A 71,622-nucleotide genomic window follows, 5' to 3' on the forward strand; every position below is an offset into this window, starting at 1 on the left:
AGAAAGAGCATGTGTAATCACCTAAGTAAGTACGAAAATGGCATTTGATAAAATTCAGTACCCACGCAGAACAAAAGTGCTTAGCAAAGAATAGCAGGTTGCAACTTCTTTTAAGGTAATCAAGAGCTTCAGGAATGGAGAGCCGACCTCAGAAGCTATTTCATTAGAGTTGGCAAGCAGACACAGATGCGGTTTCCCGCTGCTTCTGTTTTATCTTGTTCTAGAAGTCTTAAAAAGCAAGGAGAATTTAAAAAAAAAAAAGAACGAAGGAAAACTCTGTAATATAAACATTAGATCAGGAAGGAAGGGACAAAAAGCTTCATAATCTGGAAACCATGTCATTCCTTTTTATAGAACGGCCTTGTGGAGACGTAATTCATGCAGCATACCCTCACTCAGCACAGTGAACAATCCCAGGTCCGGGGGAATATTTGGAGTTGGACAACCATCGCCACAACCACCTTTAGGATATTTGCATCGTGACCAAAAGAGAGCTGGTGCCCGCTGGCAGTCACTCTGACCTCCCCCCACCCCATCCGTGTCCTGAGCAAACACTAATCGACTCACCGTCTCTCCAGACTCACCTATTCTGGACACCCAGTTGAATTCGAATCACCCACCATGGGGCCTTTTATGCCCGGCTTCTTTCACTCAGCATCACGCGTGCAGGGCTCATCGTGTTGTAGCACGTGCCAGGACTTGACTTCCTTCTTTTCTCTCTTAATTGAAGAATACCTGACATGCAATATTACATTCATTTCAGGTGTACCACACAGCAAGTCAATATTTATATACGTTGCAAAATAGCATGATGAGCGTAGTTACACCATCTGTCACTGCGACGGTTGTTATTGGACTAGTCCCCGCTGTGTTCCCTGTTTCACACATTACACACCAGGTCTTATCTATCTTTTAACTGGAAGGTGGCAGCTCTCAATCCCCTTCACCTGTTTTACCCACCCCCACCCTCTCCCCTCTGGCAACCACCAGTTTGTTCTCTGTATCCATCAGTCTGTTCCTGTTTTCTTTGTTCACTTGTTTTTTAGATTCCACACATAAGTGAAGTCATACGGAATTTGTCTTTCTCTGACTGGCTTATCCACTTAGCATAATACCCTCTAGCTTCATCTGTGTTGTAGAAAATGGCAATGTGTCCTCCTTTTTATAGCTGAGTGATATTCCCCTGGGTAAATGTACCCCATCTTCTTTATCCATTTATGTACTGATGGACATTCGAGTGGCTTCCATGTCTTGGCGATTGTCAATAATGCTGCAGTGACTATAGGGGTGAGGTGTCTTTTTGAATGAGTGTTTTCATTTTCTCCAGATGAACACCAAGAAGTAGAATTCCACTTGATTTGCATTTCCCTGATAATGAGTGATGTGGAGCATCTTTTCATGTGCCTGTTGGCCATCTGGATGTCTTCCTTGAGGCAGAAAAAAAACATGCAAGCAAAAAGAGAGTTGGGTGAAATATTTAAAGTGTAGAAAGAAAAAAACATTAGCCTAGAATCCTGTACAGAAAGATCACCCTTCAAGCATGATAGAGAATGGAAACATCCAAACAGACAACCAAGAGAACTTGCTGAAAGTGGATCTACCTTGCATGAAATACTGTGAAAGGAGTTCTTTGTAGACAAAGAAAATAATACAGACCATATACTTAGATGGAAATAATGAAAGAAAGCTTCAGAGAAGGAATAAATGAAGGTAAAATAACATTCTTATATTTTCTTTAATCTTACCTGATCTAATAAATATTTGTTCAAAGCAATAATGGCAACAATATGCTGGGTGATCACTGCACATGGATGAGTGAAATGAATGACAATTATTTAATGAGGGATGTGAAGAACAAATGGGAATATTCTGTTAAAAGTTACCTGAATTGGCCACAAAATGGTTTAGTGTTCCTGAAAATAGCCTGAGGCTATTGTAAATGTCTATTGCAAACTCTAGGGCAACCAACTCAAAATTCTAAAAAGCAGTGTAGGGACGCCTGGGTGGCTCAGCGTTAAGTGTCTGCCTTCGGCTCAGGGTGTGATCCTGGAGACTCAGGATTAACTCCCACATCAGGCTCCCCGCATGGAGCCTGCTTCTCCCTCTGCCTATGTCTCTGCCTCTCTCTATGTGTCTCTCATGAATAAATACATAAAATCTAAAATAAGATTTATTTTTTAAAAAGCAGTGTAACCACCAAGAGAGGAGAGAAAAATGGAATTGTATAAAATGCTCAATTAAAACTGCAGAAAGCAGCAAGACGGAGGAGAACGAGCAACAGTGTACAAGTGCAATTCATTGAAAGCAGTTACTAACCTGGTAGATATTAATCCAACTGAATCACTAATCACTTCAACCAATTAAAAGAGAGACTTCCAGAGTATATTTTTAAAAGACCCTTCTCACCATTTGCTCTCTATAAGAAACTGACTTTAGATATAAAGACACAGATAAATTTTAAGTAAAGAGACAGAAAAAGATATCCCACACATACACTAATCAAAAGAAAACTGGAGAAACTATTAATTCCAGACAGCGCAGACTTCAGAATCAGGAAAATATCAGGGATTAAAAAGGATTCTACAGGGCAGCGTGGGTGGCTCAGCGGTTTAGCACCACCTTCAGCCCAGGGCATGGTCCTGGAGACCCAGGATGGAGTCCCACGTCCAGCTCCCTGCATGGAGCCTGCTTCTGCCTCTCTCTCTCTCTGTCACTTATGAATAAATAAATAAATAATCTTTAAAAAAAAGGATCCTACATAATGATGAAGGATCATCCCCAAAAGACATAATGATTAACATGTATGCATCTAACAACAAAGTTCCAAAATATATAAAGTAAAAACTGAGAGACCTGATACAACAGACAAACCCACTGTTGTAGTTAGAGACTTGAACACGTCTCCACCAAGTGATGGACTGATCCAGCGGGCAATCAGTAAGGATATGGTTGAACTGAACAGCTCTGTCAATCAACTGGATCCTACTGATATTTATAGAATAGGTCACCCAACAACAACAGAATACACATTCCGTTCAATCTCCCAAGAAGCATTCGCCAAGACAGATCCCGTGCAGGGCCATGAAACACACCTTACAGAATTTAAAAGAATGGAAATCATACAAAATATGCTCACAGACCATCATGCAATCAAATCAGAAGCCAATAACAGACAGCTTAAAAATCTCAAAATATCTGGAGATTAAATAACATTTTTTTGTAATACCTGGGCTATCTTCTTCATAGAAGTCTCAGGAGAAATTTTAAAATATTCTGAACTAAATGAAAATAACAGAGGGGCAAGATGGCAGGAGAGTAGGGTCCCCAAGTCACCTGTCCCCACCTGATAACCTTCAAATCATCCTGAAAATCTACGAATTCGGCCTGAGATGTAAAGAGAAAACAGCTGGAATGCTGCAGTGAGAAGAGTTCGCGCTTCTATCAAGGTAGGAAGACGGGGAAAAAGAAATAAAGAAACAAAGGCCTCCAAGGGGGAGGGGCCCCGCGAGGAGCCGGGCTGAGGCCGGGGCGAGTGTCCCCAGGACAGGAGAGCCTCGACCCGGAGAAGCAGGAGCTGCACCAACCTTCCCGGGCGGAAAGGGGCTCGCAGGGAGGTGGAGCAGGACCCAGGAGGGCGAGGATGCCCTCGGGCTCCCTGGGACACTAACAGACACCTGCTCGCCCAGGAGAGTGCGCCGAGCTCCCTAAGGGCGGTTCCGGCAGAGGAAGAGGCTCCGCCCGGAGGGGGCTGCGGGGGCGGGAGCGCGAATCCAACAGCGCAGGCCCTGGAGCACAGGGCGCGGGGACACAGCCCAGGATCCGGCCTCCCCCGAGATAGGCAGAAGCTGGGAGGGCCCAGGACAGCGAGGACGCTCCTGCCCCAGCTGAGCAGATCAGCGGCCCCGCCCCGGAGCCTCCAGGCCCTGCAGACGGAGACCTCCGTGGTGACTGCAGGGGCTGACTCCAGGGCTCCAGAGCTGGCCCCACCACTGGGGTTGTTCCTTCAGGGGCCTCACAGGGTAAACAACCCCCACTGAGCCCTGCACCAGGCAGGGGGCAGAGCAGCTCCCCCAAGTGCTAACACCTGAAAATCAGCACAACAGGCCCCTCCCCCAGAAGACCAGCTAGACGGACAAGTTCCAGGGGAAGTCAAGGGACTTAGAGTATACAGAATCAGAAGATACTCCCCCGTGCTTTTTTTTTTCTTTTTGATTTCTGATTGCTTCCCCCACCCTTTTTTTTTTCACCTTTCTTTCTTTTTCTTTCTCTTTTTCTTCTCTTTTTTCCTTTTTTTCTTCCTTTTTTCCTTTTTTCTTTTTCTCTTTTCTTTTCTTCTCTCTCTCTCTTTTTCTCCTTTTCCCAATATAACTTGTTTTTGGCCACTCTGCACTGAGCAAAATGACTAGAAGGAAAACCTCACCCCAAAAGAAGGAATCAGAAATAGTCCTCTCTCCCACAGAGTTACAAAATATGGATTACAATTCAATGTCAGAAAGCCAATTCAGAAGCACTATTATACAGCTACTGGTGGCTCTAGAAAAAAGCATAAAGGACTGAAGAGACTTCATGACTGCAGAATTTAGATCCAATCAGGCAGAAATTAAAAATCAATTGAATGAGATGCAATCCAAACTAGAAGTCCTAATGATGAGGGTTAACGAGGTGGAAGAACGAGTGAGTGACATAGAAGACAAGTTGATGGCAGAGAGGGAAACTGAGGAAAAAAGACACAGACAATTAAAAGACCATGAAGACAGATTAAGGGAAATAAACGACAGCCTAAGGAAGAAAAACCTACATTTAATTGGGGTTCCCAAGGGCGCCGAAAGGGACAGAGGGCCAGAATATGTATTTGAACAAATCCTAGCTGAAAACTTTCCTAATCTGGGAAGGGAAACAGGCATTCAGATCCAGGAAATAGAGAGATCCTCCCCTAAAATCAATAAAAACCGTTCAACACCTCGACATTTAATAGTGAAGCTTGCAAATTCCAAAGATAAAGAGAAGATCCTTAAAGCAGCAAGAGACAAGAAATCCCTGACTTTTATGGGGAGGAATATTAGGGTAACAGCAGACCTCTCCACAGAGACCTGGCAGGCCAGAAAGGACTGGCAGGATATATTCAGGGTCCTAAATGAGAAGAACATGCAACCAAGAATTCTTTATCCAGCAAGGCTCTCATTCAAAATGGAAGGAGAGATAAAGAGCTTCCAAGACAGGCAGGAACTGAAAGAATATGTGACCTCCAAACCAGCTCTGCAAGAAATTTTAAGGGGGACTCTTAAAATTCCCCTTTAAGAAGAAGTTCAGTGGAACAATCCACAAAAACAAGGACTGAATAGATATCATGATGACACTAAACTCATATCTGTCAATAGTAACTCTGAACGTGAACAGGCTTAATGACCCCATCAAAAGGCGCAGGGTTTCTGACTGGATAAAAAAGGAGGACCCATCTATTTGCTGTCTACAGGAGACTCATTTTAGACAGAAGGACACCTACAACCTGAAAATAAAAGGCTGGAGAACCATTTACCATTCAAATGGTCCTCAAAAGAAAGCAGGGGTAGTCATAAACTAAAATTTACCCCGAAGACTGTAGTGAGAGATGAAGAGGGACACTATCTCATACTTAAAGGATCTATCCAACAAGAGGACTTAACAATCCTCAATATATATGCCCCGAACGTGGGAGCTGCCAAATATTTAAATCAATTAATAACCGAAGTGAAGAAATACTTAGATAATAATACACTTATACTTGGTGACTTCAATGTAGCTCTTTCTACCCTCGATAGGTCTTCTAAGCACAACATCTCCAAAGAAACGAGAGCTTTAAATGATACACTGGACCAGATGGATTTCACAGATATCTACAGAACTTTACATCCAAACTCAACTGAATACACATTCTTCTCAAGTGCACATGGAACTTTCTCCAGAATAGACCACATACTGGGTCACAAAGTGGATCTGAACCGATACCAAAACATTGGGATCGTCCCCTGCATATTCTCAGACCATAATGCCTTGAAATTAGAACTAAATCACAACAAGAAGTTTGGAAGGACCTCAAACACGTGGAGGTTAAGGACCATCCTGCTAAAAGATGAAAGGGTCAACCAAGAAATTAAGGAAGAATTAAAAAGATTCATGGAAACTAATGAGAATGAAGATACAACCGTTCAAAATCTTTGGGATGCAGCAAAAGCAGTCCTAAGGGGGAAATACATCGCAATACAAGCATCCATTCAAAAACTGGAAAGAACTCAAATACAAAAGCTAACCTTACACATAAAGGAGCTAGAGAAAAAACAGCAGATGGACCCACGCCCAACAGAAGAAGAGAGTTAATTAAAATTCGAGCAGAACTCAATGAAATCGAGACCAGAAGAACTGTGGAACAGATCAACAGAACCAGGAGTTGGTTCTTTGAAAGAATTGAGAAGATAGTTAAACAATTAGCCAACCTTATTAAAAAGAAGAGAGAGAAGACTCAAATTAATAAAATCATGAATGAGAAAGGAGAGATCACTACCAACACTAAGGAAATACAAACGATTTTAAAAACATATTATGAACAGCTATTTGCCAATAAATTAGGCAATCTAGAAGAAATGGACGCATTCCTGGAAAGCCACAAACTACCAAAACTGGAACAGGAAGAAATAGAAAACCTAAACAGGCCAATAACCAGGGAGGAAATTGAAGCAGTCATCAAAAACCTCCCAAGACACAAGAGTCCAGGGCCAGATGGCTTCCCAGGGGAATTCTATCAAATGTTTAAAGAAGAAATCATACCTATTCTACTAAAGCTGTTTGGAAAGATAGAAAGAGATGGAGTACTTCCAAATTCGTTCTATGAGGCCAGCATCACCTTAATTCCAAAACCAGACAAAGACCCCACCAAAAAGGAGAATTACAGACCAATATCCCTGATGAACATGGATGTAAAAATTCTCAACAAAATACTAGCCAATAGGATCCAACAGTACATTAGGAAATTATTCACCATGACCAAGTGGGATTTATCCCCGGGACACAAGGCTGGTTCAACACTCGTAAAACAATCAATGTGATTCATCATATCAGCAAGAGAAAAACCAAGAACCATATGATCTTCTCATTAGATGCAGAGAAAGCATTTGACAAAATACAGCATCCATTCCTGATCAAAACTCTTCAGAGTGTAGGGATAGAGGGAACTTTCCTCGACATCTTAAAAGCCATCTACGAAAAGCTCAGCAAATATCATTCTCAATGGGGAAGCACTGGGAGCCTTTCCCCTAAGATCAGGAACAAGACAGGGATGTCCACTCTCACCACTGCTATTCAACATAGTACTGGAAGTCCTAGACTCAGCAATTAGACAACAAAAAGACATTAAAGGCATTCAAATTGGCAAAGAAGAAGTCACACTCTCCCTCTTCACCGATGACATGATACTCTACATAGAAAACCCAAAAGTCTCCACCCCAAGATTGCTAGAACTCATACAGCAATTCGGTAGCGTGGCAGGATACAAAATCAATGCCCAGAAATCAATGGCATTTCTATACACTAACAATGAGACTGAAAAAAGAGAAATTAAGGAGTCAATCCCATTTACAATTGCACCCAAAAGCATAAGATACCTAGGAATAAACCTCACCAAAGAGGTAAAGGATCTATACCCTAAAAACTATAGAACACTTCTGAAAGAAATTGAGGAAGACACAAAGAGATGGAAAAATATTCCATGCTCATGGATTGGCAGAATTAATATTGTGAAAATGTCAATGTTACCCAGGGCAATTTACACGTTTAATGCAATCCCTATTAAAATACCATGGACTTTCTTCAGAGAGTTAGAACAAATTATTTTAAGATTTGTGTGGAATCAGAAAAGACCCCGAATAGCCAGGGGAATTTTAAAAAAGAAAACCATATCTGGGGGCATCACAATGCCAGATTTCAGGTTGTACTACAAAGCTGTGGTCATCAAGACAGTGTGGTACTGGCACAAAAACAGACACATAGATCAATGGAATAGAATAGAGAACCCAGAAGTGGACCCTGAACTTTATGGTCAACTAATATTCAATAGAGGAGGAAAGACTATCCATTGGAAGAAAGACAGTCTCTTCAATAAATGGCACTGGGAAATTTGGACATCCACATGCAGAAGAATGAAACTAGACCACTCTCTTTCACCATACACAAAGATAAACTCAAAATGGATGAAAGATCTAAATGTGAGACAAGATTCCATCAAAATCCTAGAGGAGAACACAGGCAACACCCTCTTTGAACTTGGCCACAGCAACTTCTTGCAAGATACATCCATGAAGGCAAGGGAAACAGAAGCAAAAATGAATTAATTATTGGGACTTCATCAAGATAAAAGGCTTCTGCACAACAGAAGAAACAGTCAACAAAACTAATATTCAACCTACAGAATGGGAGAAGATATTTGCAAATGACGTATCAGATAAAGGGCTAGTATCCAGGATCTATAAAGAACTTATTAAACCCAACAGCAAAGAAACAAACAATCCAATCATCAAATGGGCAGAAGACATGAACAGAAATCTCACAGAGGAAGACACAGACGTGGCCAACAAGCACATGAAAGAATGCTCCACATCACTGGCCATCAGGGAAATACAAATCAAAACCACAACGAGAGACCACCTCACACCAGTGAGAATGGGGAAAATTAACAAGGCAGGAAACCACAACTGTTGGAGAAGATGTGGAGAAAGGGGAACCCTCCTGCACTGTTGGTGGGAATGTGAACTGGTGCAGCCACTCTGGAAAACAGTGTGGAGGTTCCTCAAAGAGTTAAAAATAGACCTGCCCTACGACCCGGCAATTGCACTGTTGGGGATTTACCTCAAAGATACAGATGCAATGAAATGCCGGGACACCTGCACCCCGATGTTTCTAGCAGCAATGTCCACAATAGCCAAACTGTGGAAGGAGCCTCGGTGTCCATCAAAAGATGAATGGATAAAGAAGATGTGGTTTATGTATACAATGGACTATTACTCAGCCATCAGAAACGACAAATACCCACCATTTGCTTCAACATGGATGGAACTGGAGGGTATTATGCTGAGTGAAGTAAGTCAATCGGAGAAGGACAGTGTATGTTCTCATTCATTTGGGGAATATAAATAATAGTGAAAGGGAATATAAGGGAAGGGAGAAGAAATGTGTGGGAAATATCAGAAAGGGAGACAGAACATAAAGACTCCTAACTCTGGGAAACGAACTAGGGGTGGTGGAAGGGGAGGAGGGCGGGGGGTAGGGGTGAGTGGGGACGGGCACTGAAGGGGACACTTGACGGGATGAGCACTGGGTGTTATTCTGTATGTTGGTAAATTGAACACCAATAAAAAATTAATTTATTAAAAAAAAAGAAAATAACAACTTATCAAACCAGGTGGGATATAATGAAAGCATGGCCTAGAAGGAAATTTATAGCATTGAATGCATGTATTAAAGAAGAAGAAAAATCTAAAATCAATAAGTTAAGCTTCCACCTAAGGAAGCTAAAGAATGAAGAGCAATATAAACCTAAAGCAAGGAAAAGAAAATTAAAAAAATAAAATTTGGAGTAGATATTGATGACATTAGAAATAGGATATTCATAGGAAAAGTCAATGAAATCAAAAAGTTCCTTCTTCAAAAAGATCAAAACTCATAAAATGTTATCCAGGCCAACAAGATGAAAAAGAGAAGACACAACTTATTAACATCAATGATGGAAGAGGAGTCATCACTCTTGATTTCATGGACACAAAAGGATAGTAAAGATTATGAATAACTCTATGACCACAAATTTGATAATTAGATGAAATGGACCAATTCCTTGAAAGAAAACAGCAGCCAAAACTCACATGAGGGAAAGCATGCCATCTGAATCTAAATCCATTAAATCAGTTGAATCAAAAATTTAAAACATCCCAAAAAAAAAGCACCAGGCCCACATGGTCACACTGGCGAATTCTACCAAATATATCACCAATACCATTCCTCTCCAACTTCTTCCAGGAAATAGAAGCACAAGGACAATTTCCTATGTCGTTTCATGAGGCTACCGTTGCACTAATGCTAAAACCAGATAAAGGTGTTACGAGAATGGAAACTCACAGACCAACATTCATTATGAACAAAGAGGCGAAAATCCTCATCAAAACATTCTTTTACACCAGACCTAAAGATAAACTCAAAATGGATGAAATGTCTAAATGTGAGACAAGAATCCATCAAAATCCTAGAGGAGAACACAGGGGAAACCCTCCTGCACTGTTGGTGGGAATGTGAACTGGTGCAGCCACTCTGGAAAACTGTGTGGAGGTTCCTCAAAGAGTTAAAAATAGATCTGCTCTGACCCAGCAACTGCACTGCTGGGGATTTACCCCAAAGATACAGATGCAGTGAAACGCCGGGACCCCTGCACCCCGATGTCTCTAGCAGCAATGTCCACAATAGCCAAACTGTAGAAGGAGCCTCAGTGTCCATCGACAGATGAATGGATACAGAAGCTGTGGTCTATGTATACAATGGAATGTTACTCAGCCATCAGAAAGGACAAATACCCACCATCTGCTTCAACGTAGATGGAACTGGAGGGTATTATGCTGAGTGAAGTAAGTCAATCGGAGAAAGACAAACATTATATGGTCTCATTCATTTGGGAATATAAAAAATAGTGAAAGGGAATAAAGGGGAAAAGAGAGAAAATGAGTGGGAAATATCAGTAAGGGAGACAGAACATGGAAGACTCCTAACTCTGGGAAAGGAACAAGGGGTAGTCAAAGGGGAGGTGGGCAGGGGGTGAAGGTGACTGGGTGACGGGCAGTGAGGGGGGCACTTGATGGGATGAGCACTGGGTGATATGCTAGATATTGGCAAATTGAACTCTAATAAAAGTATATATATATATAATTTAAAAAACAGTAGCAAATTGAATCCAACAATGTGCAAAAATAAATATATGCCTGCATCAAGTAGGGCTGATTCCAAATATACATTCAATTAATGTACATCATCACATCAACCGGTTAAAGAAGAAAGATCACGTGGTTATACCATAGGTACGGAAAATGCTTTTGACAAAATCCGACACATCGTTGATGATGGAACCTCTCAGCACACTAAGACTAGAAGAGAATTTTCTCAACTTGATAAAGAACGTCGACAAAAAACTTACATCTGGTCCCGTATATCATGTTGAAAACCTAGGTGTTCACCCCTAAGATCAGGAACCGGGTGAGTTTGCTCCCTCTCACCCCTCTTATTAACATTGTACTGGAAGTATTAACTAAGCAAGATAAGAAAGAAACCAATCTGAGAAGGCCGCATGCTGCATAATTCCCACTATAGGATATTCTGTGAAAGGCAAAACTATACAGACAATCAATTAAAAAAAAAGAAATCAGTGGTCACCAGGGGTTAGGAATAGGTGAAGCTCAGGGGTTTTTAGGGCAGGCGAAGTGATCGGAATTCTGTAACAGTGGACACAGGACATTGTACATTGGTTGAACCCCATGGGATGACAATATAGAGTGAACCTTTGTGCCAACCGTGGACTTTGGATAACAGTAATGTATTGATAATGGTTCACCAGGTGTGACAAATGTATCCCCCTAATGCAAGATAACAAAAACAGGAAGAATGGAGGAGAAGTCTGTAGAAACTCTCTGTACTATCTGCTCAATTTTTCTGGAAGGCTAAAACTGTTCCAAAAAATAAAGTCTGTTAAATTTTTTTAAACAAAGAAAACATATGGGGTGCCTGTGTGGCTCAGCGGTTGAGCATCTTGCCTTCAGCTCAGGGTGTGAGCCCCGGGGTCCTGGGATCGGGCCCTGCATCAGGCTCCCCGCAAGGAGCCTGCTTCTCCCTCTGCCTGTGTCTCAGCCTCTCTCTCTGTGTCTCTCACAAATAAATAAATAAAATCCTAAAAAAAAAAAAAAAAAAGACGGTGTCATTTCTGCAAAGTCAATGCATACGTGTATCGTAATTCCAGTCCAACCTCAACAGCGTGCTTCGTGGAACCTGAGAAGCTCGCCCTAGAACTCATCTGGACAAGCAAGCAAAGGCTCAGAACTGGCTAAGAAAACACGGAAGTACAGAACAGGGGAATGGGATGCGTCGCCCCGAAGGGCAGAGAGCAGTCACGGGGGCAGATACTAGCACAGGAACAGAAGAATGAGCCTGTGAAGCAGGACTCACAGAAACAGACCCAAAAAGCTGATACTCACAGAGTGACATGATGATCAGTAGGTGGGGGGCCCCCTCCCACCCCCATACCTGGGAGTAAGGAAAGAGCTGAACCCCCCCAACCCCTCAGCCCTCCAGCCCCCCAGGGACCAGGGCTCAGCTCCAAAGCTCAGTCTCTGAGTGGGGAGTGCGAGGAACTGCTCCTGAGCGCCCCTGCTTCCAGCCAGAGATCTGCAAACCTCCAGAGGGAGACCGCAGGACCTTAGGCTTGAAACTATTTCTACTGTTTTCCAGCTCCGATGCCCAACATCCATCCAATCGATATGAGCCAAGCACACAGCAAGGCAAAGCGCGAACCGGTAGGGAACAAATGAATTATTCTGCAAATGTCGCTGCAATGAGTGTTCATGTACAGAAAATAAAATTTGAACCCTGATGTAGCCCTGCAGCGCACGAGGCTGGAGGCCTGGCTAAAATATTTTGCAGCAGCAATACGCTGTTTCTGCAAGTTCGAATTACGTATTCGCAGCCGATCCAGCCGATGAGTGCGGCTGGGATGTGTGTGTGAGCACGACCCTCAGGACGCCGGCTTATGGTGGGGACTCGCAGGGGCCCGCGGGGATGGTGGCGGGTTGCACTGCGGTGTTCGGGGCCTGAGAGCTGCCCCGGTGTCAACGTCCTCGTAAAGGCCCCCGGGATCTCCAGTCACGTTACATCAAAACTCCACCATAAATACTTTATGTGGTCAAAGAAAAGCTCCTTTAAGAAGCCACATTCCAGAGTCCAGTATCGTCTCCTGGGTGGCATTTGCTCACAACACCAACCCCCCGGGCTGCGTTGTGCATAGACCGCAGAATAGTGACCAGAAACCCCAGGCTTGCGGTCTCCGCTCCGTGAGCCCCTGACCAACATGCAGTGAGCGCTTGGCAACACCCGGCAGGGCCTGCACCCAGCACGGCCCCACCTCACCCGACACACTCAGCCCCACTTCTAGTGGATTAAAAAAAAACAAAAAAACAAAAAAGATCTACGTGGTAGAAAGAAAGTTCTGAAAATTCGTAAAGAAAATATGGGAGCACGGGAGATTTCTTAACACTCACACGCAGGTGCGCACACACCCCCACACACAAACCCACGAACTAGGAAGGCAGGGAATTGTGTTCATCAGAGAGACAGCACACAGGGAAGCCGGCGCCCGGAGGGGAGGTGATTCCAGCCAACATACCGGAGCAGGCGTCAGTACTTGGAACATATAAAGGCACCACGGGCATGCCACCGAAAAGAAAACGGGAATTTGAGTTCTGCGGGGAAGCAGAACCAATCAGGAGATAGATACTCAGTGTTTGTTTTAAGGAATCAGCTCACACAGTTACGGGGGCTGGCGGGTCTGACGTCCCCTGGCCACGCCAGTGGGCTGGAAACAGAGGCAGGAGTTTGTCGTTGTGATCGTAGGGCAGTTTCTTCTTTTCTGGGAAATCTCAGCAACAGCTTTACGAGTCCTTCAACTGATTGGGTGTGGCCCACCCACACCTTTACTTAACGTCTGCCTACTGTAGGCATCAACCACATCTATGGGATACCATCACAGCAACCCCCAGGCCGGGGTTTGATTAAGTACCTGGTTCCCATAGCCTCATCAGGCCGATACCTGAAAAGTAGCCGTCACATCCCTAAAGGTGACGGGATGCGCACAGAGGCTACCGGCAGGGAAGCGCACGTACCCAGCACAACATCCCAGCAGCATGGCAGACGGCCCGTCCGACCACACCGTGGGTTGTTGAGGGTGTGGAGGGACCAGATGGCGGCTGCAAAGAACAGGGGTCGAGGCCTGGGACAGCTCCTGAGCGACCCAATGCTGCGCTTTCCCTCTTCAGCCCCAGAGCGGGGTGGCCAGGGATGGCATGCTGGCCCTGGCGTGTCTCGGCCCTGGCACAGCACAGGGCAGCTGTGTCCACAGCAGCCAACCCCCGCCCCCGAGAGCAGGAATGGAGGGACAAGCCCCCATCGGTGCTACGCAGCCAGTCAAGATCAATGGGCTCCTGGGTAGATTTTGAAAAAAATAAAAATAAAACACGGAGATTCCACTCATAGGGAATTTCAAGCACACAAACAATACTGGATATTGTTTATGCACAAATAGAGTAAAAGAATAAGAATAACGTCCACCAAACCCAGTGTGGGGGCTGCTTCCTCAGAAAGAGGGAGAGAAAGGGGCTTTGAGCGAAAATGTGATTTTTAATCTTTCAAAAACAAAGTATCTGCAGCCAATGTCTCAAAATGCCAATATGCTTCAAATCTCGCTGGTGAATATATAGATGCGGAGCGCATTTTCTCCTACTCCTCTAGATTAGGGCTTGGCCAGCTTTTCCTGTAAATGCCTAAACTAATGGCCGTGGCTGTGTTCCGATAAAACTTTATTTACAAAATCACCAGCCAGACAGATTTGCCAACCCCTAGTCCAGATGATTCAAATTCTTCAATCTTTTTTTCCACTCCCGTCAGCCTGTCCTTTGCTCTGAGGCAAACTGCAATGACAAAGGGACCGAGGGGGAGGAGGCCACCACCCCACCCCAGACACCACACAGAGTGGACACGCAGACGGAGCGGGGCCGCCGACCCAGCCGCTCACGCACGAGCCCTTGCCACCCGTGGCCAGACCCTCCCCGTCCGGCATCCTCCGTCCTAATTGGTTGGGCTCAGATCTGCAAGGGTGTTCAGGGTTCTTCACTTTTTTCTCCTGCAAGGTCCTCAAAGCAGAAGCTGCAGAGTCAGCTCCAGATCTTGGAAACAGAATCACCAATTTCTGGGCAACAAGCGGCCGCTGTTTCATCCCGAGGCTGCAGACCCCGCATGCTCCGTGCTCCTCATGAGAGGGACTCCCGTGGGGTCCACCGGCCTCCAGACCCCGCTCACCCAGCATTCGATGGCCCCAGGCCGACCCCAGGTGCCCCCCAGCAAAGCCACGGGCTCCCTGGAGCAGAAGCGGGCCCAGCTGCAGGACACATGGTGGGGACACAGTGGGCGTTCGCCGCACCCGTGGGTCAGCCGTGCTCGTGGAGGCTGACGTGTCACAGGCCGAGGATCCCCTCGGTTCCCTGGAAACTCTGAGTTACAGGTGACCATGGTATCCTGAGCTCCAGCCCGTGGGCTGCAGCCTGGATGGCAGTCACCCTCCGTGTTTCACATGGACCCCGGCCCTGGGGCCACCAAGGGGCTGGGAACCCGGCTGCAGGTGATGCAGGGACAGGAGCTCAGAAACAACCCACCTTAGTGCCATTTTACTCAAAGCAGCCTCACCGCTGTGCAGCCAGGGGATGAGGGGACGGTGGGACGGGCAGCTCGCAGGCCCAAGGGTTCCTGTGGGGTCGGCGCTGACTCGATGACAGAGCCTCACGGATGCAGGATGACAAGCAGTCAAGGGTGCGGGCTCCGAGCACAGAGAATCTTAACACGGGCGAGATTTATCGGCCTGTCACGCACCAGATGTACTTACAATAAAACCTGACATCATGAGTTTCTGGAACAAATATTTCCTTATTTCATGCCCTGGCTTTGGACCCCGTCCAGCTCCAAGTGGCCCCATGTGCGTGGGCAAACAGCAACCCGGAGCCTGGTATGTGGGGAGCAGGCAGCAGGCGGTCCCCTCAGGTCTGGATCTTGAGCACACGCCACCCACCCCTGGTTCCCGGGGCAGTCACACCTCCGACGTGCTAGTTCCTGAGGAGCCCGTGCAGCACAGGGACAGGTGACGAACGTTCCTCAAGCCTCGGGGCTCTCCGTGAACTGGCAGGGGACCCTCCCTGAGTGCCTGGAGGGGTGTCATGTGGTTTCGGTGACTAAGTGAGCAAATGCCAGGAGGGCTACCCTCGGGACATCGCGCCACAGGGACACGCACGGGGAATGGTGCACGAAGCCCCCGGGCCAGCCCGCGGTCACGTCTGCCCTGAGGACCCGCTGGACCCCGGGAAGAGTCTCACCCTCACCGTCCACGGGAAGGAGGTGAAGAGCAGGAGGGAGGACGTGTCTTTCCGAGCACGCGCAGTGTCTGTGGAACCAAGCTCGGGACTTCGACACATCTCTCCTTCTGATCCCAGCCACGGCTCCCAGGACCATCCACAGCGTCCCGTAGACAACAGGATCCCGATGAACCGACACCACTGGTCCCCGTCAAGAGCACAGCCTACTTATTTCCAGTAGGACGCTGTGCCATAGACGTCCAGGTCAAATATGGCCCAATAGTTTGGTTTTTCGAAAAAAAAAAAAAAAAAAAACAGAGGTACAGAGTTTGGAGGAATCTTGTTGGGGTTTAGAAACTGCTTTGAGTTTTTTTTTGTTTTTGTTTTTGTTTTTGTTTTTGTTTTTGTTTTTGTTTTTGGAGATTTTGTTAAAACCCTTTGTCAAAGCCTGTTTGCAGGGGGAGGGCGGCTCATGGGGCTACAGCTGGCCTACAGTGTGAAGTGGAGCGGTGGCCATGCCTGAGCAAGCTGTACCTGAAGGTGCTCTGCTCTGCAGGACGCTTCACCAGGGAAAGGCGCTCCAGAGGTGCAGGCAGTGTCGGCAGGCCTGAGGGCAGGGTGTACCGTGACGTGGGCTCTCAAGGGTAGGGATGCCCGTGGATCCACTGAGAGCGCGTGAGCCTCTCGGGGCCAGGGCGCAATGAACGTTGGCCGACGATGAACACACTTACCTGCCCTTTTTCTCCCCGGAATATTTTCGAACACGGCTTCTCCCCGGCCCCCAACCTCCTTCCCAGCATCACATTCGGCGTGAAGGGCGAAGCTCCGGTTGTCTGGAGACCACCTGTGGACCCTCTCGGCTTGGACAGGGAGAGAACGGCTCTTTGAGATGAAGCTGTTGGTCACCACGGTGCTTCTGGGCCTCGGCCAGGCCGGGCGCAAAGCTGGGGGACCCCTTGGCTCAGCAGGCTTGGTGGGGGACCCTGGGACACCAGCAGAGACAGGCAGCTGAGGCCGGGGTCCTCCGACTCCAGTGCGCATCGGCATCCCCCGGACAGCCGGGAGCAGATCCAGGCCCAAGCTCAGAGCACCGGGTTCAGGGGGTCGGGGTGCCTGAGCATCTGCATTTCTAGCAAGTTCCGGGGTACTGCGCTGCTAGTAGGCGGGGCCGGCCTTTGGAAGCATGGCCCACGGAAGGGGAGGATGCCTGTCCAGCCCCTGGTCACCGTGGCCCCTACAGGAGGGGGTGGCCAGGTCCCCGCCCGATGGAGGACACCCCACGCCGCTGGGAGTTGCATCCTGGGTCCCTTCTCGACAGCACGAGGATCACACCCCTGCCTACCCTGCAAAACCAGGAGGATGGAATCAGGAAAACGGCCTCACGGGGCTTCTGGGTTCAGTTCTGTGTGGATCAGGCCCCACCTGATGCCCCAGTCCCATGCGTCACCCCACAGCGGCCACCGACCCTCCCAGAGTCTCCCTGGAATCGCCTCCCGAGAGCCGGACACCTCACCTGTACCCTTTACTCTGCTGGCAGCCTCCTCACATGGCTCACCTGCTAGTATCCTGGCCACCACCCCTGTGCCCGGGAGCCCCACCTGTGCCCCTTTACTCAGCGGCATCCAGGCCCCCCACCCTGGCCTTGCTGCCAGCAGCTGGAGGTCACCGGGATACAGAAACCAGCCAAGTCGAGGTGCTCACCCTGCTGGAGGTGACCATGTGGCAGCGGAAACATGCCCTGACGGACCCGTGAGGTGGGCAGCGGGGACCTGATGAAGGGGAAGGGAGCACAACCCCGTGCACCCCACACATGTTGTGTGTGTACCTGCTGTGCACTAGTGTGTGCACCTCCTGTGCATTGGTGTGTCACTGTGTGCAGCTGTGTCTTTGTGTGCACCTGTTGTGTCGCTGTGTGCACCTGCTGTGTGTCTGTGTACACCTGCTGTGTGTACACCTGTTGTGTGTCTGTGTGCACCTGCTGGGTATACACCTGTTGTGTGTCTCTGTGCACCTGCTGTGTATACACCTGGTGTGTGTACACCTGTTGTGTGTCTGTGCACACCTCCTACGTATTCATGTTCAGCTATTGTGTGTGTCCACCTGGTGTGCACTGGTGTGTCTTTGTGCACCTACTGTGTGCCTGTGTGCACCTGCTGCACACTGGTGTGTCTGTGCGTGCACCTGCTGTGTCAGGGTGGGCATCTCTAAAACCAATGTGTGTGCACCTACTATGTGTGTGCACCTGCTACTGCCTATCGATGCGTCAGTGTGTGCACCTGCTGCATATCTGTGTCCATCTGCTGTGCCAATGCGTGTGCACACACCAGATGCCACGGTGCACACCTGCTGCATGTTGGCGCCTGGCCACTTTGGGCTTGGATCCCATCAAATCCTCACAAGCACAGGGCGTAGCTACACCGCTTCCCAGGTTACAGACAAGCAGACAGGCTCGGGACACTAAAGGCGTTGCGGCATGTGCACGGCGGAGGTGGGGCAAGACCCCATGTCCAGGTCCGCGCCCTCCGAGCCCTGCCCCCTCCTTTGCCCTGTCCCAAATACTCCACATGCCCCCCTGCCCTGGACAAAGGCTCATCCCAGAATCGTGACTCCCCACTCCTAGGTCTGAGGACTTGGCTCCAACAGACTCAGAGGGGACCTGACCCTGCTTCCGTGAGCCGCGAGCCTCGGTGTCCGGAGCCCGAAGAGCACTCTCAGCCTCACCAAGCACCCACTTTCCCAAGCACCCATCTGAGTTGGGCTGAATGGCAGCCCCTGAAAGGAAGTGTCCAGAACCTGTACATGTGACCCTAGTTGGGAAACGGGAGTTTGCAGATGTAATGAAGTCCTGGACGTCCAGGTGGAGCCCTGAATCCAACTGCAAGTGTTCTCAGAAGAAACAGAAAAGAAGACACGGACTTGGGGAGAGGCCCGTGACGACATGGGGGGGCTGGTGCTGCAGCCACAGCCCAGGAGCCGGGGCCACCGGCAGGCAGCAGAGGCCGGAAGGGGCCATCCCAGAGCCTCAGAGGGAGCTCGGCCCTGCTGACCCCGGGATTTCAGAGGGAGGGACTCGAGGTCTGTCGTTTCAAACCCCCTCCCCGTCCACGGGGCACGAATGCACCTTCCTGCCGTGACCCAGATGCACCTCCCCGTCGGGCAGCTCTGTGGGCGTCCCCGGAGTGGTGGCTTCTCAGTCTGGGCCACCCGCCACCTCTGGGAGGAGCTGTGCCGCTGTGTCGGCTATGACGCCCGGGGAGCTCTGCACTCGGGCCACCCCCCGACATCCCCGGAAAGGGTCATCTGGTCTGCCAGGGGTGGAAGAGGATGCAGAGGGACAGGGACGGGAGGCCTGGACTGGGGCAGGGCTGCCCAGCAGGGACCCCTCAGGGCTCAGCAGGGAGAGCGCCCAGCACAGGCTGTTCCGGCCGACGCCCCCAAACCCGGGCCCTGCTCCAGGCCTGGGCATACAGCGTGGACACAGCACCAGCTTGCGTGCCCCCGTGGGGAGCCTCTTGACCTGCTGGTCTCTCGAGAGCCCATCGAAGCAGGAGAACGCTTGATGGCTCTGGAGGCCCCTTGAGGTCTCATATTCCTGTTGCATGAACAGGAATCTGAAAATCGTGACCCTCCAGGCCCATCACAGATGCACCCAGCATTTGCCCCACAGACAACAAGCGCTTGGTGACAGGTGCCTCCTGTCATCCACATCCTCTGCTGACCCACTTTGAGCCTGCCTCCCGCTGCCACCCACCCCCGCCCCCCGCCGGATCCCCTCCCCTCCCACGGGGGCCCCCCCTCCTCACCCGCACACAGCCGCCCAGCGCTGCTGAGTCAGGGGACGGGCAGACGGATGGTCCTGCCACTGCAACCGCTTCAGAGGACATACTTAAATAAAACAAATCCTTCTATTGGAAGTAAAACCTCAAAAACATTTTTAATAAATGGGCATTAACGTCTCTCCTGGCAATGGAAACCGTGAATCTCTTAGCAAAGTTCCGGCAATAATTCAGGCACATTTTCCTACCTCGCGTGGCAACGATTCTCAGCGGATTCCCCTGGAATAATCGGCCCATTCGGGTTGTTAGGACGTGGTCTTTAAAACTGAGTTATTCCTGAACATCTTGGAAAATAGGCGCTCTCCATCTCGCCAATTATGAAATACTGCAGACATTGTTTGCTATCAGAAAGAAAGATTTATCATCAAAGATAATGGCAAGGCTGCGGCCTATGCTCCCCAAGACCCTTCTCTAGAGTTTTTCATCATTTTGCAAGTAACATTTGGGGAGGATTTAACTACTGTGCGGTGGAGGAGAGGATGCTGCCCGGGCGCCCCTGTCAGGGAAGGGGGTGATGGAAGGAGGCCCCGCCGGCCTCCGTGGGAGGAGAGCACCGGGATTTACGGGCTGAGTGGGGCCGAGGCCGCACCGGGTGGCTCTCTCATCCCCTCCTCTGTGCCGGGCGCTGCCGCAGGGGCTGGCTTCCTGGGCGTCTGGCCACGAGACACCACCCCCGAACCCTCCTGCCCACCCAGGAGTGCAGGGCTTGGAGGCCGCTGGGAGGGAAGGTGAGGCTGGCCGTCCCGGCGGAGCTGACCCAAGCTGAGGCTGTGGGATGCAGGGGCGCCCCGCGGACGCACGGAGACAGAGAAGAGATGTTTCCAAAACGTGAGGCCTAAGGAAGGGCATCTTCCAAGCAGCTCACGCACCTGACTCTGGCTGGGATGCGGGGCAAGGGAGGCATTTGGGGCCAACGCGGGGGGCAAGCACAGAGGGGCAGGTCCACCCCCATGGGGAGCACAGGCACTGGTCCCACCTGCCCAAACAGTGCTCCCCTCCCCGCCAGTGATTTCACACCGATGGAGGCCCAGCCAGTCCTCCACGGCCGCTGCGAGGAGCCTGCATGGGGCTGGAGGCCCGGAGACGAATGGGTGTGCAGACAGGGTGATGGGCCCTGGGCATGGGCACCCCAGGGGCAATGGGGACACTTGTGTTGTTCGCAGCAGAGCTCACAGGCAAGGGGGTCCTGGGGTGGGTTGACTATGATGCCCCCAAATTCATGTCCACCCAGAAGCTCAGAATGTTATTGTATTTGGGAATAGGGTTTTCTAGCTGCAAGTAAGGTAAGGATCTTGGGATGAGATCATCCTGGATCAAGTGGGCCCAAATTCCGCACACTGGTGTCCCCAGAGGAGGGACACACACCCAGGGAGGAGCCGGTGAAGACAAGGCCAGAGAGGGGAGGGACGTGGCCACCAGCCTGGGAGCCAACCAGGAGAAGGGAGAGGCAGGGAGGAGCCTCCCCCGGAGCCTGGGATGAGCGCAGCCCTGCCCACCTGGCATCAGACCTCAGGCTCCAGACGGGGTAGAGAGAAAATCCTGCTATTTGAAGCCGTCTGGTTTGTGGTCCCTTGTGAGGGCAGCTCCGGAACACCAGCGCTCCCTGCCCCACGTCCCCGTCACTGCCCTGCAGCCCCTGACATGACCAGCTGGCCCTGGGACGCCCCGTCCACCCCGAGCTCCCCAAGCCCCCCACGGGCACTGGTGGCAGAGGTCCTGACCCCTCACCCCCTCGGGGCTCCAGGCCCAGTAGGAACCCTTTGGGGGAAGACCTGGTGATTGGCTGAGAGCTGGGTGAGCATCTCCTCCTTCCTCCAGCCAAGCCTCTCTGTGTCACCACATGGCCCCATAGGGCAGGGGGTCACCGCCAGCCCCACGCCACACGGGCCAGCACACACCTGGCAGGCTGGGATGCTGGGACGCCGGGAAGGGGCCACTCACACCTGCCTGTCACAGCTCCCTGCGTGGCTCTGGGCATGCCCCTTGCCCCCTTGTGACTCAGTTTCCCCAGTGAGCCTGGTGATTGCAGAAGGACAGTCCGGCCTCCTATGATCTTAAGTTAAAAATGTGTCTCTAGATATCCAGCGATTTCATGAATTTCTCAGCAAAGGGGCACCTAAGTTCTGAGGGCGGATGGGGGTCTGCGGGTCTTACTCTACACGATGTCACTGTGCTCTGCACGTACACATCACCATCAGGCACTCGATTGTACGACATGCACCCCTGGAGCCAAGGCCTGCCCCCCCCCAGAGGGCCACTGAGGCCTGGCCCTGTCCCCCCCTCCTCTCCTGGGCTCAGCCCCCGCTGGGACCTGCACAGACCCCCTCTAGGCAGGTCTTTTGGAGGCACACAAACCCCATCCCGGGACTTTCCTCCTAGAACCTGTGAGAAGCCCACTGGGGCCCCGGGGTAAACACACAAACCTCCCCCTGGCAGCCAGCCCTGCACAGTCCACCTCGCCAGCCTTAGCGGCCCCGCGCTCCCCCTTTCTGCTTGCAACAGACCTTTCAGACCACCGTTCAGTGCCTAATCCCACCCTACTGTTTCCAGCCATGGAGCTGTGCACACACTGTGCCTTTGGCCTGGAATATTCTTCTGCTTGAAGGAGGAATTTCTGATTCCTAAGGCTGGTTTTCCTCCCTCTGTGGTGGAGGCAGCAATGTGGTTTCCCAAGCCCTGCAAGCTCTACCTCCTGCATTCCAGCAGGTGAAGGGGGGGGGGGGGGACAAGACAGGCTGCAGCGCCCGCCTCCCCCTGTGGCGAAACCCAAGGATAAATTATCTGGGACTCAAAGGGACCCACCGGCTGGAAGGAGCTTACGTGGGACTCTGAGCATAGGGCTGCAGCGGGAAGGCTGCCCGACCTCGGTCATAATCACGTGGTGGCACCTGTTCCCTGGGAGGGCGCCAGCACTCAGCCAGCACCGGGGCCAGGCCACAGGCAAGGTCTCTTCTCTGGCTCTTTTCTGTAGCACAAAGGTCAGGGGTGAGCGCACAAGGGGGGACATCTGGTCCGGGTGCAGCGTCCTACAGACGAGGACACCCAGGCCCTGAGGACGTGTGAGCTGGGCACAACCACGAGGGGTCAGCTGAGGCCCCAGCACCAGAGTCCAGGTGCCTGGGTCCTGGTTGGCCTACCTGAGGTGGCCGGCGGGGAGCCAAGCTGGAAAGTGGAGGGAGGGGCCGTCGCAGGTGGGGCCACTGGCAGGGTGGGAGGAGGGGGTCGTGCGGAGGGCCCATCAGGCCTGGCCGCAGTGGTTAGCGGGATCCTCTGGGCGCCCCGCCATCATGGTCCTGCTTGAGAGCATCTAGAGGATGCTGAGTGCCTGATTCTGCCCCACTTGTCTCTCCCCCCAAAGCAGGGCATTGGGGCTGGGAGGAACATGAAGGAATCCGGCAAGCACATCCCCCCATTCAGCTAAGCAGGAGCACTGTCAACGCCCCTCCTCCGTCCCGCACCCCAACCCCCCCCCCCCCCGGCCCTCCCAGGCCTTCCTGCACACCCTCTCAGAGGTGGGCATCCCTCCCCCACTCCTGGTGCCCACCCACTCTCCAGCGAGCCTGAGCCACCCCCAGCTGTCCTCGGCCTGAGACTCAGAGCCCCGGCAAGGCCACAGGTAACCAGCGTGGTGTCCTGGAACCAGGGGACCTGTGTGCCTGCATGACCGTGAGCTCCCCGAGGAGGGACCCCGCACAGACAGGGCTGTGCCCCTCAGGCCTGCCTCCAGCATCTAGCACAGCCACGTCCCAGAGTCCATGCTGGGCACAGGGACGCTCCAGAGTCCCAAAGGCATCCTACAGGACAGAGACCCCCACGCTCTGGGACTCCTGAGGAAAGGGAGTCTAGGCTCCTGCGGGAGGGGTGGAGGGTGAGAGCACACACTCAGGTCTGTCCCAGAGCGTCTAGGGCAGTGGTTGGAAGCCCACATGTGGCGCAGCCATCGGTGACTGGGGAATGCCATCAATTGTGAGCCCGGGGCCCTCGGCCTGGGGCGTTGGGGACCCTGGGGTGCAGGGAACACCTCAGGAGGCAGCTCCCACCCTGTGGCCGGTCATCCATCCGCGGGGCGGGCGGTGGGCCGAGGCTCACCCTCGACGGCACAGGAACCGGGCATTGGTAAGACGGGAGAGCAGCTGAGGCACCCGGGCCGAAGTGTGAACCTGGGACCCCAGGGGAGCTGTGAATTCTCACAAGTAGCACCAAGACCCCGTGGCGGCCACCAGAAGGCGGACACGGCCCACCCAGGGGCCAGCGCTCGGCGGGGCGGGCGGCAAGGCCCCGCGTGGGCTTCAGAGTCAGGAGGGGCCACGGGGAGCAGGACCAAGGTGTGGAGCTGACCCTGGCGCCCCATCTCCCTGGTGAGGAAGGCCCGCCACAGTGCTCTGAGCGCTGCTGAGCTCGTCGCGCTTTGAGTTATGTCAAGTTGCTGCTAGAAAACCGTGTTTAATTTGCTCAAGTGTGCTTTGGTCACTGTGACAAACCCTTTCACGGCCGGCTTTATAAAGGCCAGAGCAAATGAGCCCTATTTATGGTCGTAAGTGCTTACATGGTCCGAGGAGAACCACAAATCCTGGTTCCTGGTGGGGGAGCCGAGAGTTTCGTGAACTGCAGACGGGAGGACGGCCAATCCCTTCAGCAGCCGCACTCAGTCTTATCCTGGATGCTGCAAAAACTCCTGACTTAGAATACATTTCCAATATTCATTGTCACTGAGAAACCACACAATGCAAATTTAAATAACAATGAAAGCAGTTTTTAAATGGCAGGGGAGAGACAGTGGAATCCCCCCCTCCCTGGCCCTCCTCGTCCTCATAGGCGTTAACAGAAGAACAAAGCAAAATAAGAAACAGAACTGCACCTGCAGGCCTGACCTGAGTGTGAGGAAGGGCTGGGTTTGCACTAGAGGTCACAGGACGCCCGGAAAGAGGCCAAGAGGGATTGTCCTCCAAGGCGGCAGGTGTCTGGGGTGGGGGAAGCCAAACCATGGTGGATGCTCAGCTCACAGTTTCACATAAGGGGAAGGGGATGTAGACATGTGACAGAAGCCTCCGTGGGAAAGCAGGTGTCCAGACTCAGGAGGCTGGAACCGAGTGGGGCTTCCGTCCAGGATCGACGTCTAAAGGAAGCGGCTTCTTACAGAGGTGGACTCCAGAGAGGTGACGCCGGGAAGAGCCAAAGGAGCATAAGCAGCACACACCAGCTGCTTCACCAGGACCAAGGAAAATGAAATGTTTAGGGGACCCCTGGGGGGCTCAGCAGTTGAGCACCTGCCTTGGCTCAGGGCGTGATCCTGGGGTCCTGGGATCGAGTTCCACGTCGGGCTCCCTACATGGAGCCTGCTTCTCCCTCTGCCTGTGTCTCTGCCTCTCTCTCTCTGTGTCTCTCATGAATAAATAAATAAAATCTTTAAAAAAATAAATAAAAGGAAAATGCAATGTTTAACAGAGGACTCTGTTCTATAAATAAGAACACAGAGCAGAGATGAACCCGTCAAGAGAAGACACAGAGACGGAACGAAACCCAGCAAAGCTCAGGAAACAACAGGAGGAAAGCAACGGGCCTGAGACGCCAGCCCAGAGCAGGTGGACAGACACCCAGTGAGGACGACAGCCACGGTGACAGAAGGGAGCACCGGGGCTGTGGGGAGCAAGCCAATGCAGCAGAAGCCCACGGGGGCGGGGGGTGGCAGGAGTGTGAGGAGGGGGCGAGCACAGCCGTGGGACACCCAGCACGGGCGGAGCAGGTGTCTCTGCAGAAGACAACAGGAGTCACCGAACAGAAGAAATCACGTAAAATCACCCACGAGCCATTTTCACCAGTAAATGGGACTCGTGTCTGCAAATTGAAAGTGCGTGTCTCGGGGTGGGGGTAAAATTGGCAAAAGATGGTGGTAAAATTGCCGGATTTTAAAGATAAACGGAGAATTCTTTTGGCATCCAAGGAGAGGGGAAAAAAACTCAAGTCACGGAAGAGGGGAAAACCGTTAGACCGGCCTCCTTGATGTTACCATGACGACGCTGGATGCTGGGCTCCAGGGATTAATGCCTACAAGGTCCTCATCGAGGAGGCGGCAACCCCGGAGTCTCACAGCCAATCTGTCTTTCAAATACGAAGATGAAAGGCAAATACGTTTTGAAAATCCAACATCTAGAGGAACATCTCCAAAATGAGCCCATCCTGGTGAAACCGTCAGAACACAGCCTTGGCCGACAGAGAGACAGATGGAGAAAGTGTCGCGGGAGATCGGGTGGCGGGTGTGCTAATGCATTTAACAATAAGGGGAAGATAAAAACAAATATGTGTTTTAGTTACCAAAGAAAACATAAATGTGAACTACGAGAACACTTGAGGATTTTACCTGTCAGAGACCGGGAGGAAAAAGACAAGGAGGGTCAAGAAGTGGTGTCAGAACAGATGTCCTCATCTGTCTCCACCAGCGACAAAATATATTTACATCTGGTAGGTCGATTGCCAGATGTACATGTAAAAATATAAAGATGAATACTGAGATTCTGTAAAAAAATAAAATAAAATAAAATTAGGGAACCCTAGGTACTTCAGCAGTTGAGCATCTGCCTTCGGCTCAGGGCTTGACCCCAGGGTCCTGGGATCGACCCACATTGGGCTCCGTGCATGGAGCCTGCTTCTCCCTCTGCCTGTGTCTCTGCCTCTTTCTGTGTGTCTCTTATGAATAAATAAATAAAATCCTTTAAAAAAAATAAAATCAAGAGCAGAGGAAGCTGAGATGTACTTGCTCTATACTCATCCATCGTGTGGGCTCAGTAAAGAATTGAGTAGAACATACAAAGTCAGGGGTATAAGACAGCAGCAAAACAAACTTCCAGTTCTTTCCAAATAATAAAAATAAACAGACAAAACAGAGGAAAGGACACAGAGAATCTATAGAGAAAGATGTCCTTGAGGCACATTCAAAAGTGGAAAGTAAAACAGTAACAAGCCTCCAACATACTTGCACGTCCCCACGGGGTGAAACCGGAAGGATCCAGCCACGGGCTGATTCCGAAGATTATTCAATGACCAAGCCACAGAGATGGGTTAAAAATACAAACATACAACAGAAACGCACTTTAAAAAAAATGCAGGGACAGCAATCAATACCAGACACTGTTTATTTGGGGACAAAAGGTGTTACACCAAACGGAAAAGCGCCATACGAGAAAGGCCGCCACACACAAGGATGTGTGTCAGTTGTGGATATTAATGCATCACAACGTGAAGTCGGGAGCTTGGAGAGGACCTGAAGAAGCCGGGGTGCGAGGGTGGGAAATCGTCACGCGTATCTCCCGGTCCATGACAGCTCAAGGTGAAAAAATTAGTCAGAACACAGAAGCTCAAGAATATAATGAACACAGCCCGCAGGTTTTAAAGGAGTCGGAAAGGGACCCCTGGGTGGCTCAGTGGTTGAACATCTGCCTTCGGCTCAGGGCGTGACCCCAGGGTCCTGGGATCGAGTCCCACGTCGGGCTCCTGCGTGGAGCCTGCTTCTCCCTCTGCCTGTGTCTCTGCCTCTCTCTGTGCCTCTCATGAATAAATAAATAAAATCTTAAAAAGAAAAAAAAAAAAAGGAAAAGGAGTTGGAAACATGTAGGGAAGCACGGGGAGAGCTTGTGAGGAGCCCACTGCCTCGGCTGCGACAGGTGTAGTGCAAAACCCAAAATCCATAGAAGAAAACAAGTTTGACTACATAAAACATTATTTTAGTCTTCAAGAAAAATACAGATAAGCTAACTCGAAAGACAGACTGCAAGCCTGAGGAAGGGTTTGCGATCTATGCCACAGACAGTCCCATTTCTTTACAAAGAGAGGGTTCCTTCGATCAACATGAAGACTAGCAGATAATCCATGGATACGAACCTGGTTTGCAGAACCAGGAATACAAATGGCGCAAGCGCATAAAGAAGGTTCAGCCTTACACATGCACACACACTTCTGAAATCACATCTACAGTGAGATCCCATCTCCAGATTGTGACCGGATGTGGGCACGCACCATGGTGCGGAGCCTGGAGCCGTGGGCACACGTATGGAAGGTGGATACACTCCAGGTACTTCAGTCAAGAGGGGATTTACTGCAGGCAATTACAGGCTTATGAACCATCATGAGACCCGGAGGTCACGGAAACTTCTAGAGTGTTCCAGAATCCGGGAACTCGACGCTGCAGGGAGCCACCACTGCAGACCCGAACGGTGCCCACGGCATCTGCAGGAAACTGCCCCAGCCTCTGCAGACGCTCACATCTCACACGCCCGACACACGTGGATGTCTCCTGCTGGGCCTCTGACCCCCACACCAGCGGCCCTCATGGGCAGACACTGAGCAAGAAGCAGGTTGGGAGAAGGACTTGGGCGAAGCAGGTTCCGGGCTCCTCCCCCTGCCACGCAGAGGGACACAGAAGAGAAAGCAGCAGATAATCCAGAAGAGTGTGCTCAGGCAACTGCCCCCCCCCCCGCCCCCGCCCGAGTCAGAGCACCCGTGGGATTGACCCTTTGACCAGCAGTTGCACTGCCAGGAATTTATCCAGCAGGTGTTTTAGGGCTTGTGCGAAATGACAAGGACTCCTCATGGTGGTGTTGCAATGTCAAGATGGGAGATACGGCGAAAGCCCGTTAACGGACGGAGGGGACAATCCGATACGTCGCATCCACGTGATGGAGCACCGGGCGCCTGCTGAGAGCAAGGGGGCAGCTCCACCTCCAAGACGTACTGGCAGGCGAACAAAGCCAAACAGGGCGTGCGATGTGCTACCCTCTGTGCCAAAAGCATACCGTTGTGTAAAAATTTAAAATAACCACGTATAAATACACTCGCTTGGGCACAATTAACTTTCCAAGACTCATGAGAAGCGGCGACGTAGTTCTACCTGGAGGGACCTGGGGACGGGCCGGTCGGAAGGGTCACCCCACACAGTCTGCACCGGCACATCTCCGCCAATTGCCTCATCACAGATAATAAGTTGTATCAGCCAAGGTTCACTCGGAGCAGCAGACCCGCGGATACGGGGCAGGGACAGGGACGAGGAGGGGCCCACGGCCGGGAAGGTAGATTCGCTGCGGGGACCTGAGCTCAGACGGCCGTGGGTGCTCACGCCTTGGGACGGGCAGTGGGAGGGCGGCTGGCGGGGGGGCTCCAGAGGAGGGGCGGAGCCCACGTGGGTCTGGATGCCTCCGATCGTGGCGGCGTGGGCGTTCTGGCAAGCTGGGCAAGTGGGCAAGCTGGGCCCTTGGTTGTGGACACGAACACACACCAGCCTCGGGGGTCAGAGGGCGGAGGCGGCCCCGGGAACAGGTGCAACGTGAGGCCTGACACGGGCCAGCCTCTAAGCGACAGCGTGTGGGAGCCACCGCGGCTGCTGTCCAGGTCTCCTCGCGGCTCACCGAAGACCCCCCGGGGCAGCTCCGACCCGAAAGCGCGGGGCAGGGGCTTCTGGGAAGTGTAGGTCACCTGGCCAAGGTGACACACCAGGAAACCACCACGCTCTGAGAAAGAATCACGTGGTGGTGTCTCATATTCCACTTTGAAAGACACTGAGACATGAGCCCTGATCCTGGCGAGAGTTCAAGAACATCGATGCGGTCATACGTTACCGGTGACAGGACAAACGGGCACGGGCTTAGAATATAACTGGGACATAAAGTCAAGAGCCATGGGGGCCCTCATTCCACTTGTGGGAATTGGACAAGAAGCCAATCGTAACCCAAACCTGGGGAGGGGGCGGAGGACGGGGGGGTGTCCCTACTGATAACTGTAACCTCCTCTCTAACAACAATGAAAACCAAAATCAATATTCAGAAAAAAAAAAATCACCAATGAGTATAGTCTCACCGTCCCTAACTACGTGTTTCCATCTTACGAGCCCTGGCAACGTGAGAAATGCTGGCACTGTTAAGTGAAATAAGGCAGGAGACCAAAAATGCTCGTGTCTCTGCAGTAAAATGAGGTACGTGAGCCCGAGGCCAGCCCCCACCCTCTGCGAGAGCCGGCCAAGGGCCCTGGCAACTCCCCAAATATCAGACCTTTTCCAGAAAGCAGGTGCCTGCGGCTGGCTGCCTTTCACCCATCCCTTCTCCCCGCCACCTGTGATGGAGGGTGCCTCCGGCCCCCCTGCCTGGCGAGGGAGCGTGGCCGTTGTCAGCCCTGCAGAAACCAAGGTCGGGCCAGTTGAAGCCACCAGCCAAAGCGTCAGAACCTCAAGTGGCCGACCCAGCCGAGCCACAGCCCACTGGGGGCACCGTACCATGCCGCCCCCCGTCCCCCAGGGTACATCCAAAACAGGGCAAGCGGGTGCCTGCTGACTGCCTTTCTCAGAGTAATCTCACGTTCCATCCGACTCCAGGTAGCGGTTTGGCGGGGGCTTCTAGTCCCCTAGCATGTCCATCCGTATCACATGGGAGCATTTTCCAAATTGATTGAAGAGCCTTGCTCCAGGGGCCTGGGTCCCGGCAGGCTGGCGAGGCTTCCACAGTGGCTCCTAAGTGATTCTGATTTATTTTAGAACAGAACCGAGGATGGGAAGGAAGCTTCCAGTGGAGCTCGTGGAGACCGGGCGCTCCAGAACCGGGGGACCCACCGACTAGCGCGGCACAGCCTTCCGTGTCCCGTGGAAGCCAGAGATCACGCAAGCAAGTGGTGGGAACAAGGCCACCGTCTAGCAGCCACCAGCCACCGCGTGCCCTGAGCCTCTGCCACCCACGGCGAAGAGCGAGTGGCCGTCCAGCTGCTCGAACTCCGAGGCCCAGGCCGGGCTGTGAGGCAGCTGGTCCTCAAACCCGGCGCACATCTCCCTCCCAGCACCCAGGCTCCTTCACCATGGGGTGCGGCCTCCCTCCGGTTTCTGTACCCCTCACCCCGGGGCTGGGCTTGCTCCGGCCTGCACCAGCCTGCACCTGGAGCTGTGCCAGGACAGGTGTGACAGTGCCAGGCCCAGCGGCACAGCCACCCGGCTGACCTGAGGCTGACCGTGAGCGCCCCAGGGAGTCCCATCGAGGCCCAGAGACCGTCCCAGCTGCGCCCAGCCCACAGGGCCGCCCACGGAGGCCTGCACTCAGTGTTGAGGTGCAGGGTGCAGCCTGAGGCTATGGAAGCCAACAGACTCCAGTGGCTTCATGACTGGGTGGCATCACGAGCACCCTCGTTTCATCTCTGGCTGTGCCTCTCCTGCCCCTTCCCTCTGGGTGGAGGATGAGCAAGCCGAGGGGCCATCCGCCGTCTCCCCGTTTGCATGCAGGCCCTGGCTGTGGCACCTTAGGACTGTTCGAGGCCCCCGCCCCCTCAACACACCGAAGCATCAGGACCCCCAGTCGCCCACCCCCTGGGAGTCAGATGAAGCCGTAGAGCCAGACGGACCCCAAGATCCAGACCGTGGCTGAGGGGAGACAGGGACCCCCGTGCACACCCGAGCCCGAACTTTATGCTCCAACCAGCCATGCAAGTGAGCCCTGCCCGGGGTTCCCGTCGTCGATCACACACACCACACCTGCGTGGCCGGCGCTGTGCTCTCAAGCTTCAGAGCCGAGCGTGAGGGACGGGCCGGGACGTGAGGGTTCCTGGGTCCCCGGCAGGGACGCCACCGAACACGTCAGAGTCCCCCCCCCCCATCCCTCAGGAAACCTCCAGTCCCGTTCACACGTGTCTGGGGTTCGATTTAAGGGAGGAATCGGACAAGTGCATCAAGATCGATATTGGGGGGCGTCCCCGCAGCCTTATGACCGCGGAAAACAGGACGGACAGGGAGCTGGCTAGACGAGGCGCATCCGAGGATGCAGCAGACGGGGCTCCAGGGCCCAGAGCCGAGGACTGTCATCACCTGCTACAAACAGGCCGCCCCGGGGCGCCTGCGGAGGAGCACGGCCCACTCACAACCTCCTGGGAGCCAGAGTCTGGGGAGACCCGGGAGGGGGCACTGGCCGGCTCTGAGGAGGCGGGGTTGGCTCCCCCATCCCCGGGCCTCCAACCTACTCCCCAAGCCCATGGGTGCCCCCTCCCCCTGCCCTTCCGTCACGGCCTGACCTCCTGCCCCCAGAGGCCATCCGGGCCCACGCTCTCCCCGTGCTGCTGCCCCAGCCCCTGTCCTGGGAGCACGGCGTCATTGCTCACTGCCAGGGCCCCCTCCCTGGCCTCCACAGGCCTGCCCGGCCCCCCCTTCTCCGCCACAGCCCCCACCCCTCAGCTCTGCCCCTTAACCCACAGACATGGTCACACGCGGCCCCTCCCCTCCCAGCCAGCCTTGCACTCACCGTCGGGAAGGCTCGCTGTACACGTCTACGCGGCCAGGCTGAGGCGTTGGTCGAACACCGGCCCAGGTGTGTCCGCGAAGGTATGATGCAGGTATTACAGGTGTCATTAGCGCTTGCCATAAGCTGGCTTCAAGGAAACAGGTTGAAGGTGTTAAGACGAAACAGGCTGAGGTCCTCCGAGGAGGAGGAGGGGTCTCCCCACCTGCCCACCGCCTGCAGCCCCGAGACGGCACGTGAACTCCTCCCTGGGCGTGCAGGCCGCCCCGAGGGCTACGGACGTGCCCCCACAGTCACATGAGCCAGTTCCCTAAAATCAGCCTAGACTCTCCGTGAGTGTAGGTATTTGTGGATGTGTGTATGTATATGTGTGGGTGTATATATGCATGTGCACCTGTGTGCATGTAGATGTGTGTGCAGGTATGCACAGGCATCTCCCATTGGTCCTGGCTCCATGGGGACCCCCCACAGATGCAGCATCCTAACCCCAGCCATCAGCCGCTTCCCCAGGACTCACTCCAACCTCAGAACAGGCCTCTGTTGTCACATCCACGGGCTGTGCTCTGGGCTCCCTCTGCAGGACCTGTTACACACCTGGCCCTGCTGCCCCTTGCCCCCCCGCCCTCCCGACCCCATGGAGTGGTCCTCCCTCATGCTCCTCCTGCCATCTCTCAGAAAGGGTCCTCTCTGCCCGTATGAACTTCAAGGGCTTCCTTTGATCATGGCCTCAGTGCTGTGGATCCTGGGCCCCCCTGTGCAGCCCCAGGCCCCTCCCTCCGTGTCCTTCCTCTGGGGAGACTCATGAGGAGCCAACGGGCACTGGCCCTAATGACTGTCAGGGGCTCGGTCACCTGGGGCTCACGGTCACTGTATGTACTGAGACACCAAGCCTCCAGGACCCCTCCCCAGGCCTGGGCTGCCTCCCTGAGCACTACCCCCTGGTTTCATTACCCACAGTGCACCCTGCCCAGCCCACATGCAGGCCCTCCAAAATTTCACTACCTCCTGGGCCCCAGGACTCTGCAGGGAGGTCCCGGCAGTCACCACGCAGGCCCCCACCTGCCCAAGCTGCTGCTTGGCCTGCCCGACCCGGATCCGAGCGGCACCTGCAGGCCCTGGACCAAGCCGGGGGCGTACAGGTGCAGGCTGACGACTGTCACTGCTGGAGATTTGTAATCATCCAACAATTTTCTTCCTCAGACCCTGGGTGGTATAAAGCAGTTTACCTTAGTTTGAAATTCTTATTTTCAAGTCCTGCCTTGAAAAAGTTTTCATTATCAGACTGATTTCGAGATTTGCTGGGAAAAGGTGATCGTATCTTCCTTCTGGGATTTCACTCTTCAACCAATCAATAAATCGTTTCTGATGGCTTTAACATGGATTAGCCCACGAGAGGAGCCACGTCAGGGTTTATTTAGCTCTGCGGAGGGGAGAGACTTTCAACATTGAGGTTTAGGAATGGAACAGAGGTCTGCAAGCCCTGAGCTCTGGGGTCACACAAATGCCTGCCTGAGGCCCAGGGTGGCCCGTCCCCATGGGCCCGAGAAGCCCGAGTCAGGGGTTGCACCCCCCACGCCAGGGACGGCCGTGCTCCTGGGAGTCCATCCTGACAGGTATTAGCCCAGCCCCCCGGCCTGTGGGAACGGGAGGGAGGGGAAACCAAGGCAGACGTGTCAGAGCAGGAAGACGGGGGAGCCGTGCTGGGCAAGTTCCCTGGGCACACACCCACCCCTCAGCTGGGCCCCTGGACCCCACCCTCCAGCTCCGACCATGCTCCCCGGTGAGCTCATATCTCCTCACACACACACACACACACACACACACACACACTCATATATACATCACATACACCACATACACAACACACATCACACACACACGACACATACAACACATACACACACATACACACCGCACCAGGTATCACATATACATCACACATAGCACACAATCACACACACACAACACATACACATACCCACACCAAATACACACACACACCCCCCACACCAGACATTCACATAAACATCACACACACCATAGATACACATGCACACACACGCACATACCACACAGATGTACACACACAGACACACCTATACCACACACATACACATCACAGGCGTGCACACACACACACACACACACACCTCACAGGCTCGTTTGCGAGCACCCCAGCAGCCCCCACACACCCTCCCCATTTGGGAACTGGGGGGTTAGCTCATAGCAGCCCCTCTACAAACAGCGCTCTCGGTGCCCTTCCCGGAGCCAGGCTCTATGTCACCTGCTGAGGTGTCAGGCACAGCCGCCCCCAAGAGGACCCTCAGCAGATGGCCGACGGAAACGTCCTCAGGGACGTCTGTGCCCCAACCGTGTGAGAAGCCCCAGGGAGAGCCTGCGGAAGACAGGTACGGAGCACACACCCCAGGACCATTGCAAGCAAACCAGGACAAGCTGTCACCTCAAAGCACAAACCTCATAGGCCGGAGGCCCCAGAAGGACACACAAGGCTCTGGAGTGAGAGTCACACAGCCAGGGATCCTCACCTGGGAGCCTGCACCTCGGTTGACAAAGTCCTGTCAGCCTGGAAGAAAGCAGAGGACATGGGCATCCCATCTAGTCTCCTTCCTTAGATGGAGAGCCATGGACGCTGGCAGCTGCCCGTCCGCACCAGGACTGCGGGTGTCCAGGCCCAGAGGGAGGCCTGAGCACAGGGAGGGACATCAGCCTCGGGCCTGCCGGGCAAGTGTGTGCTCTTCTAGGCCACTCAGTCCGTGCCGCTCTGCAAGGGCAGCCCGGGGGACCCTAACATCTGGCAGGTGCTTGTCCACTGGTCACAAGGTGGCTGCTCCTCCTCCTGTATGGCATCTGCTCTTAGGATGGGAAGAAGGGGAAAGCAGTGGGTAAAAGCTATCCACCCGCCAGCTGAGTCTGCCTTCCCTTAGAAGAGCCTCCTGAAAGCCCCAGCCAGTGACTTCTCCCTACATCTCATCAGAGAGAACTTGGTCCCGTGGCCTGGGCCGCAGAACATGACAGACAGTAGAGGTATCACTGTTCTCCCGCCAGACACATTCCCACCCCAGCAGACTCAGGATTCTGTGGAGAAGAAAGTGGGTGATGTGGGTGCTTTGAAGGCGAGTAGCAGTGGTATCAGGAAGGATGGATGAGGTCCTGGTGCTGAATCATGCCCTCTGGCTGGAACCTCGTTGCTTCCTTGAGGACACAAATTATTTCTCAAAAAAGATACATAATACTTATAATATTTACCATGCACCAGCCACTGTCCTAAGAGCTTCACCTGTACAACTCATTTAATCCCCACAGCACATCTGAAGGAGCTCATCTCATCCCATTTCATAGGTGAGGGAATTGAGGCAAAGTGAGATTGAGAAACTTGCCTGAGGTCATGCCAGGGAAGGGGCTGGCATTTGAGCCAAAGCCCCATCATCCTCTCCACAGTGCTTAAAACCAGCTCTGCTGACATTATAACTGCTGCAAAAAAAAAAATATTTATTTGATTAACTAAAGTGCATAGGAAAAATTAATTCAAAAAAATGTCCCTTTGAGCCACAAGTGACACACGCCTGAAACCGTGTGGATCTGCTTTGCCCCTCAGCAAGCTGGGAGCCAGGACAGTCAGGATTCCCTCCCATGAGAAGGGCTCTGAGGTGGGTGCTGAGCCCCTCATGATGTAGGCGGAATACCAACTTCTAGAAATTACAGAAATAGATGTTCATGTTAGCATAGGAAGAGCTTCTAGGGGTCTTGGAATCTAGTGCCACATTAGGCTCTGTGCTCAGTAGGGAGTCAGCCTCTCTCTCTCCCTCTGCCCCTCCCCTCTGCTCAAGCTCTCTCTTTGTCTCTCTCTCTCTCTCTCTCTCTCTCTCTCAAATAAATAAATAAAACCTTAAAAGAAAAAAAAAAAAGCAAGCGCTTCCCCAAGTTGACTAAATACTTCCCTATTGTGCCATTCGCAGCAGGTCAGCACCAAAACCATCTGAGCTTTGACTTGATAATCTCCATTTTTAAGCCTCTCGCTCACCCACCAGTGTTGTCACAAATCTGCAAATCCCATTCTCCGTGGAGTCTAAGCTCCATTCTGGTTCCCCGTGTGGATGGCACAGGCCGAGCACTTCATCGAGGGGATTTTTATCATGATTATTAATTTTGAATGACATTTTCCACACCAGAGTTTTCTCCACCTCTTCTCTATGGCGATGAAACCGAAGAATTCTGCACTTTGACTCGATATCAAAGAAAATAGCTCAGCTTTTCTGTAATGATCATCAATTTTCTGGCCCATCTCTGGCCTCAGTGATCCATTCAGTCCCAAATTATGGCGAGGCTTCCAATCCCTGGCTCACAGCTTCACCCTGAGCCGCCTTAGCTCAGCCCAGGCTGACTCTTCATCCTGCCTGAACCCCCTGGCTCCCTGCCTGTTGGTTACTTCTGGAACATTTTCTTCCCTTTGCCCAGATCTCCTCAGTCTCCCAGTAAACCTTTTGCTTATTTATTCCACAAGTAATTATGGAACACCTGCTCTGAGGCTCACACTATCCTAGGCAGTAGGGTGAGCAGGGAAAATGAAGTCCCAGCCCTCTAGGAGCAAATATTCAAGTGTGTGGGTCAGACTACAAAACCAGAACAGATCAAGGAATAATATAGTTTTGGTTTACATGGGGCTAATAAAATAAATACTGGGTAGGATAGCCAATCGCCACCTCCTGCTCTTCTTTATCTGTGCACAGCAGACCTACACTTAAAATTTTAAAAACTTACATAAACTTCTTCAGGTGAAGTAATGATATCAGGTGGAGATGTGGATCCACACAAAGGAATGAAGAGCAGTGGAAATGGTAAATATGTGGTAAGGGTAAAATCTTTTTCCCTAATTGTTTTTTTTTTTTTTAGAAATTAATAAAATGGACTGTTTAAAGGAAAAACACATATTTGGAGACTGTAAAATATGCAGGAAAACTATTAAAAAGGACAGAAGGAAAACACACAATGAAGCACATCGCTCTAAGTTCCTTACACTGCATATAATGCACATAAAATGGAATCAATGCAAAATAAATTGATCAAAAGAAGGCAGGAAAAGAATAGAAAAGAAGAAAGGACCAGTGGGACAAGTAAAAACCAATAGGAAGGTGAGGGGGTTGAAGCCAATTACATGCACAATATAGCTCAAGTAATTGTTGCTCTGGATGAATAAGTAAAAATCAACAATATTCTGCCTGTAACAACTTATTTAAATATAAAGACACAGAAAAAAAAATAAATAAGTAAAGACACAGAAAAAAGGTTAAAAGTAAAGGATGGGAAATATATGCCACGCATACCGCTAAGCATAAGAAAGATGGGTGTTACCAGCAACAAACGGAGATGTTTCATAGTAATGAATGAACGGATTCCTTAAGAGTGCATAATGACCCAAAATGTGAATGTACCTAATAACAGTCCTTCTAAAGACATAAATCAAAAGCTGACAGAACTGAAAGAAGTGGACAAACCACATCATAACTGGAATTTTAGAGACTCTTCTCCAAGAAAGTAACAGAACACGAAGACAGACTATCAGCAAGGATGTCCAAGACTTAAACAATGTTATCAACCAGCTGGACCCAGTTGGCACTTGCAGAACACTCCACTCACGGACGACAGAATATACATTCTATTCAAATACACATAACACATTCACCAAGTATACCAGAGACTGGACTGAAAAATAAGTCTCCATATGTTTAAAAGAATTGACCTCTTCAGGTTTTCTATTTCTTCCTGTTCCAGTTTTGGCAATCTGTGGTTTTCAAGAAATACACTTGCCAACAGGCACGTGAGAAAATGTTCCGCAACCCTTGCCGTCAGGGAAATACAAATCAACACCACAATGAGATCCCACCTCACACCAGTGAGAATGGGGAAAATCAACAAGACAGGAAACAACCAATGTTGGAGAGAATGTGGAGAAAGGGGAACCCTCCTGCACTGTTGGTGGGAATGTGAACTGGTGCAGCCACTCTGGAAAACTGTGTGGGGGTTCCTCAAAGAGTTAAAAATAGATCTGCCCTACGACCCAGCAACTGCGCTGCTGGGGATTTACCCCAAAGATACAGATGCGGTGAAATGCCGGGACACCTGCCCCCCGATGTTTCTAGCAGCAATGTCCACAATAGCCAAACTGTGGAAGGAGCCTCGGTGTCCATCGAAAGATGAATGGATAAAGAAGATGCTGTCTATGTATTCAATGGAATATTCCTCAGCCACCTCAGCAAAGGACAAATACCCACCTTTGCTTCAACGTGGATGGACCTGGAGGGTATTATGCTGAGTGAAGTAAGTCAGTTGGAGAAGGACAAACACTATATGGTCTCACTCATACGGGGAGTATAAGAAATAGTGAAAGGGATTATAAGGGAAAGAAGGGAAAATGAGTGGGAAATATCAGAGAGGAGGCAAACTATGAGAGACTCCTAACTCTGGGAAGGGGTAATGGAAGGGGAAGTGGGTGGGGGGACGGGGGGCGCTGGGTGATGGGCACTGAAGGGGCACTTGGCAGGATGAGCACTGGGTGTTCTACTATATGTTGGCAAATCAAACTCCAATAAAAAAATACATATAAATTTTTTTAAAGTGACTTTCTGTCGCTTTAAGGTTGATATTAAAAAGATAAAAATAAAATATTTGTAAAACAGCAATGATAAAATGTATTCAATGAACAAATCTACATTGTGGTTTGCCAGGCCTTATTCACAAGCTGAGCTTCATAATTTTCTATATTCCTCTAATACTAAGAGGTTATACATGTTATAGGACAGTTTAAAACAAACATTAAAAGGGAAATCTGAAATTACAAAAAAATAATTGAAATAATAGCAAAACAGAAATTTTACAAAAACAAATTAGAAATCAATAACAGAAAAAGATATTTTTAAATATCTTTAAATCCCCAAACATTTGAAAATTAAATGACATACATCCAAATAATCCACGGATCAAGGAAGAAATCCCAAAGGAAAATAGAAAATAATTTATGATGAGTGAAAATAAAAAGGACATTATCAAAATGTGTGGGATGTAGCTAATGCAGTATATAGAGGGAAATTAAAAGCTTTAAATGTTTGCATTAGAGAATTAGAAAGGTTTACTCTTAATCATAGGAAACAAACTGAAGTTTGCTGTGGGAGGAGGATAGGGGATGGGGTAACTGGGTGATGGGCATTAAGGAGGGCACAATATGTAATGAGCACTGGGTGTTATATACAACTGATGAATCACTGAACTCTACCTCTGAAACTAATAATAATAATACATAATAACTGTATGTTAATTAATTGAATTTTTTAAAAAATAAAATATTTTTAAAAAGATAATTAGAAAGGTTTAAAATTAACTTTCCTATTTTTCACTTTAGGAAGCTAAAGAAAGAGTGTAAGAAGTAAAGTTACTAGAAGGAAGGAAAATATAAAGTTAATAACAGAAATAAAGCAGAAAAAAAAGAGAAACAGAGAAAAATCAATGTAGTCAAAATCTAGTTCTTAGCAATAATGAACTAAGTTGATAAACATCTGGTATGGCTGATGAAGATTATAAGCCAGAAGATGGATTTACCTTCAGGAATGAAAGATGTGACATCACTATAGATCTTATGATCATTAAAAGGACAGTATGAAAATATTATGAAAATATTGTAAGCCAATAAATTCAATTACTTGGATGAAATAGATTTCTTGAAAGACTCAAATTACCAAAACTGACTCAAAAAGAAATGGAAAACTTGAATAGCCCTATAATTACTGAAGAAATTAAATTCACAAAAATCTATGTGCCCACAAAAATAACTCCAGGCCCAAGTGGCTTCACTCATGAAGAGTATTACACATTAGGAAACTTTACAACCAATTCTACACCATTACTTTCAGAAAATAAAGAGAGAGGGAATCTTTCTCAATTCATTTCCTAAAGCCAGCATTACCAATTACTAAAACCTGATAAAAATATTACAAGAAAAGAAAACAACCTACCAATATTTCCCATTACATACTCACAAAGAACTTTAACAAAATCTTAGCAAATCAAGTAAAAGTTTGTGGATTACAGTAATGCAAGGTTGTTGTAGTATTCAAAAAATCGAAACAATTCACTAATGGAATATAGGAGAAAAACTATATGCTCTTCCCAGTAGGTCATAGGAAAAGCATGTAACACACAATTTAATATCCATCTGTGTTAATAATCCTCCACAAACTAAGAACAAAAAGGAACTTCTTTAAAATAATAAAAAGCACCTACCAAAAGCTACAGCTAACATAATATTTAGTAATGAGAGACCAAATCCTTTCCCCCTAAGATTGAGAATAAGACAAGGGTGATTCCTTTCGTCATTTCTGCCCAGCTAAAGATCTTAGCTGGAGCCATGAGGCATGAAGTAGAAATAAGAAGCACTTGAATTAGAAAAAAAGAAGCAATATATTTTCACTAATAGGTACAGACTCATATCTGATATCATTAAATGAAATGAATCATAGAGTTACATGTTAGTACTAAGCTATAAAAGTTTGAGAAAAATATCTTAGCAAACTTGAGATAGCAAACATTTCTTGGATGTGACATAAAATACACAAACATCAAAGGAGATGTTGATAAATTGGACTTCATAAAATTCAAAACTTCTATTCTTCAAAAACATCACAGGGAAAATGAAAAAGCAAGCTACAGACTATAAGATGATATTTGTAACCATATATCTTAACAAAGAACTGACATCCAGAACATGTAAGGAACTCCTACAACTCAATGTAAGAAGACAAGTAAAAATGGGGCAAAGATTTGAAAAGATCCTTCATAAAAGAAGGTAAAAAAATAGTCAATGAGAACATGAACAGATGCTTAATATTACTAGTCGTCATATAAATGCAAATTAAAAGCACAATCAAATACCACTATACACCCTCTGCAATGGTCAAAATATGACCAAATTAGGAGAATGTGGAGTAACCAGGACTTTCACACAATGCTGGTGATACAGCATAAAATGTTACAATCATGCTGAAACATCTTAATATCTTAATCTTGCCCTAACACTCCTGTTTTACTCCTATTATTTGCCTAAGATAAAGGAAAATATTTGCTAAGACTTGTACATAAATATTCATAACGGCTTTATTTGTAAAAGCCAGACACTGATTACAACCCAAATGACCATCAACAGGTGAATGGGTAAACAAATTGTGATATAAACACACAGTGGGATACTACAAACACCACAAAACCACACACACACACAAAAAAAAACCCTCACAAAAATGAACATACAACATACAAGCCTGACACTCAAGAAAGTGAAATGCAGTGAAACTGAAATGACCATACTGGATAGAAGAACCCAGAGAAGAGTATCTATGGTAGGATTTCATTCATATAAAATTCCAGTAATCTCTAGTGATGCAAAGATCAGTGGCTGCCTAGGACCAGGGGGGAGGGTGGGAGTTGGCTGAAAATAGGCAAGATGTGGTTCAGGGCAATGGAAATATTCTGTATCTTGATTGGGGTGATGGTGACACTCATGTGTACATTTGCCAAAATTCATCAAACTCTACATTTAAAGCAATTGCGTTTTATTATTTAATAAAGCCACTTTCAAGGTGAGTAGGAGACTTGACCAGACACCTGACTAAAGAAGATATATGCATGGCCAATAAGCATATGAAAAGATGCTCAACATCCTTAGTCTACAGGGAAATGCACATTAAAATGATAATGAATAGGACATCCCCCCTCAGAAAGGCTAAAATGCACATGGCAGATAACAAATGTTGTGTGGATGTGGATTGAGGGGGATTCTCAAACATTGGCTGGTGAGGGTACAACTGCTTCGAAAAATCTTTTATATTTTCTTATAAAGTTAAACATATCTCCATCCTATGAACCACACATTCCTCTGCTAGCTATTTACCCAGGAAAATGAAAGTCCACACAAAGACTTTTACCGGAAAGTTTATAGCAGCTTTGTTCATAACTGCCAAGGGCTAAAAGCAACCCGAATAACCATCACTAGGTGGATGATAAATTTTGGTGTAAATATGATATACCGTAAATTGGTACAGTCATCTAATGAAATCCCATTCTGTAATAAAAAAAAAAAAAGAAGCAAGCTACTGATACACAAAGCAGCAAGCCTAAAAACTTTATGTTGAGTGAAAGAAGCCTGACACCAAAGAGTAAATATTGTCTAATTCCATTTACACAGAGTTCTAAAACAGGCTAATCTAATCTACAGTGACAGAAATCCAAATGGTGGTTGCCTCGGCAAGAGGGATACGACATTGCCCGGAAAGAGGCACCAGGGAACTTTGCTGATTGAGATCTTACTTGAGTGTATGCGTACGTCAAAATTCACTGAGCTATACATTCTGTGTAATTTATTGTACATAAATTATACCTCAATAAGAAAAGCTCAGGAAAAAAATTTACAACAGCATCTAAAAATATGAAGAAGTAAATCTAACAAAGATGTAAAAGGTCTTAAGGAAACTGTAAAACATTTATTGAGACATTTTAAAGCTCTTAAAAATGGAGAAACTAGAATTTGCATTGATTGGAGGACACAAGATTATAGGCATGTTAATGCTGCCCACAGAGAGAGCCTATGTCATACCAAACCCACTCCCCCAAAAAAAGAATTTCTGGGGAACTTGGGCGTGTTGGTTCGGTCCTAAAACTTCTATGGAGATTCACAGAGCAAGAAAAGCCAAGACATTGTTGACAAACGAACAACACTTGAGCTCATTTGCGCTACCTGACACCAAGATTTACTTATTTTTTTAAGATTTTATTTTATTTTGAGAGTGAGCATGAGAGCATGAACAGGGGGAGGGGCAGAGGCAGAGGGAGAAGCAGACTCCCCGCTGAGCAGGGAGCTCCCCCCCCCCCCCGCTGTGGGGCTCCATCCCAAGACCCTGGGATCTTGACCTGGGCTGAAGGCAGACAATTGACCAACTAAGCCACTCAGGCGCCCCCACCAAGACATAATCATAAAGCTCCCATCATCAAGCCAGAAACAGGCCATAGGTATGTGGACACTTGATTTAGAGCAAAGATGGTTCTGGAGAGCAGTGATGGGGAGAAAGTTGACCCCTCTGCCACTCATGATACACAAACATCGATTCCAGGCAGATGGAGGTCCAAGTGTGAACCCCAAACACATAACAAAGCTTTTAAAAGACAAGGTAGGAAAACATCTTCACAATCTTCAGATGGGGGGATATTTTTGAACAGGATTCAAAATGCAATAACCATCAAGGAAAAGTTGGACAGACTTGGCCACATAAAAATTAAGTATTTCAAAAAAAATTGAAAATTGAAGTATTTCTGTTCACTCAAAAACAGTAGTAAAATCATGAAAAGGCAAGAGAAGTAGAGGCAGAAAGCATTTACAACACACATTCACAGACAAAGTTCTTGTATCTGAAATACATCAATTCCAAAGACTATGAATCCAGAAACCGAACCAGGCCGGACACCTGAACGAGCACATTGCAGAAGCACGTCCTCAACCGGCCGTGGGTCATGAGGGAAATGTACATTGAAAACCCAACGAGTGGGCAGCCCGGGTGGCTCAGCAGGTTAGCGCCAAACTCGGTCCAGGGCATGGTCCTGGGGACCTGGGATCGAGCCCCACGTCGGGCTCCCTGCATGGAGCCTGCTTCTCCCTCTGTCTGTGTCTCTGCCTCTCTCTCTCTATGTCTCTCATGAGCAAATAAATAAAATCTTTAAAAAATAAATGAATAAAACCCAACGAGCAATCTCTGCAAACCCCCCAACGGAGCTAGAATGGCAGGGACCGGTGAGAACACGCAGCCAGGGAGACTCTCCTGCGATGCTGTTTGCCCTGAAGCAATGGGCAAGGGACAGAATTTTCTAGGAAATTGTAAGACGCACATGCTCCATGACCAGCCACTTCACTCCGAGGCATGTGCGCCACAGAAAAAAACGTGCACCAAGGCACCAGCGCCCAGATATGCTTCAACAGCAAAGCAGATGAATGAATCCTGGTACCCAGCACTGAGAATGATGTGGCACAGCTGCACCCAACACTATGGATTAATCTTGAAGATGTAATGTTGGGTCAAGAAAGTCAAACACAAAACTGCATACTCTCTCATTTTGTTTGCATAAATATCGAGGAAATGTAGAACTCAACTGTATTACTTGAAGATAACCACCTCCCTCTCTGAGGATGGAAGGTTATAGAATAAGGCAAGAGTAGACATGAAGATCAGGGGGATGGTTATCTCCTGGGAGGACAGAGGCTGGGAATGAAGGGCGGGGGGGTGCTGGAGGTGACCCTGGAGGGAACAAGACGGTGTGGGGAAGTCTGTGCCCAGGTGGGGTGGGCTCAAGTGCCCGGGCAGCTCATCCAACAGAACAAGGATCCAGGACAGGAGGCCAATAGCTGGGATTTCCTGTCTGGTTCCTTCCCCGGGAGATCTGGTCAACCAGCCCCCCCCCCCCACACACACACACCCCTGTCTGCTCAGGTGCTGATGGCTCCCCATGGTGAAACTGTGGGATGCTGAGATCCCTAACACCCATGCTGCTCGCAGAGTCCAAGCAAGGGGCTGGAGCTCTCACCTGAATCCCCAGAGGCCAATCCCTGAATGGGGGGGACACGTGCTGATAAAAGGGGCATCATGTGTGGGGGGGAAAGAAAGGGACCCAACTGGGCAATGAGTTTCTCCAAGAGGTCTTTTCGAGAACATCGTGGAAACATCCACATCTCACCAAGAGGATGTGCCTGGCAGGAGCCCGTTCTGGGAACCCCGGAATTCAGGACCTTCCATGCAAAACCTGCCGGTAGATCTGAAACGATGAAATTGAGGGATTTGGTCACTACCGGCTGTTCTTGGCTTCCTGGGAAGCGGTGGGATCAGAGCCCCACACGGCTCCTTCCCAGGGGACGGCGGGAGGGATGGGGTCCCGAGTTTCCACCCCGACGGTCAGAATCCTCACTTGGCAGACTGATCCGAGGCAGAGTCACGGGCTCCAGAAACAGCTGACTTCACGGACATGCTGAGCACGGAAACACACTTGTTTGAAAATCGCAGGAACTGCGTGAAAATACGGCGACGTTTAATGATGAGGCTCATGGGTTCAGAGCCAAAGCGTCGACGTCGGAGAAGTGTAGCCAGAAAGGGCTCACCCGCCATATGCGGTGGGGGTTGTAATCCGAATCCTAAAGAAGAATGATGGGGCTGGCAGGGCAGCAGCTGTGGGGGCCGAAGAGGATATTGTCGTTATTTTGAAATATTTGATATAAAGAGTTCAATTAGATTCAAAATCCATTTGCATTATCTCACACACACACACACACACACACACACACATTCCAACATTGTATTTGTCAACGAAGGAAGACAACGTGTGGTTCGAGTTGACGCAGGTGCACCCGGCAGGGGGTTCAGCTGAGGGGTGGGGCGCTGGCTGGTGGCAGGAGGGGACTCTCTGCCGAGCCGCCTTCGGCGACCTTGGGCCACATGCGCAGCCACTGGCTGGGGTCCCAGCGGTGGGGACTGGGGCTACCAGGAGCCTGGGGACGCCCACCCTGGAGCTGCCCAAGCCCCCCAGATATGACCCTGACCGCAAGGAGGTTGTGCAGCTCAGCCTCTGATTCTCATTTTTTCTTTTTTAAGATTTTATCCATTTATTCATGAGAGACCCAGAGAGAGAGGCAGAGACACAGGCCGAGGGAGAAGCAGAAAGCTTCCCCCCCACCCCCCGACGCGGGACTCGATCCCGGGACCCCGGGGTCACACCCTGAGCTGAAGGCAGATGCTCAACTGCTGAGCCACCCGGGCATCCCTGATGCTAAATTTTTGAAAGAGTTTTATTTCAAAGTTTTACATAAATTCAATATTCAATACCTTCCCTGCTACTTTGCATTTTTTTTCTGAAAATTATATAATATGAGAACATGTGGACATGTTCCCCAAACCCCACATGTGCGGCCCCGGATCGCCTGAGGTTTGCCCCAGCTCAGTGTGCAAATGCATGTTCTGTGTCCGCCGGGCCGAGAGCGGGGCTCGGAACCCTGTCTAGTCACCAGCCGGGGACCAGAGAGGCGGCTCTGGACACACAGACTCCGGGCGTGGTCCCCACTCCGGCTGCAGACCGTCCTCGATCACCTGGGCTCCCAAGCCCCATGCAGTTCCCTCAGCTGTAAAATGGGACAAATAACAAAAGAGCATTTTGTCAACGTCGAGCAGGCTAATCCTGGCCCCAGATGACCACTCGGTCTGTCTGAGACCACTTTGCAAGCGGAGGGCACACAGGCCACTGGCCAGAGCAGCCCCCCGGTGACGGGGTCCCCAGGCGGTCCAGCCCTCGAGCTGGGGCTCTGCCCACCACCCGGAGGCTGGGTCCGGCCACCCATCCGCACACCTCGCTGCCCGGGGTGCCTGGGGTGACACCTGAGGCCTGCTGCCAGAGGGAAGGACCCCTCTCCTCCGGGAGCCCCCAGCCCAGGCAGGGTCTCCGGGAAGCACCCAGCTCGCGGCAGCGTGGCTCCCACGGGCAATGGAGACATCCTCATCCAGCTCGCGGAGTTATCTCCGCTCCCCAGCCAACATTTCGGCTCATTCCATGGCAGGGCGGGGGGTGCGGCGAGGGGCACGTAGGGCACGGCCCACCCCTGCAAACCTAGGCCATGTGACCAGGGCAGGTCAGGGAAATGTGAGTGGGGTTATGGGTGCATCGTGTGTACGTTGTATGCTGTGCACAGGTGTGTGCGGTGCATGTGCAGGAGGCCATGGGTGGCATGCGTGTGTTGTGTACATTGCGTATGTGGTATGTGAGCAGCTTGTGCATGTGTGTGTGGTGTGTGCTGTGCGTGTGTGTCTTCCAGCACAACACAAGCCCCCGCCCAGCTGGTGCGGAAGCAGCTCACTGGGCCTGGGGCCCCTTGATTACGGGCCCTGCCTCCCTCTCCTCAGGGGCCATGTGGTGAGTGACAGACAAACCTTCCCCCTGGTTGCGGGCTGTGGCTCACGGCTACACATCCTTGCCCGTCCTCACTGATTCCCCCACCATGGTGCCCGGAGTGCGCCCAGCGCTGGTGGCCAGGGGACGCTAGCGGGGCCGGTGCAGTCCCAAAGGCAGCTGTCCTAACCAGAGCCCTGGGTCAGGCCAGCAGGTGCCCCGGGGGTGCATGTGGTCCGGCAGGGGCCCTGGAGCTCCCCGCCGCGTGGCCCGGGCTCTGCGGGGCTGGCTGTGGCTGGAGCGGGGTCAAGAGCCCTGAGGGACAGTGGCCTCTCCCCCAGCAGCAGATACCTCTGTGAGGCGGACAAGGGTTCTCCCCCCTCCCGCCGAGAGGGGCAGGCGCCTCGTCTCTGTTGTCTTGTCAAATCCAAACGAGTCTAGGTAGCAGGTGCTTTCACATCCGCCCTCCACACCCCTCAGGAGGGGACCCAGCTGAGATGCTCACCACCTGTCACACCCCTGAGCCAAGCTCACCCAGGGGTGACTCTGCCTGGTCCTTCCCAAGCCCTTCTCCGGCCCTCACGTGGCTCTGGTTCCACTAACCAGTCGTCGGCCCTTCGGTAAAGATCAATACTCCCAGGACGCCCGGGGGGCTCAGCGGTTGAGCATCTGCCTTTGGCTCAGGTCGTGACACCGAGGTCCTGGGATCGAGTCCCGCATCAGGCTCCCTGCAGGGAGCCTGCTTCTCCCTCTGCCTGTGTCTCTGCCTCTCTCTGTGTCTCTCATGGATAAATAAAATATTAAAAAAAACAAACAAACACTCTCTGGCACCCTGTGGAACCCAGGCCGCTGCCTGTCACCCCGAGCTCCTTCTTGGCCTTGCTCCCAGGTGCGTGGCCCCCTGGGCCCTCCTCCCACGGCGAGGCCCACAGCTGTAGGTCAGACCCCACACACCAGCTCGGACAGGCCGTGCCGTCACCAGGGAGCCCACATTTCACGGCTTCCTGTCATGGACACTTGTTTGCTTCCCAGCTTCCCACCTGGCAGGCTTCCCCGGCCTCGCCGATTCCGTCCCTGGCTGTCCCTGCCTAGGGACCCTGGGGTCCTCCACGGCCAGCCAGCAGGAGAGGGGGCAGGTGAAAGAGGCACACCCCCGTCTGCAGCCGCCTGGCTGGAAGGACCCGGTGCTTCCCCATAATGCCTGAGCACCGGGGCTCCAGGACAGGAAGTTAGGAGGACCCGCCATGGCAGCAGCGTCCCAGCAGGATGGCAGAGGGGACATGTCACAGATCAGGGCAGCCTCGCAGCTACCAGGCCCCTCCTGCCGCCCAAATGCTCTCCACTTGGCCCCGACCGGCCGAGCCCCCGGACTCAGGCTGTGACCTGGGCCTTCCTGGCACCCGGCCAGCACTGTGGCCCTAAACCCAGCTGGGGGTGGCCGGGCCCTAGGACCAGCCACTGGCTCTACCTAGCTGTGGCTTCCTGGGGGACTGTGAAAATCCCTTCAAGCTTCTCCGGGCCGGTTTCCGTCCCATGAAGTGAGGGCCCTGCACTCAGCACCCTCTCATCCCAGCCCCGCGTGATACTTTTGGGGTCAGTAACTCAAATCAAAGCCAGGCCCAGCACTTGATGGGATGAGCACTGAGTCTTATGCTATATGTTGGCAAATTGAACTCCAATTAAAAAACAAAACAACAACAACAAAAAAAAAACAACAAACAAAGCCAGGCCCAGGGTCCCAGAAGACGACAGGCCGGGGTTGGTGTCCTCCGGGCGGTAACGCATGACCACCGAGCACTAACCGGAATCCAGAATCCACCAGGCCGGGCCCGAGAACCGGCAGCGTGTCACAGAAATGTGTTTCTCCACAGACAGCATGAAAGCAGCCCAGGCCTAATTAACAGCAGCCGAGCGGAGCTGCGCGAGCGGTAGGGGTGAGCCAGCAACCCTGCAGCCCCGCGCCAGCCCCGGGCGCCAGGCCTCAGGCTTCTGGTGGGTTGTCATTAACTGCTCCTCATCGTGGCCACAGCCACCTGGGGAGCACCCGACAGGTGCCTCAGCCTGGTCAACGGCCCAGGTGCCTTTGGAAGCACAGAGGCCCTCGGAGGGCCGCAGGGGCCCCAGAACGTCCACCCCTCACTTCACAGGTGGGACTCCAGTCCACGGCCAGGTCACCAGTGGGTTACCAGGGTGCCCTCCCACCACCCTGTGCCTCACAGGCTGCACAAAGGAAGGAGCTTCTGGCTGAATGGATGAGCTCAGCCCTTCCCAGCCCTGGCCTCCGGCTGTGGCTCAACTCTTTGAGGCAAACATCATTGCATGAGTCAGCTCGGGCTGCGTAACAAATATCACAGCCGGGGCTGCTTAAACATCCGATGTTTATTCTCTCCCCGTCCTGGGGCTGGAGTCGGACACCCGGCATGGGCAGGGCTGGCTTCTCCAGAGGCCTCCCCTGACATGTAGACAGCCGCCCTCTCCTCGTGTCCTCACACAGCCGTCCCTCTGCCCACCTCCGTCCTAATCCCCTCCCCTTATAAGGACACTGGTCACATCGGGAACCCACCCCAATGGCCCCATTTATCTTAATTACCTCTGATCTTAATTACCTCTGGTCACACTCTGAGGCATTGGGCATTGAACTCCAATTACAGATTTGAGGGACACAACACAGCCCCTAACGCTCATAATCATGACATCTTATGTATCTCGATGGCCTCAGCTTGCTCGCATGCGGAATGGACCCACAGATAAGTCCCTTTTTCAGGGTTACAGTAAGGATGAAGGGAGGTTTTAGGTGTGGAGCCCCTTGCACCGTGCCAGCCTGGCACACAGGGCTCCACGGGGTCTCACCTGCCTCCTTTACGTGACTAGGAGAAGACTGTCCGTGGACAGAGCTGTGGGAAGGCCAGCTCCTCATCCTCAAGGGAGCCCTCCAGGACAGACCCTTGGGGCCCCTGCACCAGCCCCGACTCGGCCCTCTGAGGTAAGAAAGCTGTGAGAGGTGAGGGGCCCCTGCTGGATTCCCCTCATCCCTCCATCGGGGCCTAGGGGACCCTACTGACAGGCACCTGCTTCTCTGGGCAGACGGTTCCCAGATGTCCCGCCCAACAGCGGAAACAGCAACATCCACTATTTGTGGGGCTTTTACTCTGACTTATGAACCTGCTAGATTCTTATTTCATCTTACAACAAATAGTGAGTTCCAGGGCACGATTATGACCCCTACTCTTCCGACGAAGAAATGGAGGCGCAGAGAGAGATCAAACCACGTGCCCGAAGTCACACAGCAAAGACGGGGCCCGATCCAGGCTCGGTGCCCACCCAGCCATCAGCCTGGTAACCGTGGGGTTAATTTTTATGGAAAATATTAAAAATAGCAACTGTATGATCCGCTACAGTGGAGGTGTTTCTTGTTTAATTAAAGTCCAACCGAGCCCAGAGCTCCCAAGGGCCGGCTGAGCTCTGTGCTGACTCCCAAGCTGGCATCCCCTCACCTGCGAGAGGAGAGGCCAGGCCTGGGCTTTGCTGGAGGAAACGTGACCCTGAGCCAGCTCGGCACCCATGTGTGACCGATGCCTCCCCGTGCAAGGGACAGAGCTGGGCGCTGGGTGCTCGGGGGGCAGAGGCAGTCACAGCACAGGGGCCCCGCCTTGGGGAGAACATAGGACAGCATCTATCAATGTCACAGGCGGTGTGACCAGGCCCAGCTCAGAAGGGCTGCGAGGAGCCCACGGGATCGCTGTGGTAACACCCCTGCGGGTCAGCGCTCCTGCCCACTGCTGGCAGGGGGGCGGGACGGGGGCCCTCAGCCCCACCACGGCTTGTTGGAGGCCAATTGAGTGATGTGTCCTTTCAAATGTGTATCCTCTCTCCAGCATATCCACGCCTAAGAACTTACCGGAGAGACTCTCAAGGATTTGCGTAAAAACAGACCAAAAAGGGCAGCTCTGGTAGCTCAGTGGTTTAGTGCCGCCTTCGGCCCAGGGTGTGATCCTGGAGACCCGGGATCGAGTCCCACATTAGGCTCCTGCATGGAGCCTGCTTCTCCCTCTGCCTGTGTCTCTGCCTCTCTCTCTCTCTCTCTCTCTCTCTCTCTGTGTCTTTCATGAATAAATAAATAAAATCTTTAAAAAAAATATACAGACCAAAAAGATCTTGGTGCCAGCAATGTCTGCAGGAGTGAGACGGCACAGCCGCCGGGTACGAGTTGCCACAGCCACCAAAGCGGGGTTGCAGATGAGGACCGGGGCAGGAGAAAAGTTTAGAAGATGCTACAAAGTGAAAGATGTAGCCTCCGATTGTCTGCAATCAAGTTTCCAACACAGGAGCGCGCACCACGCACCGTGTCGGCCCTGCGCTGAGGGCTGGAAACCCAATGATCCTTCTCCTTGGGCCACCCTCTGGGTTTTCCAAGTGTCTGATAATGAGCACGTATATTTTAAGAAATTAGTAGGATCTAGTCTGTGCAACATGCCGTGATGTATTCCCAGGTCCGTGGGACCAGCCGGCCCCAAGTAAAGGGTGTGTGCACGCCGCCGTGTGCCGCAGACGCAGGATGCCCGTATGACAGCCTGATGACAGCGCACACCACCCCCTCGGCTCAGCGCGCTTCTCAGCTCGTTGAACAGGGGAGTTCACTTCCTCCAGCGCCACCCAGAGGAGGGGCCTTCATGCTCCCATTTCGCAGATGAGTGGCCGAGGCACAGAGGGCTGAGTAACGGGACGCAGGCTGTCACCCCCTTTGCACGGGGGCCTGGATAAGAAGCACCCAGGCAGCGTGAAGGCGCAGGCCCAAGGCAGCAGCGCTGACCCCCAGCCTCGTCCTCCAGGGCTCGGGGCCAGGCAGAGAAAGCAGAGGACCCCTGGGAAGAGGCCAGGGTGACCCACCGCCTCCCCTTGAGGCTGGCCTGGGGCGGTTTGGCAGGTCCGCAGGTGAAGGACGTGAGGCCCTGACCAGGGGAGAGGGGCGACCCTGCCACGGCCGTCCGCATGGTGCCTGCAGCCTAGGACCCTGCAGACTGTCGTAGGACTCCCCGCCAAGGGCATCTAAGCCTCCCAGAGACCAGGGCTGGGCAGGGCCTGCCAGGACATGGTGACCCTCATCCTCACACTAGTGGGGGGTCCAGAGAGCCTCTGCCCCACGTGTCAGCACCCGGGCCAGCAGGGGCCAGGGCAGAGGTCAGGGCAGAGGCTAAGGCAGAGGCCAGGGTGAAGATCAGGGTGAAGGTCAGGGCGGAGTTCATGGTGGAGGCCAGGGCAGAGGCCAGGGTGGAGGCCAGGGCAGAGGCCAGGGCAGAGGCCAGGGCGGAGAGCAGGGTGGAGGTCAGGGCGAAGGTCAGGGTGGAGGTCAGGATGGAGGACAGGGTAGAGGTCATAGTGGAGGCCAGGGCGGAGGGCAGGGCAGAGGCCAGGGTGGAGGGCAGGGCGGAGGTCATAGCAGAGGTCTGGGTGGAGGCCATGAGGGAGGACAGGGCAGAGGTCAGGGCGAAGGTCAGGGTGGAGGTCGGGGCGGAGTTCATGGTGGAGGCCAAGGCAGAGGCCAGGGTGGAGGCCAGGGCAGAGGCCAGGACAGAGAGCAGGGTGGAGGTCAGGGTGGAGGTCAGGATGGAGGACAGGGTAGAGGTCAGGGTAGAGGTCATGGTGGAGGCCAGGGCAGAGGCCAGGGCGGAGGGCAGGGTGGAGGACAGGGCGGAGGTGAGGGCAGAGGTCATGGCGGAGGTCTGGTGGAGGCCATAAGGGAGGTCAGGGTGGAGGCCAGGCTGGAGGCCAGGGCAGATGTCAGGGCGGAGGTCAGGGTGGAGGCCAGGGCGGAGGCCACGGTGGAGGTCAGGGCAGAGGCCGCGGCAGAGGCCGGGGCAGCAGCTGGGGTGGAGGCCAGGGCAGAGGTCAGGGTGGAGGCCATGGCAGAAGCCAGGGCAGGCCACCCAGTCGCAGGCAAGCATCAGCCGGGAGACGTAGCTGACCACAGGGGAGGTGCAGAGATGCAGGCCTCCGTCCCTGGGAGCAGGCGACCCACTGCACCCTCCGCACCCAGGTGGCGGTGACTGTTGCTCCCACGCTTCGCGGATGAGGGACGTGAGGCTCGGACGGTGCACGGAGCAGGCGGGTTTGCTCAGTTGGAGGCGCGGGGGTCGCGTCGTGTGTCAGGAAGCTCCTGCGTTCTGGGCCCTGGTGAGGCCTGGTGTGCGCAGCCTCCCGCCCGCTGCCTGGCACCGCTGTCCCCCCCCCACGTGAGCACCCACGGGTCACGGAGGGTGAATGATCGCCCCTGCTCACAGCCCAGGGAAGGCGGAGTGACGTCAGACCCGGCAGGTAAGAGGTTCGGTGCCTCCGGGCTCAGGCCCTGCGGGCAGGAAGGTGTGAGCTGGTCGAGACCAGGGAGGCGCGTGCACACACACACACACACACACACGGGGAGGGCAGGCTGGCCTCGCCCTCGCTGAGCCTACAGGTCAGCTGGACGTGGACGCGGCGGAAAACGGTGACAGTGCAGCGTGACGCAGGCCAGGCTGATGAGCAGAGCAGAAGACGCCCAGCCCAGCCCTGGGGGTGACGGGAGGCTTCCCGGGGGACGAGAACATCATGTCACAGAGTAATGGGGCCAGGTGCCCGGGTCAGCTCTGGCTGCACAACAAACAGCTCTGAAACCCGGCCCCTGCTCGCCGGAGGCACCAACGCTCACGCGCCTGGGTCGCGGGTCACCCGCACTTGGGTCAACCAGGCTGGGCCCCTCCATGCAGGCTGGGTCCGGGGCTGTCCCTGCAGGCCCCCGGCGACAGGGCCACGAGCCCAGAGCGGGTCCACACACACGAGTGCACGCCAGGTCACCGGCCTGCCGCTCCCGGGGTGGAGGAGGCGGGAGACGGCAGGAAGAATGTTCCAGAGTGTTCCAGGCAGCAGAACCAGCACGGGCAGGCGCCCAAGGCTGGAGGAGGTGCAGGCGGGTGAGGTCTGGGGGCGGGAGGGTGGCCTCGAGAGCCCAGGGGGAGCCCGGCCGCCCCCGAGGCCAAGTCCCAGCGCTCGGCCCCTCCTCCAAGGGCAGAGCAAGGGTGCAGAGCCAAAGAGCCTTGTGCGAACCCAGGACCCCGATGCCTCTGGACCGACAGCCCCTCGGTGCCCCCCGCTCTGTCCCAGAGGGGAGGCCAAGGGCCCGAGGGCCTGGGGGACCCCTCCTCGAGCCCTGGGTCCCGCGGCCACACTGCAAGGCCTCGTGGAAAGTAAGGTGGTGGAGCCCCTCCCATCGTCTCTCGGGCCGTGTCACCCTGGGCACGGACCCCGTTGACGGAATCAGTATCGGCACACGCGTTCCACGGCCTCTTCGCAGCAAATTCCCAGGCCTCTCCGCTTCCACCACCGCGGCAGAGTGCGAACCAGCAATTAACTCCCCAAACCTCCGGTGGAAACCAGTCTTCCTTGATTCTTGTCAAATCCCTTTAATTATGAACTTGCAGTTGGCCCGCTCCTAAACTCGTCTGAGCTCTGAGGCCGCTTGCCTTCTGCCATGTTTCCCAAAAGCATTTTTTTTTAAATGAGCCCTGAATTTCAGCCAAGAAGTGAACTTTATAAAACATACTCTTGCTTAGAGACGGGAGGGTCCCACCTCCTCCAAGAAGCCTTCCCGGACCGAGCCCATCCCCGTCGTCCGCCCTCTGGGCTCCAGGAGGACGTCCTGCCAGCATCACCGGCCCAGTGTCCCAACTGCTCCCCGAAGGCGGGGGCTGTGTCCTTCCCCTTGCAAACGGGCGGGCGCCGTGATTCACTTTGGCCAAAAAAATCCAGCCGAGGTGATGTGTTGGTGCTCTCGGGCCGGGCTCGGGGGGCCCCGCAGGCCTCCACTCAGTCACTGACCCCCCCTGCACCCCCCGGGCCATCCCAAGGCCACAGGCTGTACTGAGCTGGGGGTCCCCGGCCCAGGCCGACCTCACCCACTACAGCTCCTCGGGGACACGGGGAGACCTTCCCGAAGCACACGGCTGCCCGTGATGCCACCACGGGCTCCTGGGGCCCCGAGTGAGGCCCTGCCTCCCACGCGGACACTGGGCCCTTCCCGACCGGGCCCTGTGCCCCTCACACACGCTTTCTCAGGCTAGGATGCACCCCTCCCGGCCCTCCTGCTCCCGACACCCCCCTGCTCCGCCCTCAGGAGCCACCTTGCCTGACGGCCCTCGGCCCAGGCGGCCCCCAGCAGGCTGCGCACAGGTGACCTTGACCTTGGGAGGTCGCCGCCTCTGCCGCTGAGCTGCTGGTGACCCACGGCCATCACCAAGCCCTCTGAGCCTCGGTGTCCCCATCTCTAACATGGACACGATATGGGGACCTCCCCCACAGTGTTGTCACCAGAGGTGGGTTGTGCATATACAAGACAGGCCCAGAGACGGGGCCCTATCCCCGCTTGCCCTCCAGGCCCCCCGCAAACCCACTGTCTACACTTGGGACCCAACGGGATGAGTATCCGATGCCAGCCTTTCAGCCAAAGCGCTGGATTTGGGCAGATTTGGGGGCCCGTTCCCCCTCCCGCTCAGCCCCATCGAGCGGCCCCAGGGGCCGCCTGCTTCACTCAGCACCCGAGCGTTTTGGGGGCGGCACGGACGCAACCTCTCCCCCTCTTTGCAAGGTGATTAGCCCGGGACCACTGGGCTTCGTTCCTTTTTTTTGTTTGTTTAATTGGAGTTCAATTTGCCAACATTTAGCATAACACCCAGGGCTCATCCCGCCAAGTGCCCCCCTCAGTGCCTGTCACCCAGTCACCCCATTACCTGCCCAACTCCCCTTCCACTACCCCTTGTTTGTTTCCCAGAGTTAGGTGCCTCTCATGTTCCGTCATCCTCACTGACACTTTCCCTCCTTCCTAACGCCCTCTCCCTCATCTCCCGGCCGCCTCCCTGAGTTCCTGCACCCACACCCCACCTCCCGCCCAGGGCCACCCCGGCCCCAGCCCAGCCCGCGCTGGATTGGGCCTCCCCATCCCTGGCATTTGCACGACGGGAGGGGGACGTTCTGAGTGTCTGTGACCGCTGATGACGCCTTTCCCTGCAATTTTTGCAGAAGGCGCTGGCTCCCCAGCCAAGGGAGGCGAGGGGGGATTAACTGGCAGAGCCAGAGGAGGTCCGTTCCGCCCCCAAAGTGGGCAAGGGGCAGGGAGAAGTCGCTGTTTAATTGGTTATGTGTGACCCCCTCCTTTTGTTTCCTATTTAATTCTAACTTTTCACATCTGAAGCCGCATCAATATTAATTATCACTGCCTCTCTCTGCGTCCCCTCTCTCCCAGGAAAGGGCAGGTCCATCCCTCAGAGACCGGGGGGCGGGGGCGCCCAGAGCTGCGGGGCGCGGCAGCCAAGAGCAGCCCCGGAGAGTCGGTGTCTGCAGGTCCAGCCCTGGCTCCTGGCCCGGGAAACTGAGGCCGGAGAAATGAGGCCTGACCCAGGCCTCGCAGCCTCCAAGCCGGCCCAGTGAGCGCCGTGGGTCTCATGGACGCCTCGCGCCTGCATCCGATGAGCAAGGAGGAGGCCCGGTGGAGGGGGCACAGGCGCTCTCGCACCCCCCAGGCGGGCAGCAGGAGCCCTCTGCACAGTCGTGAAGGACGGTACCCCAGCTGCCACCGGAGGCACCCGGCCTGTCCCGTCGACGTGACCCCACCGCCTGAGGCCGGGTCTGCGCAGGGGTATCGGGAGCCGAGCCCTGACCTCCCAGGACTCAGCGGCGGGAGCGGCACCAGGGTCCCCCGCGGCCCCAGCGACCCAGGCGGCGGGATGGGTGCTCCCCGCCACACAGGTCCACAGCGGCGACCGGATTGCAGGCATGTGTCGCAGGCCCGGGGACCCAGCCTGGTGCCCGACGTTGGGGGGGGGGGCGGACTCCTCCCCCTGCTGGCCCTCCCCCCCGTCCCCGCCCCGTCTGTGCACACTGCTCGAGCCCCCCGGGGCCGGTGCTGGGCGTGTGCGGCCTCGTGCCCACAGACCTGCTGAGGGCTGGTCCCAGTGACCTGAGACTGGGGGACGAGGGCGCTGGCCGTCAGGGTCACTTGGTGGCCTCCCAGGCCCCCCACCTGCCCCGAGATGACCCCCAGCCTGGTGCCAGGCATCGGAGACTCAGCAGGAAATGAACCCAAGGACCAAGCCCATCTTCCTCCACGCTTGCTCCCAAATGCTCCAGACGCCAAGTGCCAGCCGGGAGGACCTGATGGGCCCATCTCCGGGCTCCTGCTCACCCCAGCCACCCCCGGGGGCCCGGGGCCTCGACGCACAGCCGGCCGCTGCCACCTTCCTTCCCGACAGGCCCCACCGCCAGCCACCCGCCTGAAGTTTCAAGTCTTCACGCCTTTTCCAGAAGCTTCCATCACTGGCTACAAAATACAGTCCTTTGAGCCGCCCGCTCTAATTGCAGATAGCGATGACTCCCACCGTTTCAGGGCCAACAGCTAGGCTAAGTGGCCGTCCCCAAAACCCATTTCCTGCCTGGCTGGGTACAGAATGTTCTTTCCCTCTAAGTAAAATAAACAGGTCTGAACTCATTGGACTTTTCTATCGCCGTCCACTAAAGCCTCCTAGCTCCTGGGTCTTTATACAACTGAGATTTATAGGATCTATTCTCACCAGTGCAGAGTCCCCAGATAATGTTAATAGATGGCTAGTTTTGCCAATAAATCCCTCCAGCAGCGGAGAGAAATATCTATTTCAGATGAGTTCTCCAGAGCTAAATCCACATTCCAAGTGGTGGAGGGCACTTAAGCTGAAATAGCTCCACTCCACACACAAGGGCACGTCTGCAGGTGGCACCCGGTCCTTCCCCTCTGCAGCCCCGGACCTCCCCGGACGGGGACAGACCCCAGGCTTCCGACCCTCCCCCAGCCTCCCCCAGCCTCCCCCCTCCCCGCCCGCAGGGCTGCTGACCCGGTCTCCTAACGGGTGCCTGTGCCTCGGCCCCCTGGCTCTGCACCCGCACCTGTGGCCAGGTCACCCCTGGTCCAGGGACCATCTCTACAGTCCCCTGGGTCCCTGCCGAAGTCGTCCCAGGATCCCAAGACCCAGCACAGATACTCGCCAGACAGTCTTCCCGGTCAGCCGGTTCGCCAAGTGCGCACCACGCACAGCACAGTCCCTGCGCCAGGAGGCCGGGCCCAGCCCCCCACCCTCCTCCCTCAGGGCCCAACTTCCTGTTCCTGGAGGCTCTGCTCATCTGGGCCCCGAGGTCAGGAGCCGGGTTACCCTCCAGCACAGGACTGTCTGCGATGGCCCCTCTGCCCGTCCAGGCAAGGTCTGCCCCGTTCCAGGGCCACAGGGGAGCCCAGCCAAGGTGGCAGGGACACGGGCAGTCAACCTCCATCTTCTGTTTGAGAAAAAAAAAATAGCAAGCTTCAAAACCATTTACTCCGCGTGACCTCAAACACAGAGGAACAGAAGCATGCAGGGTCACAGCCAAAGCCAACACGTGTGTGCAGAGCATGGCTCCGGGCCACACACCGCACCGTGCGTGCGTTCACACGTATCCTTGTGTGATCCACCAGGAGTCCTCGGAGGCCGTCCGTGTGGTCAAGTGCGGGACCGGCACACGGACCACACGGACGGCGAGGTGGCGAGGCCGTCGGGACCCAGGTGGCGAGGCCGTCAGGGCCCAGGGAGACCCGGGGCTGCTGTCCTTGCACGTCCCAGGCGGGACACGAGCAGGCGTCCGACACAGCGACACAGGCCCTGACGCCCCATGAACCACGCGCTGTGCTGAGCCAAGCTCAACATCCAGGGTCCATCCAGGTTGACTTGCCCCCTCGTGAGCATCCCCGGGTCAGTGCACCCCCGGCCAGGGCTAGTAGCAGTCACCGCCCTTAGACCGTCTGGGGCAGGCCTGACACCTCTCCCCAGTCCAGGTGGAGGCCCTGGGTCTGGAAAGACCAAAGATCCCAGAGAACGTCAGCATCTTCTCCAGCAGACGTCGTCCTCTGAGGGGGGAGCTGCCCTGCGCCCGTGGAGACAGACGCTCCCACGACTATTCACAGGGCACCTTCTGACGCCCGAGACAAGCCCCTCGTCTGTCACACGCCCACGGCAAGTGCACACAGGGTCCACCGCTCCTCTCCCCTCCTCCACCCACCAACCGTCCCAAAGTGCCACCAGACCTGCTGTGAGCCCTGGGGAGGGGGGGCTGCAGAAACAGACGAGGCCACAGGGCCCAGGTGAGGCCCGGCCCTCCGCCAGCCCACCCCGGTCTCCAACACCTCTCAACACCCCGGTGCCAAGGATAAACTGAGTCCCGCCAGGGTCTGCAGCTGCCGTCTTCTCAGGAGAAACGTCCTGAAATAAGGCGGGGCGTGGGCTCAGCTCTGTTGTGTGTTTCTGTGGCTCCCTGGACCCTAACGTTAGCACCGCATCATCGTCGTTGATAAAATGAACAGGTGCTTCCAGAGCAGTAACTACCCAAACCCGGGGCAGCATCTCAGAAATACTGGGGGGTCTCAGTGCCCCTGCTGACGACCAGCTTGGGTCAGTTAGACACAGACTCTGGAAAACAGGGATGGGGGCCGGGGAGGGGGGGTCACGAAACAAGCCCTGTTGGTGCATCCTCCTCCTGAGGAGCTGGAAAACAAAGGAGACACAGAGACAGAGGAGAGGAAACTGGCCTTACCCGCCCCCCCGCCCCCCGGGAGCCCAGCGGCCCCTGCCCACCAGGACCGACCAGGCCTCTGGTCCGCGGCCATGAGCACACAGCTGGGACCCCGTGCGCCCTAAAGCGTGTTGTGAAGAGCTGGGCAATGCCCCTGACTACAAACACAGCCCCACAGGGACTGCCCAGCGCAGGGTACACACCTCAACCGCCCAGGGTTTGCTTGGGTCACTGGGGGCCTCAGCCTGGCCACCCCATTTATCCAAGCAGAGGGTCAGCCCAGCAGCTGCTCGATCCGTACGGGGTGATGAACAGATGGATTCCTCTGCTTATCCTCTGTCCACTCCGCACCAGTGCCGACCATGCCCCTTGAGCGGGACGCAGGATCACCCCAGGGCCGCACAGACGGGCCAGACTTGGCCCTGGTCGAGGGTCCGGTGAGGGCGAGGGGTGAAGCCCTGCAGGGTGTGGTCAGGGCCCCGCGCTGGTCCCGGAGGGCAGAGGGGCTCCACCCAGGAGAGAACCAGCTGCCTCCCACCTGCCAGGTGGCCCACGGTGGGTGAGCCTTCCAGGATGGGGGGGGTGCAGAGGGTCAAGCTGCCCATCCCTCCAGGTGCCAGAGACCAGCATTCCTTTCAGAAGGCCCCCAAAGCAGGGGGACCCCCATTCCACCCCACGGGGACTGGCGGGATCACAGGATTCAACACCCAGAGCCAAGGACCCTCCCCCCGCCACGCAGAGCTCCCTAATATGAGAAGCTAGATGCTGGTGCGTAGGGTGTGCAGGGCCCGGAGCCAGGCCCGGGCTCTGCTGGGAGGACAGCGGTGGTCCCAGGGGATGGGGGCCGTGGCTGTGGCCGCGGGGGGTACCTCGGGGCCGGGAAGCATCAGGAGCCTCAGCTGGGAGAGGCCCGTGACGTGTGACATCCAGGAGAAGAATTTGGACCCACGTGCCTGGCCTCCAACAGAGGAAAAAGCAGGGGGGTCTTTTCCGTCGGGGCGGCGGCATCTCAGGGGACCCGGGGCCACTTTTGTCTGTATGTCCATCCTGGGTTCTCACCGCAGGGCAAGCTCCCACCTGACAGAGGGGAGGGGGCAGGGCCACGTTGGGGCTGCGCCGGACACAGGGCCACGGCTCCCGGCCCCACGGCTCCCGGCCCCACACCTCATCCACCCAGGAACTTGGGGATGTGGCCTTCCTTGCCGCCCCCCTGGCCCCACCGCAGCCCACCCAGCAAGAGGAAGAGGGGAAGTTTCTAGAACTTCTAACCAAGGGGGCCCTGGGGGGGATTCGTGCCCTCCCCCAGGGGTGGACGGGACCCCAGTGAGGCTGGATCCCTTCCAGAGTGACGTGGTATCTGCTCATTCATTCATGCATTCATTCATTCGTTCATGCAGGCATTCGTTATATGAAAGCCCCTGCTGGCTCCGGCCTCCTGCCAGGTGTGCTTCTGGTCACAGGGACTCCACAGTGAGTGACTCCAGTGAGGGGTCCCTCTCGGGGCACTTACATATGTCCCCAAGCCGCCCCGACTGGACCAGGGTGCTCACTCGTCCCTGCACCTACACGCAATGTGGGCAGCACACACGGTTGGGCAGCAGCCCAGGCTGGCCCAGGGGGACCCTCGCCCCGAGACCTTGGCTCTGAGGAGCAGAGGCAAGGCCGTGAGAAAGTGCTGTGCTCGGCAGCGGGGAAGCCAAGGTGGCAGGTGGGCCGGAGATGAGAGGAAGCCATCTGTGGACGGAGCTGCAGCCTGGGGGCTTGGGGCGAGAGTGAGCTGCCACAGGCCTCCACACGTCCCCCTTTACCCTACGCTGGGGGCCCCGTGCATTCTACCTGATGGTTGATGCAGGGGCTGAGAACGGCAGCCTGACGCAGGGACCCACCCCCTGGGACTCGGGGGCCTGGGCTCCAGTGGCCACTCCTGCCTCACCAGCTGGGGGGCCTCAGCCCCCCACCTGGGCAGAGGGAAGGTCAGCATCCTAGGGTGTCAGGCATTCTGTGATGGGGACTGGGGATTGCTGTGGAGCCCTCAGCCCTCTCCTCGGTACCCCCCATAGAGCCGCTCACCCTCTCTCTGAGTTTTTCTTCCATCTGTCCGCTGGTCTTCACCCCCAATCACCCAGGAAGCAGAGCCAAAGCATCCAAAGCATCCTGCCCCCAGGTTCGGGGGCCCCCACCACACCACTGCACACCCCCAGCCCTCCCCCGGCTTGCCCTCCACCCGGGCGTCCTCGATCAGGATCCCGGGACCCCACGGCTCCAACCGCAGAGGACCCCAAGCCCAGCGCCCAGGCTGGCCAGGCTTCAGGTTTCACGTCTGGTCTCTAACGGATCATCCATCCTTGGGAGCACAGACGCCGCGTTGTCCTGTCCTTGTCCCCAACACTGTTCGGAGGAGGGCCTGGGCACTCATCTACTCGCTCACCGTCCTGCATCAGTTTCTTGCAGTTCTGGGTCAGAACTCTTAGTGGGTCCCACGGGGCTGACATGGACGGAGGGCAGGGCTGCCTCCCCCACGGCGCCAGGGGACAGGCCGGCTTCCTGCCGCCCTCAGCCCGTGCTGCTTGGCCTCTGGCTCCTTCTCGGGCTTCAAAGTCAGCAGTGACCGTTGGTTGTCTTTCACATGTCACGTCCCCTGGACCCTGAAACCTGCCTCCCTCTTTCACTTATGAGGACTCTTGTGATGACACGGGACCCACCAGATACCCCTGACTCATCTCATCATCTCAAGACCTTTGACTTAGCCACGTAAGGAAGTCCCGTTGGCCACATAAGGCGACATATTCCTAGATTCTAGGAATTAGGGCACCGACGCCTTTAGGGACCATTACCGGACCCACCACATACATCCCGGGGCTAACGTGCCAGACTCTGTGGGCCGGCCCCCGGGCCGCAACCTCATTCTGCCCCAGGACGTTGCAGTGTAGCAGGAAGGGGGTCTGGCCGGATCCCACCCCGCCTCTGCCTTGCCTCGGGCAGCCCTTCCTCCTCTCTGGGCCTCATCTCCTCTTCTTCCAAGCAGGTGCGACCACTCCTGCATGGCTGGCCCTAGAAGGGACCCCACGGGTTCCCTGGATTCCACAGGTGAGCCCAGAATGGGGCAGCAGGTGGGTGCGATGGGATTATTGTGGGTAGTCTATCCGCATCCAACTTACACCTGTCTGATGGAGTCCAAGGCCCAGGAAATCGTACAGTGAAGACAAACACCCACACTTCCCTGATGCTCATTTTCCAACAGGAGGAGGGAAACTCCACTGTGTACGCACCACAGCTTCCCAGGGGCCACAGGTCATGCTCAGGAAGCAGGGTCTGGCCCTGGCCTGGAGTGAGGAGCTCACCCGTGAGCCTGCCTTGCTGGACACCCCAGGGAAGTGGCCTCCCAGCCCTGAGCCCTCATCCCTCTGCAGGTGCGGGGCTGGTTCAGACACCGGGCTGGCCCCCACCCCGGCCCCTCCAGCACCTCTGAGTCTGACTACAGCATCCCTGCATGCAGTGCCTGCCCCGGACCAGGAGGGCAGGGCTAGGCCAGATCTGCCCACCCGCCGCTGCCCACTCCAGAACCGAATTCCAGCTGCAACCACCTGGCACCCCTCGCCTGGACCCGACCCTCACAGGGGGCAGCGCCAGACTCCAGAGCCCCACCCACCTCCATGGTGGGGACATCCGTCGGGGGAGGCAGGAGCGGGCCACCCCCTGCCCAGCCCAGGACTGTCCACGTCCTGTGCACGTGATTGTCGGGCTCGGGACCCTAGGGGCGCGTGCAGGACGGATGCCTAGAGACGCAGCCTCATAAGCCCTTTTGGAACAGACGCCCCAAGGGACTGAGAGACCTTGGCCAGAGTCGCCTCTGGGGCCGACAGGTTTAGCGGCGTTCACACTCTCCATCTGGAATGTAGCGGGGATCCCAGGAGGCTGGTGGCGCGGTGCGCAGGGGTGTGGGCTCTGGGGTCAGGCTGCTGAGACCCCAAAATGCCTTCAATGACAAAAACTGTGAAGGAATCCTTTCACATCCGTGTAGGGGCCACCACACGGTCCCAGAACAGATGAGTCACAGCTCCATATGGACCCTGATTTAGGGTCCAGGAAGTTCTATTGTTCCTAATGACTCACTCCCCTGCCCTGAGCGAATTACTGCCCTGCCTGCAAACTGGCCGACATTCCCCACACTTCCCAAAGCGCCACCTAGGTCCCTACAAGCAACCATTTACACACCTCGGAGGATGGGGAATGCGACAGGGAGGTGGTCCCAACACTCACAGTGGCGATGAGACCCCGATGACGAGCCAGAGGCCACCGAGGGCCACCCCGCGCCAGCGCCCACCTGCCCTGCGCTCACAGCCACTCAGGGCCACACGACCCGGCCAAGGAGAAGCCGGGCTCTGGAGGTCGGGCCCCGCCTGAGCCGGGTCCTGACCCGTCCCCCCAGCGCCGGCCTCCTGAGCGCCGCTCCTTTGCGGAGCAGCCTCCCAGCGACCTGCCCACCTCCCCTCCTCCCGCTTCCCTGCGTTGGCGTCGCAACTGCTCCACATTCTCCCAAGTTGCTCAGGAGTCACCCAGCCATGAAATAGCAGAGCCGCCGCGCCTTCCAGATAAACTGACCGTTTGTCCGCGCTGCCCCCCGACTTCTCAGGCACCGGCCCGTGGGGACCGCAGAGGGGCTGGGGGCGGCTGGTGGGAAGGAGCCGTGGAGGCCTCCCGCCCCTCCCCGGCCCGTGATGGAGAGTCCTTTGCTGCTGTTTTATCAACTTTCCCTCTGCAGGGGATTGCCTTGATCCAGGAGCTAATTGTATTGACATTAACCTGTTTTAACAGGTCTAAAGTATCAATAAATCATTTTTTAGTAGCTCCTCTTATTACAGCACTCTGTTAATGTATTACACTTGAAGTGACAAATAGCCCGAGAAATCACGGCTTTCCTGTAATACACTTTGTCTTTTTTAAGCCTTTTCTTTCCTCCTGGTAGTTCAGATCCTTCTAAAGTTGATTTAGACGCAGATAAAACGCAGGCGAGGCCGGGGCTGTGAGCGAGGCCATAACCCTCCACCGCCTGTGGGCTCCGCTCGGGCTGGACCAGAGCCACCCGCACATCCCGCCGTGTCGGCAAAACACTCACATTTGGATGATCGCAAGGTATTTGCTCATTTCTGTGTGAGACAGGCCTGCATAGAGCTCGTTTCTGTGTGAGAAGGACCTTGGTTCCAAGAATGGCCTGAGGCCCAGTGTCACAGGGAGCAAACTTCATGCAGCCCTTTGAAAATGTCAAAAACCCCTCGATGGGTAAAGAAAGAAAACCTGTAGAAACTCCAGCTCACTTCGAGGTGGCCAAGAGCCAAGATCTAGAACTGAGCTTCCTGGCGGCCAGGGCAAAAAGGGGAATACGTTCTTGTATTTAGTTGGTATTTGGAAGAATTGGGCAGCTGGCCGGTTGTTCAGGGTCAGGGAGCTCCCTCGTGGTTCTGCGTCATGTGGGGCTCCGTGCGGCATGCACCGTGGGTCAACAGCCTTCCTAGCATTTCATCCTTGCCGAGCACCTGCCAGCCCCAGGAGTGAGCACAGGCTGTTCTAAGTGGTCTAGCGTGTCACATCTCCTATGAGACAGAAGCCATCCTGACCCAGTGGGCAGAGGGGAAACCGAGGCATATGATGAGGTTAAGGAGCTGGCGAGACACCCAACAGTCTGGAGACCGCAGACCTGGACCATGACCACCCTGTAGGGTCTGGACTCCTGCTCGGACCCACCACTGTGGGCTGGGGTATGCCTTGAATGTTCCGGAATACATCCGAATACTTTTAAATGAAGGCATGAGCGGCAGTGGCTTCAACAGATATGAGGACCGAGTGACGTGGACGGGGCACCGCCCTGCGCTGAGCCCCCATGGCTGTCTGTGCTTCACGGGGAGGCCGGCCACCGAAGCTCTGGACCTGCCTCCTCCTTTGCCAGTGCTCTCAGTGAGAACAAGGGGACTTGGGGCAGCGGGTGTTCAGAAGAGCGGGGAAGCACTTGTCTCCCTCCCACACTCCACCGGAACATCAGCAAAGTCTTAAGGTCAGAGGAGAACGGGAAAGGAGGCGCCACAGCCAACGGCTGGAGGCCACAGAAGGGGCTGCGGCAGGTGAGCGGCGTAGCTGCCCCTGGAAAGGCCGATTCCAAACCTGCAGCCGAAAATGCAGACCCAGGACACTCCCAGCTGGGACCGAGGGAAACAGGCACCCCTGGAACCCGAGATGAGAAGCAGGGTGACACAGGCAGAGGACTCGGCAGTAACGGTACGAAGGGCAGCCAAGGCCTGATGCCCCCAGCTCCGCACACCTGCACGCCCACCCCGGCTGGGGGTTGGAGGCCTACCCCCCATGAAGGAAAACAGACGGATTCTGGACTGAGCTTCCTGCGGAGTGGACAGGGCTTGGAGTTTGGTTTTAGTGCCAGCTCAGGGTAGGGGGTGGAGGGTTGGGGCGCGAACACGAGATTTTTTTTAAAGATTTTATTTATTTATTCATGAGAGACACAGAGAGAGGCAGAGACACAGGCAGAGGGAGAAGCAGGCTCCATGCAGGGAGCCTGATGTGGGACTCGATCCCGGGTCTCCAGGATCACGCCCTGGACTGAAGGGGTGCTAAACCGCTGAGCCACCCGGGCTGCCCGTGAACACAAGATTTTAACGCAGAAATTCCCACGCTGCCCAAGGGGCTGGCAACCAGCCCTGCGCCCTTGGGAAAGGAGCCTGGAAGAGCCACTCCGGGGCACCTGACAGCGCCGCGGGGGACGCACCCTGGAACACAGCCCACCCGGACTGGCCCAGAGCAGAGCAGCCCCCCACCCCCGACACTCCCAGCTCCCCGACGCTCCTAGACGCCCCCTTCCTAATTCCGAGCTGAGGGCCAAGGATCAGCAGACAGTGCCTCCAGCACAGAACACAGAACGCTGGAGCCGAACTTGGGAAATGCCTGCGGGGAGCCGGCCCGGACTGCTCGGGAAGAAGAGATTTCTGGACGGTGCCCTTCGTATCCTTAGAGACAACGTGACATCCAAGAAACAAAATCAGGAGTTCTGAAGAAATTTGAGGGGAGGGTATCATTTAAGATGGATGAAAATTAAAAAAACAAAAAAAAAGGATGCCTGAAAATTTCCCAGGAAGGAAAATCGTTGACAAATTGCCACGGCCGCCAGCGCTGCGTGCAACAGATGAGAGCGGGCCTGCCGCAACACACAGCCCTGAGAAGTAGCCGAAACTTCCAGAAAGGGGAAGCAGCAGGTCACATCCAAAGAATCAGATAACAAAACGGGTTCACATGCCTCCACAGAAGCCTGAAATCCGGTCGCTAGCGAAGCGTCCAGATCCTCAGGAGAAATCATTCCCAACCAGGATGCTTTACCCGGGAGGATGGCAGCCAAGCGAGAGTGCGAAATAATGACATCTGCCGATGCACAAGGTCTCAACACTGTAGGCTCCTTGCGCCGTTCCCAGGAGATGGTGTCCCCAGAACTAAAGCATAACAGGGGAGGGGAAGGGGAGGCACGGGGGTCAACGCAGAGACCCCCCACCCAGGAGGGGCATGAAAGGAGGGGGAGGGGAGCGTGGGGGGGGACAGTCCAGGCTGGAACGGCGCGACCCAAGGGACAGACGTGCTAGGGTGGGCAGCACCAAGGAGCTCGCTGCCGTCACACCGTCCAGGGACGCGAGGACAGACACCGCGGTGACAGTGGCCAGAGTGGCGATCCGTGCTGGGCTTGGCCGCCTACGGAGGAGCCGTGCTTCCCTTCCAGACCCATCACCCTCCCTGCAGAGCTCCAAAACACCGGGCCGCCCCACAGCGCCTCTGGACACCGTGAATGCGGGGAGCCCTGGGCACCCCGGACAGACCTCGCCACCACCCCCTCCCCAGGAGGGACTGGCTAAACCCTCGGGGAGCTGGAGGAGAGAATGAGACCGGAGGCTGCTGGCTCGACCTCTCCAGGGCACCAATGCCCGTGCTCACACATCATGCCACGCAGGCCTGCGGGTCGTCAGCGTGCACAGCGGACCCTCCGGAACCTCCGGCAGCACTTGGGAAGGGTCGACACGTTGGGCTCCTGCCTCCAAGCCGTGGGCCTCGTCCTCTGGACCCCGGGGCTCCCTAGACATCCCCCAAGCCACCCACTAGAGAGTCCCTGGGCACCACCTTCACTCCCGCCCGCCCGCAGCCGGCGCCCAGCGGGCCCAGGGCTGCAGCCGGGACGCCGTTCTCCCTCCACGCCGGGCCGCGGCTGACCTTCACTGACCTTCACTCACCCGCACTCACCGTCACCGGAGAATCTGCCATGACACGCATGTGGGGTCCGTCCTCTGTGACGCGTGATGGGGACCGTCTCCTGCCAGAGGGTTGCCCTCGTGTGGGTGGTAATGCACGGAACCCCATCACAGCGATGACACGTTACAAGCCAAATTTCACAGTAATCTGGTTAAATTTCCAAATCGGTGTATTCCTTTAAGAATATATATTGAAGGGGCGCCCGGGGGGCTCAGTCGGTGGAGCATCTGACTCTTGGTTTCAGCTCTGGTCGTGATCTCAGGGTCGTGAGACCGCGCCCCACGTCGGGCTCCGCGATCAGTGGGGCGTCTGCTCCGGATTCTCTCTCTCCCTCTCCCCCGGCCCCTCCCTCCACTCTAAAAAAAATAAAATTTAATTTAAAAATGTATGGACAACCCCACCTGCTAGGGCCTTGGCAGATCAAAGTTTCTCCAAATTGAAATTAGTTTTTAGAAACTATCTAAAAACTACAATAACTCAAGAAAGGGTGTCCAATTTGTCATGACTGTCAATACGATGCAAATTACGTGAAAATCTTAATTATAACAACATAATGAGTGATATTGCTGAAATGAAGGCGAGAAAATAAATTTTATAGAATAAACATACGATAATTTAAAAATTATGCATGTTTTTGTTTTATTACTCATCCAAGCATTATTGGCCCATCAACAGAACACCCAGGCATATGCGATAATAATTAAATGCACTTCTCTTTGATATTTTGCCAGCTTTCAGTTAGCAAAATATAACCCATAATTTTATACATTTTTTCAATTTTGTTAATATGAAGGTATATTTGTCAAGGCAGGAGGCTGGAACATTTTTTATTTAACAGTTAGTTAACTTGATTTATAATTTATAAATATTTTGACATATGGTATGTGGGGCTGTGTTTCTATTATCGCTCTGAGCCCCACAAATGTTAGGGGTGGGCTGGGGTGAGGCAGGGAGGGAGGGAGGGAGATCGAATTTGGAAGGGGCACACGGAGGCTCCCAGGCCCGGAACATTCCATTTCTCATCCACGGGGTGGGTGTGTAGGTGTTTCTTGAATTATTTTTCTCTAAACTGTATTTATATTTTATGCATTATTTTTCTTTTTCTCTTTTTTAAAGATATTTATTTATTCAGGAGAGACACAGAGAGAGAGAGAGAGGCAGAGACAGAGGGAGAAGCAGGCTCCCTGCAGGGAGACCGATGGGGCCTCGATCCCAGGACCCTGGGGTCGCGTCCTGAGCTGAAGGCAGATGCTCCACCGCTGAGCCACCCAGGTGCCCCCCGTGCATCCTTTTTCATGTGTGATACGTTCGGAAGTAGGAAACAAAATAAAATTAAAACTGAGTTGAGAAAAAAAAATTCACCCTGTGTGCCATGCAGAGGTCATCTGTTTTCCCAGACAAGGTCAAACGTAGGAAAGCAAGGTGTGAACCGGAAGCCCGGCTCCGATGCAAACTGTCCTTACGGTTAGTCTGGCCCTGGCAGGGGCGGGAGGGGAGGGGGCTCTGAACACGCTCGGCTCAGTCGGGAATGAAAATCCTGTTGACATTTCCCATACCAGAATTTTTAATAACACGCTTCCCTTCATACTAACGCTGAGCACGAGACTTGCCCATTGTGGAAAATGAGGAATCTGAGGATAAAAAAACAAGGCTAGCAGCTCACCGCGGAGACAAAACCTCGGCCGAAAGGCTGGCATTGTTCGGTGCTTTAAAAAAGAAAGAGAGAGAGAGAGAGAGAGAGAGAGAGAGAGAGACGTGTCTATCTTTCGATCTGTAATTTTGTGTGGTTGAGATTGGCCTCCAGACATTCTCTTTTACCTTGTTGGTTTTCTCACTTAATATGCCAGGCGTTTCCCCGCCTTATTACAGACCCGCTGTGGGCGCCTCTGGCTGCGTGATGTGCTTCACCGCGAGCTCGTTAGGGGACACGAGGTGAGGTCTGAGTCCCGCTCACGGGCTGCCCGCGATGAGCACGCCCCGTCCCCGCGCACCTCCAGGGCTCCTCTTAAGATGGACACCCAGAAACGGCCTTGAGGGCTTCTTACAATTCCCAACACAGCCCCTGAGACGTTTATTTGGAATCTACGGGTACCACTGACCTCGCCGTCTGGTCACCTGCTGTCACCCTGGTGCACAGCGTTGGTGGCAAAGCGGCTCTAGGAGCCCCGTGGAGGCAGGCAGGCTTGGATCGCAGAACAACGTCGGGTGACCTCTGGACGGTCACTAAGGCTCCCCAAGCCTCACTCTCTCGCCTGCGGACACCTACCGACCAGGTACAGTACCCATAAGGCTCCCAAACCACCTAGGTAAACACCTAGCCCTGTGCCCGGCACACAGTAGGTGCTCAATAAATGGTGAGAACACTTACATCTGTTTAAGTGCCCTTTTTCTGATTATTCCAGGAGGCCCCAGGGCGGACTCTGATTGGCCGGCCTGAAGTTGTGGGGTCTTCTTGGGCCAATCGCTGTGGGCTCTGACGGGCCAGAACTGGGTCTCCTGCTCATCCTACTACAGGGGGAAGTGGCCTGGGGACGGCCGCGCCTGAGCCTCCAGACCCCACATGCACGGGTCCCCGAGGAAGGGAGTCTGCTGTGCTGCGGTGAAGGGGACAGCCCGGCGTACGTGGAGCTCACCCTCCACGTGTACAGAGGTGGCCTGAGTCTCAGAGGGAGGACGAGGGCGGGCCACGTGGAGCCGTGGTGGAGGCATCTCTGCTGCTCCCCAGGTGTCTGCCTTCCGCCTCTGCTCTGCGGTGGCCACAGCGCCGTGTACCACAGCCGGTCAGAGGGCTTACCTGTCCCCCCCCGGGCCACTGCCGGGTGCCCCAGGGTCGGCCGGCCACCTCCACGTCCCTGCTGCCAGGACTGGCGTCAGAGAGGCAATTTCTCCGCTAACTCGGCACAACCGGTGCCCCCGTGATGGACATGAGCTGGGCCAGCACGTGGTGGGTCCAGGCCTCACAGAGGACGTGGACGGTTCTGATGGCCAGGCCCAAATGCAGGCATTTTGATGCAGAAGCTGTGACTCCACAGCGGCAGGGACTAGTTCCTGTCAAGCTTCCTGATGATCCTGTGCTTAGAGGGGACCGGGACCCATTGGTCCAACACACGTCCATGCACCTCACAAATGATGCCCTTGGCACCAAAAGATGGGCCTCCAGCTGGGGGGATGCCCCCAGCTAGCAGGGAGGAGGCCCTCAGGCATTGAGTCCTCCACTGGGGTCAGTCCGGATGCAAACGCACGACGGAAACCCCTCAGCCGGGTCGGCTCAGGCCCGTGGGGGCCTTCTAAGGCTCAGCCCCCGCAGGCCCACAGGGCGGGAGCGGGACTTGGAGCGAAAGGACCCGCCAGCACTCACCGCTCACGTCCTGTGTCCGGGGGTCGGTATGTCCCTGGACAGCCCTGCAGCCCACTTACAACACAGGGGAACCCCGTGGGCCGACCGCTCCTTCCAGGGGCCACAAACCACAGGAGGTAGGGCAGGAAGGGCCTTGAGCTTCTTGCTCC

General features: G+C 54.1%; 1 long non-coding RNA gene across 3 annotated transcripts; it reads right to left on the reverse strand.

The window, feature by feature from the left end:
- Positions 1-19,978: 19,978 nt before the first annotated feature.
- On the reverse strand, positions 19,979-58,297 carry LOC140642180 (uncharacterized). Of its 3 annotated transcripts, XR_012038712.1 has the most exons (9): positions 58,171-58,297; positions 45,455-45,521; positions 45,265-45,362; positions 45,037-45,114; positions 35,652-35,745; positions 34,729-34,837; positions 33,480-33,673; positions 32,257-32,383; positions 19,979-20,343 (listed from the first exon to the last, which is right to left on the reverse strand). It is a non-coding gene; the product is annotated as an uncharacterized lncRNA (long non-coding RNA). The 3 variants fall into 3 exon arrangements; XR_012038710.1 differs by having other exon boundaries at positions 45,265-45,521; XR_012038711.1 differs by lacking the exon at positions 19,979-20,343 and adding an exon at positions 27,144-27,565 and having other exon boundaries at positions 45,265-45,521.
- Between the last annotated feature and the right edge of the window lie 13,325 nt (positions 58,298-71,622).

Source organism: Canis lupus, chromosome 11 (genome assembly GCF_048164855.1).
Source record: "Canis lupus baileyi chromosome 11, mCanLup2.hap1, whole genome shotgun sequence".
Taxonomy (NCBI): domain Eukaryota; kingdom Metazoa; phylum Chordata; class Mammalia; order Carnivora; family Canidae; genus Canis; species Canis lupus.